This window comes from Rutidosis leptorrhynchoides, chromosome 6 (assembly GCF_046630445.1).
Source record: "Rutidosis leptorrhynchoides isolate AG116_Rl617_1_P2 chromosome 6, CSIRO_AGI_Rlap_v1, whole genome shotgun sequence".
Taxonomy (NCBI): Eukaryota; Viridiplantae; Streptophyta; class Magnoliopsida; order Asterales; family Asteraceae; genus Rutidosis; species Rutidosis leptorrhynchoides.
In genome coordinates this window covers 209,627,872-209,699,960 of record NC_092338.1, presented here as the reverse complement: position 1 = coordinate 209,699,960, position 72,089 = coordinate 209,627,872, and positions in this window count along the sequence as shown.

Here is a 72,089-nt window from a genome sequence, read left to right as displayed (position 1 = left end):
TGAATTTAACTTTAATGAGTACGCAGCGGAAAATGAAATATCATTACAATGACAGGAATAACAATAACGTAAATTTTCACATGCAGAAGTAATAAATGCGATATCTCTTGATCCTATGTCCAAGTAGCATCACATAAGCAGTAAGTATAAGTGCTTGAATCAAACAGCACCTGAGACAAAACATGCTAAAGTGTCAACCAAAAAGGTTGAGTGAAGTTCATAGGTTTAACAAAAAGGTTGTCGTTGTTTTAGACCACAAGATTTAGTTTGTAAAGTTGATCTCCCGCAGGATCAAAAAGTTAAGCATGCCGCATCAATTAAAAATATCACTGTAGGGACTTAGTCGGACATAGCCGGGTATAGCATAGTTTAACAGTTTGGTACTTGTGTCTAAAGTGTAAAAAGTAAAAAACAGCATGTGTCTCACCCCAAGTAAAAGTAAGTAAGTTTGATAGCAATAAAGAGGGGCTATGAATTCACCTTAGTAAGTACAGAGAGAGTTATTCTTCAGAATAAAGAGTTGAACGAGTGAGCAGGAAAGTCAACCTATTGACATTTAAGAGTAGTTAAGTGTTTTGCCCATGTTTAAGTTTAAGTATGTGTTTGTTTTACTAAGTTTCTATTCCTAGTAAGTTACTATTTTTATAAAGTTTCCATTTTTAGAAAGTTTCTTATTTTACTAAGTTTCTATGACTATAGAGTTTCTACTTTTATCAGTGTTTTCCATTTTAGGATACTTGCCGTATTAGATAAGCTTCCAATCACCCGTTTCCCTTCGAATGGCTAATTTAGATCTAGGAGCTTGAGCCATAGGACCCTTTAAATCGGAAATCCAAACCCTCTGCCTAGAATCTCATAGAAACCATTCGTCAAGAAAGTTCGAAGATCTATACATCTCTAATACATATCCCAAAATGTTTTTATGTTACAATATAAGTAGTAGGTTATAGGTGCTAGTAATAGTAATAATAATAGTGTATACATGTTATTTATTTTATTTTTAATTGCATATAATTTATAACATTATTTACATGTTTCGGTAAAAATAATGATCGAAGTAAAAAGTAAAAAGTAAAAAGTAAAAAAATAAAAAGTAAGAAAAGAATACTTACTAGTAGTAATTCTTCAAAGAGAGAATGAGAGAAATTTTGGTGTGAGTTTGAATGAGAAATTTTGGTGTGAGTTTGAAAAAGATATATTTTAATTCTTAATGGGATTTTAAAATTTAAAAGTATTAAATGTTAGTTCATGGGATAATGCACAAAATAAAATAATAAAAGTAGTTTTTCCATTACAATTTTTAATTAAAAAGTAATTTATTTATTTATTTAATTTTTTTCATTTATTTTAAGGATTTTTTTATATAAATAAACAAATTGATTTAATGCTTTTCCAAGAATATTTGTCAATAATATTTTATTTTATTTTATTTTTATTTTTATTTAATTAATAAATACAAATTTTGCATAAAAATAATAAATAATTCGGTATTTTGTATTTTTAATAATAATTATGATTTTAATTATTAAACTATAGTTTTAGTAAGTTTGTAAATATTATTACATTTATATATAATTAGATTTATTATATAGTTAAATATATAATACATTAACTAAATAATAAAAGTGATACAAAGTTTATATACTTAGTTAAATTATGTCAAATTATATAAATTAATAATATATTATTTATTTAAGCGTACAATGTTGACTAAAAATTACTATTCGGTCAATATTTAATTGTATATAACAACCCTTAATACATATAGTCAGACATATAACCCTAGGGTTAATTCAGTAAATTTAGAAGTCGAAAAGTGAGGGTTGTTACAAAAACCGAAGAAGAAGAAACGAGCGAGTCGGAATAAGATAGTTGTATTCGTGTGGTGTAATATATGTAATATAGTGTGCTTATGCTTTATGATATATGTAAAAATTACTTGTATTAAGAAGTATTTTTTTTTATGAATCTAACTCTTGTCTATTTTACAGTATAAAAACACAGAATGGATAGACAACCCAATATTTTAAGAGACCTACCCGGAGACATGATTAATGAAATCTTGTCTAGAGTCGGTCAGAATTCTTCAGCACAACTATTTACGGCGAAATCAGTATGTAAGACATTCGAAGAACGTACTAAGAATGTCTTGGTTTATAAGAGACTTTCGTTTGAAAGATGGGGGATATCACATTGGGAAACCCATAAGTTACGATATGTTTACTTTGACGCATATATTGCGGGGAACCCAAATGCTATTTTACGCAACGGGTTAAGAAATTATTTTGACTCAATATATCCGAATATAGGACTTCATGATTTAGAAAAAGCAGCTAACATGCAACATAAAGAAGCATGTTATGCTTACGGGTTAGTACTGTTTGCTTCTCACCAAAGTGAAAACAAGAACATCGGGCTACAACTATTAAACAAAACATTTCCACAAGTGACGGAGTCGGTAATTGGGGTAAGAAATGAGGTTTTTAGGTTATTGTGAGACTATTGGTCATTACGTAACCCTCGTCCCTTTGACGACGTTACAACATGCTGTCTTATCAACGGCCATAACGGTTATGTTCCACAAGACCAAGGATGGGAAGTAGTCCTAGTAAAACCAGAATGCATGACTTGTTTCTGGACGTATGAATTACGTGTCTTTATTGCCTTTGCTGAACGACTTGTGTACTAGCTAGAATTATCTTCACAACTATCTTGTATCAAAGTTATTGTGTGGTATATTTCATGCTTTATGTAAAATAAGCGGTATTGTAAGTTTGTAAAATATTGTATAAAAGTTTGAATGCGAAATATTATTATAATCAGTTTTTCATATAGAATTGTAGTAGTTGAATTGTATATTAGCTACTAAGTATGAATTAACGGGTAGGTACTACCCGAATTTAAACTTATAAAATGCTAATATGAAGAAAAAGCTTTTATAAATGAGTTCATATTATGCTACGAAATACTATTAACTACTCTTAATATTCTGTATGATTAACTTGTTCCATTTGACTATTTTGAAGGAAATGACACCGACTACTCGACACAACGTGAATATGAATGAAAAGGAATTCCGTACTTTTCTAGCTTCAAACATAGCCGCAGTACAGGCTGCGCTACATACCAACAATAACCTTGGATCTAGCAGTACAGGAAATCGTGTAGGATGCACCTACAAAGAATTCACTGCCTGCAAACCTTTGGAATTTGCTGGAACCGAAGGACCGATCGGATTAAAACGGTAGACCGAGAAGGTCGAATCGGTGTTTGCCATAAGTAAGTGTACTGAAGAGGACAAAGTGAAGTACGCTACGCATACCTTCACAGGTTCTGCGTTAACATGGTGGAATACCTATCTAGAGCAAGTGGGATAAGATGATGCGTACGCACTACCGTGGTCAGCATTCAAGCACTTGATGAATGAGAAGTACCGTCCCAGAACCGAGGTCAATAAGCTCAAGACAGAACTTAGAGGGTTACGAACCCAAGGATTTGATATTACCACGTACGAAAGACGATTAACAGAAATGTGCCTATTGTGTCCGGGAGCGTTCGAAGATGAGGAAGAGAAGATCGACGCGTTTGTGAAAGGATTACCGGAAAGAATCCAAGAAGATATAAGTTCACACGAGCCCGCCTCCATACAACAGGCATGTAGAATGGCTCACAAACTAGTGAACCAGATTGAGGAAAGAATTAAAGAACAGACGGCTGAAGAGGCCAATGTGAAGCAAGTCAAAAGAAAGTGGGAGGAAAACGGTGATAAGAATCACCAATACAACAACAGTAATTACAATAATAATCGCAACAATTATCCCAACAATCGCAACTACAACAAACGGCCCAACAACAACAACAACAACAACAAGAACAACAACAACAACAACAACAACAACAACAACAACAACAACAACAACAACAACAACAACAACAACAACAACAACAACAACAACAACAACAACAACAACAACAACAACAACTACAACAATCATCCCAACAACAATAACAACTGCAACAACAACAACAACAATCAGAAGCAGCTATGCCAAAGGTGTGAAAAGTATCACTCGGGGTTCTGCACCAAATTTTGCAACAAGTGTAAAAGAAATGTTCATAGCGCGGCGAAGTGTGAGGTCTACGGACCAGGGGTTAACAGAACGAAAGGAACAAATGGTGTCAGAACGAGTAATGGTAGAGCAAGTAGTGTCGGAGCAAGTTATGCCAATGTAGTTTGTTATAAATGTGGAAAACCGGGCCACCTTATTAGAAATTGCCCGAACCAGGAGAACACGAATGGACAAGGCCGCGGAAGAGTTTTCAATATTAATGTGGCAGAGGCACAGGAAGACCCGGAGCTTGTTACGAATACGTTTCTTATTGAGAATAAATCTTCTTACGTTTTATTTAATTCGGGTGCAGATAGAAGCTATACGAGTAGAGATTTTTGTGCTAAATTAAGTTGTCCATTGACGCCATTGGATAGTAAATTTTTACTCGAATTAGCAAACGGTAAATTAATTTCAGCAGATAATATATGCCGGAATCGAGAAATTAAACTGGGTAGCGAAATATTAAAGATTGATTTGATACCAGTAGAGTTAGGGAGTTTTGATGTAATAGTTGGCATGGACTGGCTGAAGAAGGTGAAAGCAGAGATCGTATGTTATAAAAATGCAATTTGCATTGTACGAGAAGAAGGAGAACCCTTAATGGTGTACGGAGAAAGGGGCAACATGAAGCTACATCGTATTAGTAATTTGAAGGCACAAAAACTAATAAGAAAAGGTTGCTATGCTGTTCTAGCACACGTCGAGAAAGTACAAACTGAAGAAAAGAGCATCAATGATGTTCCCGTCGCAAAAGAATTTCCCGATGTATTTTTGAAAGAATTACCGGGACTACCTCCACATCGATCTGTTGAATTTCAAATAGATCTTGTACCAGGAGCTGCACCAATAGCTCGTGCTCCTTATAGACTCGCACCCAGCGAGATGAAAGAACTACAAAGCCAACTGCAAGAACTGTTAGAATGTGGTTTCATTCGACCAAGCACATCACCATGGGGAGCTCCTGTTTTGTTTTTCAAGAAGAAGGATGGTACAATTAGGTTGTGTATTGACTACAGAGAGTTGAACAAACTTACCATCAAAAATCGTTATCCACTGCCGAGAATTGACGACTTATTTGATCAACTACAAGGCTCGTCGGTTTATTCAAAGATCGATTTACGTTCTGGATATCATCAAATGCGAGTAAAGGAGGATGATATTCCAAAAACTGCTTTTAGGACGCGTTATGGTCATTACGAGTTTATGGTTATGCCGTTTGGATTGACTAACGTACCAGCTGTGTTCATGGACCTTATGAACCGAGTGTGTGGGCCATATCTTTACAAGTTTGTCATTGTTTTCATCGATGACATACTTATTTACTCAAAGAATGATCAAGAGCACGAAGAACATTTGAGAAAAGTGCTAGAAGTATTAAGGAAAGAAAAATTGTACGCTAAGTTTTCAAAGTGTGCATTTTAGTTGGAAGAAGTTGAATTCCTCGGTCACATAGTGAACAAAGAAGGTATCCAGGTGGACTCGGCAAAGATCGAAACCGTTGAAAAGTGGGAAACCCCAAAAACTCTGAAGCATATACGTCAATTTTTAGGATTGGCTGGTTACTACAGAAGATTCATCCAAGATTTCTCCAAAATAGCAAAACCCTTGACTGCATTAACGCATAAAGGGAAGAAATTTGAATGGAAGGATGAACAAGAGAAGGCGTTTCAATTATTGAAGAAAAAGCTAACTACGGCACCTATATTGTCATTGCCTGAAGGGAATGATGATTTTGTGATTTATTGTGACGCATCAAAGCAAGGTCTCGGTTGTGTATTAATGCAACGAACGAAGGTGATTGCTTATGCGTCTAGACAATTGAAGATTCACGAGCAAAATTATACGACGCATGATTTGGAATTAGGCACGGTTGTTTTTGCATTAAAGACTTGGAGGCACTACTTATATGGGGTCAAAAGTATTATATATACCGACCACAAAAGTCTTCAACACATATTTAATCAGAAACAACTGAATATGAGGCAGCGTAGGTGGATTGAATCGTTGAATGATTACGACTTTGAGATTCGTTACCACCCGGAGAAGGCAAATGTGGTAGACGACGCCTTAAGCAAAAAGGACAGAGAACCCATTCGAGTAAAATCTATGAATATAATGATTCACACTAACCTTACCACTCAAATAAAGGAGGCGCAACAAGGAGTTTTAAAAGAGGGAAATTTAAAGGATGAAATACCCAAAGGATCGGAGAAGCATCTTAATATTCGGGAAGACGGAACCCAGTATAGGGCTGAAAGAATTTGGGTACCAAAATTTGGAGATATGAGAGAAATGGTACTTAGAGAAGCTCATAAAACCAGATACTCAATACATCCTGGAGTGGGGAAGATGTACAAGGATCTTAAGAAACATTTTTGGTGGACAGGTATGAAAGCCGATATTGCTAAATATGTAGGAGAATGTTTGACGTGTTCTAAGGTCAAAGCTGAACATCAGAAACCATCAGGTCTACTACAACAACCTGAAATCCCGAAATGGAAATGGGAAAACATTACCATGGATTTCATTATTAAATTGCCAAGGACTGCAAGTGGTTATGATACTATTTGGGTAATAGTTGATCGTCTCACCAAATCAGCACACTTCCCGCCAATAAGAGAAGATGACAAGATGGAGAAGTTAGCACGACTGTATTTGAAGGAAGTCATCTCCAGACAAGGAATACCAATCTCTATTATCTCTGATAGGGATGGCAGATTTATTTCAAGATTCTGGCAGACATTACAGCAAGCATTAGGAACTCGTCTAGACATTAGTACTGCCTATCATCCACAAACTGATGGGCAGAGCGAAAGGACAATATAAATGCTTGAAGACATGCTACGAGCTTGTGTTATTGATTTAGGAAACAGTTGGGATCGCAATCTACCGTTAGCAGAATTTTCCAACAACAACAGCTACCATTCAAGCATTGAGATGGCGCCGTTTGAAGCACTTTATGGTAGAAAGTGCAGGTCTCCGATTTGTTGGAGTGAAGTGGGGGATAGACAGATTACGGGTCCGGAGATAATACAAGAAACTACCGAGAAAATCATCCAAATTCAACAAAGATTGAAAACCGCCCAGAGTCGATAAAAGAGCTACGCGGACAGTAAAAGAAAAGATATAGAGTTTGAAATTGGAGAAATGGTCATGCTTAAGGTTTCACCTTGGAAAGGCGTTGTTCGATTTGGTAAACGGGGGAAACTAAATCCAAGGTACATTGGAGCATTCAAGATTATAGATCGTGTCGGACCAGTAGCTTACCAACTGGAGCTACCTCAACAACTCGCGGCTGTACATAACACTTTTCAAGTCTCAAATTTGAAGAAATGTTTTGCTAAAGAAGATCTCACTATTCCGTTGGATGAAATCCAAATCCATGAAAAACTTCAATTCATTGAAGAACCCGTCGAAATAATGGATCGTGAGGTTAAGAGACTTAAACAAAACAAGATACCGATTGTTAAGGTTCGATGGAATGCTCGTAGAGGACCCGAGTTCACCTGGGTGTGTGAAGATCAGATGAAGAAGAAATACCCGTATTTATTTCCAGGAGATACGTCAACACCTCCAACTGCTTAAAATTTCGGGATAAAATTTATTTAACGGGTAGGTACTGTAGTGACCCGAACTTTTCCATGTTTATATATATATTAAATGAAATTGTTATTTACATGATTAAGTGTTTCCAACATGTTAAGCAACCGAACTTGTTAAGACTTGATTAATTGAAATAGGTTTCATATAGACAATTGACCACCCAAGTTGACCGGTGATTCACGAACGTTAAAACTTGTAAAAACTATACGATGACATATATATGGTTATATATATAGTTAACATGATTTTATTATAAGTATGTATCTCATTAGGTATTTTAACAATGAGTTATATACATAAAAATGAGACTATTAATTTAAGAAACTCGAAAACGATATATATAACGATTATCGTTATAACAACGTCTTACTAGGTACATATGAATCATATTAAGATATTGATACACTTGGTTAATTATGTTAAATGATAAGTAAATATATTATTAAGTGTATTAACAATGAAATACATATGTAAAAATAAGACTACTAACTTAATGATTTCGAAACGAGACATATATGTAACGATTATCGTTGTAACGACATTTAACTGTATATATATCATACTAAGATATATTATATATCATAATATCATGATAATATTACAATTTAACATCTCATTTGTTATAATAAACAATGGGTTAACAACATTCAACAAGATCGTTAACCTAAAGGTTTCAAAACAACATTTACATGTAACGACTAACGATGACTTAACGACTCAGTTAAAATGTATACACATGTAGTGTTTTAATATGTATTCATACACTTTTGAAAGACTTCAAGTCACTTATCAAAATACTTCTACTTAACAAAAATGCTTACAATTACATCCTCGTTCAGTTTCATCAACAATTCTACTCGTATGCACCCGTATTCGTACTCGTACAATACACAGCTTTTAGATGTATGTACTATTAGTATATACACTCCAATGATCAGCTTTTAGTAGCCCATGTGAGTCACCTAACACATGTGGGAACCATCATTTGGCAACTAGCATGAAATATCTCATAAAATTACAAAAATATGAGTAATCATTCATGACTTATTTACATGTAAACAAAATTACATATCCTTTATATCTAATCCATACACCAACGACCAAAAACACCTACAAACACTTTCATTCTTCAATTTTCTTCATCTAATTGATGTATCTCAAGTTCTATCTTCAAGTTCTAAGTGTTCTTCATAAATTCCAAAAGTTCTAGTTTCATAAAATTAAGAATACTTCCAAGATTGCAAGTTTACTTCGAAGTTTTCTAAATCCATTCCAAGTAATCATTCAAGATCAAGAAACCTTTGTTACTTACAGTAGGTTATCTTTCTAATACAAGGTAATAATCATATTCAAACTTTAATTCAATTTCTATAACTATAACAATCTTATTTCGAGTGGAAATCTTACTTGAAATTGTTTTCGTGTCATGATTCTGCTTCAAGAACTTTCAAGCCATCCAAGGATCCTTTGAAGCTAGATCTATTTTTTCTCATTTCCAGTAGGTTTATCTAAGGAACTTGAGGTAGTAATGATGTTCATAACATCATTCGATTCATACATATAAAGCTATCTTATTCGAAGGTTTAAACTTGTAATCACTAGAACATAGTTTAGTTAATTCTAAACTTGTTCGCAAATAAAAGTTAATCCTTCTAACTTGACTTTTAAAATCAACTAAACACATTTTCTATATCTATATGATATGCTAACTTAATGATTTAAAACCTGGAAACACGAAAAACACCGTAAAACCGGATTTACGCCGTCGTAGTAACACCGCGGGCTATTTTGGGTTAGTTAATTAAAAACTAAACTTTGATTTAAAAGTTATTATTCTGGGAAAATGATTTTTATTATGAACATGAAACTATATCCAAAAATTATGGTTAAACTCAAAGTGGAAGTATGTTTTCTAAAATGGTCATCTAGACGTCGTTCTTTCGACTGAAATGACTACCTTTACAAAAATGACTTGTAACTTGTTTTTCCGAATATAAATCTATACTTTTTCTGTTTAGATTCATAAAATAGAGTTCAATATGAAATCATAGCAATTTGATTCACTCAAAACGGATTTAAAATGAAGAAGTTATGGGTAAAACAAGATTGGATAATTTTTCTCATTTTAGCTACGTGAAAATTGGTAACAAATCTATTCCAATCATAACTTAATCAACTTGTATTGTATATTATGTAATCTTGAGATACCATAGACACGTATACAATGTTTCGACCTATCATGTCGACACATCTATATATATTTCAGAACAACCATAGACACTCTATATGTGAATGTTGGAGTTAGCTATACAGGGTTGAGGTTGATTCCAAAATATATATAGTTTGAGTTGTGATCAATACTGAGATACGTATACACTGGGTCGTGGATTGATTCAAGATAATATTTATCGATTTATTTCTGTACATCTAACTGTGGACAACTAGTTGTAGGTTACTAACGAGGACAGCTGACTTAATAAACTTAAAACATCAAAATATATTAAAAGTGTTGTAAATATATTTTGAACATACTTTGATATATATGTATATATTGTTATAGGTTCGTGAATCAACCAGTGGCCAAGTCTTACTTCCCGACGAAGTAAAAATCTATGAAAGTGAGTTATAGTCCCACTTTTAAAATCTAATATTTTTGGGATGAGAATACATGCAGGTTTTATAAATGATTTACAAAATAGACACAAGTACGTGAAACTACATTCTATGGTTGAATTATCGAAATCGAATATGCCCCTTTTTATTAAGTCTGGTAATCTAAGAATTAGGGAACAGACACCCTAATTGACGCGAATCCTAAAGATAGATCTATTGGGCCTAACAAACCCCATCCAAAATACCGGATGCTTTAGTACTTCGAAATTTATATCATATCCGAAGGGTGTCCCGGAATGATGGGGATATTCTTATATATGCATCTTGTTAATGTCGGTTACCAGGTGTTCACCATATGAATGATTTTTATCTCTATGTATGGGATGTGTATTGAAATATGAAATATTGTGGTCTATTGTTACGATTTAATATATATAGGTTAAACCTATAACTCACCAACATTTTTGTTGACGTTTAAAGCATGTTTATTCTCAGGTGAATACTAAGAGCTTCCGCTGTTGCATACTAAAATAAGGACAAGATTTGGAGTCCATGTTTGTATGATATTGTGTAAAAACTGCATTCAAGAAACTGATTTCGATGTAACATATTTGTATTGTAAACCATTATGTAATGGTCGTGTGTAAACAGGATATTTTAGATTATGATTATTTGATAATCTACGTAAAGCTTTTTAAACCTTTATTTATGAAATAAAGGTTATGGTATGTTTTAAAAATGAATGCAGTCTTTGAAAAACGTCTCATATAGAGGTCAAAACCTCGCAATGAAATCAATTAATATGGAACGTTTTTAATCAATAAGAACGGGACATTTCACCATCTGTCACATGGGTGATCAGGGCGGACATTGTTCTTTCGTCAGTGCAGTCAGAGTGGATCTGAGGCAGAATGGATAGAAGAAGAAGTTGTTCTTCTTTTTTCTGCATCAGCTACTAATCACACGTTTGGAATCGATCTAGCTGCTTAGCTTATCTTATGTGGTTTGGGTATACGGATTCGACTAGCATTCACGTGGGTAGCATTTGAATGCGGAATCACCCGAAAGCACGGGATTCTACTTGACTTTCTTTCCGATGGTCCTATCTTATTAGAAATAAGTAAATAGTGGATCTTCGACTAGCATTTCGTGGAAATCATAGTTGGTAGTGGCTTTTTTGCTTTGACCAGGCCAAAGGCGAAAAAGAGAGAAAAAAGGCAATTCCTTCTCTTCTGTTGTCACAAGAAGGGACTAGGTTCCTAGCCAAGCCAGGGAATCCACGACCGATTGTCAAAAAATATCCCACTATAGGGTAAGAAGCAAGGAAGGAGTGCCACTTTCAAAAATTCTTTTTTAGTTCAATCACCCGCCGAAGCGAATCCTTCGAAATAGCCAAGCCAATAAGTAGAAGGGAAAGGTGACCATAGGGAAAGGCATTACCAGAAGGAAAGTAGTCCAACTCAATGTCTTACGCATCAGTGGCATTTGAGTGAAAGCAGTAAGTCAGTGGCCAAGAATCGTCGATTTTGGAGTTACCAGCTCAAGGCAGCTCATGGGAATTTCTTTAAGTTTAGGTAGGCCTCGCTTTTCGGAGCTGCTCCCAGCTCACACTATGGTGGAGGAGGTTCCGTGATGATCTAGGAGTGTGAGCAGTACGAGCTGAAAGGCTCCCATACAGTTTGGAGGGCAGGGGGCATAGATGCCAAACAAACCTGACCCCTATCTATCGTCGTAGAAGCTGTTCCTAGGAAATATTATGGTTCTCGGGTATCCAATCAATTAATCCCCCAAACCGGGGAAGCTTAAGCGGAAATGAAAGGGTAGGGTGAGGGAAAAGAAAAGGGGGGAAGCAACTCAATTGTTGGCTTCGCTCCCAGATCGCTTCGTGAGCTCATTTAGTAGACAGCGAGTGTGCGCCCCTTTAGAGAAGAGATAGGGGCGAGTACTACACGAGCTCGTAAGTAAAGTACAGAACGATCCTTGTCTACGAAGCAGAGCGACCTCGTCTTGCTTGCTTCTGGCGAAGCTTCTAGCACTGGATAATAGGCATGGCAGGAATACGACTTTTTAGGTCGACCACTACACTACATAGAAGCGATAGCGAAGCCAAGCCGTATAAAGGCGAGCAGCCCTTATAGCAATAGCAAACGGCCTACTTATAGCCCTTCCCCCGGGGCTTCAACGGGTCTTACAAGCTCCTTAAAAAATGTAAATTCTTCACATTTTCTTCAGAGAGTGGGAATGAATTCTATTACTTGATTGACATTGATGTACCACACCAGCAATATGCCGATATGATTGATGTACCAGCGTGATAATGCCAAAAATGAACACATATTTTACAGCATTATTTCCCAAGAAAGACAAGATTTTAGTTGATATTGTTCGATTTACAAGCACTATTCGTTTAAATATTAAAAAGTGAAGATAAAAGGCAGATTCGACAAATTGAAGACGGAAAGGTCCAAAAAGCTAAAAAGTACAAGATTCAATCAAAAAGGTTCAAATTATTGATGAGGAACGTCTCAAAATAACCAGAGTACAAGTTACAAGACGCAAAGTACACGATATAAAATAGTACGCGAGGACGTCCAAAAATCCGGAACCGGGACCTGAGCCTAGAAGAAACGCCCGACGTAACGGACTAAAAATATCTACTCAACTATGCATATAAATATAATATAAATATATAAATAATTATTAAAATTATTTATATATTTATTATTATTAAATTATGTCGACAAGCTAGGAGCCAAACGAATGTGAGCTGGAATTCATGGCCATGCGACTCGCATGGCCCTATGCCCATTTCCATGCGACTCGCATGAGGAGCTTTTCCAGGCCACATTCTATTTAAAGCGAGTTCGTGATCCATTTTATGTACACCATAATATATCTTTCTATCTCTCTTTTGTAATACATAAATAAAATTAATTATAATTTTAATTTTAATAAGGTTATGTTAAGGAGTGTTTTGAGTGTATAAGTCGAAATTCTGTCCGTGTAACGCTACGCTATTTTTAATCATTGTAAGTTATGTTCAACCTTTTTACATTAATGTCTCGTAGCTAAGTTATTATTATGCTTATTTAAAACGAAGTAATCATGATGTTGGGCTAATTACTAAAAATGGGTAATTGGGCTTTGTACCATAATTGGGGTTTGGACAAAAGAACGACACTTGTGGAAATTAGACTATGAGCTATTAATGGGCTTTATATTTGTTTAACTAAATGATAGTTTGTTAATGTTAATATAAAGATTTACAATTGGGCGTCCCTATAAATTACCATATACACTCGATCGGACACGATGGGCGGGGTATTTATATGTACGAATAATCGTTCATTTAACCGGACACGGGAATGGATTAATAGCCACTAGAATAATTAAAACAGGGGTGAAATTACATTCAAGGGTAATTGGTGTAATTGTTAACAAAGTAGTAAAACCTTGGTTTACACGCAGTCGATAACCTGGTGTATTCATTAAACAAAGTATTAAAACCTTGTTACAATTCGAATCCCCAATTAGTTGGAATATTTAACTTCGGGTATAAGGATAATTTGACGAGGACACTCGCACTTTATATTTATGACTGATGGACTGTTATGGACAAAAACCAGACGGACATATTAAATAATCCAGGACAAAGGACAATTAACCCATGGGCATAAAACTAAAATCAACACGTCAAACATCATGATTACGGAAGTTTAAATAAGCATAATTCTCTTATTTCATATTTAATTTCCTTTATTTTATATTTAATTGCACTTCTAATTATCGCATTTTTATTGTTATTTTATTTAATTGCACTTTTAATTATCGTACTTTTTAATTATCGCAATTTTATTTTATCGCACTTTTATTGCAATTTCATTATCGTTATTTATTTTACGCTTTAAATTAAGTCTTTTATTTATTTAATATTTTACATTAGGTTTTAACTGCGACTAAAGTTTTAAAATCGACAAACCGGTCATTAAACGGTAAAAACCCCCCTTTATAATAATAATATTACTTATATATATGTTTGTATTTTTATATAGCGTTGAGCTTTGTTTAAAAAAAGATTCCCTGTGGAGTGAACCGGACTTACTAAAAACTACACTACTTTACGATTATGTACACTGCCTATAAGTGTTGTAGCAAGGTTTAAGTATATCCATTCTATAAATAAATAAATATCTTGTGTAAAATTGTATCGTATTTAATAGTTTTTCCTAGTAAAATATAAACTATTTCGTATACCTTAGCTTTGACATCAAGTATTTTTGGCGCCGCTGCCGGGGAATCACCGAAGCGAAACGTCAAGATATAGAAAAAAAAATAAAAATTTTGTTTCAAGTTTTATTTAGTTTTTATTATATATATATTTTTGTTTAAATTGTGAAAAAAAAAATTAAAAACTCTATAAAAACCGAAAAAAAAAATATTTTAAAATCTATATTTAAGTTTTTTTTTTTATAAAGTTAAAGTATTTTTATTTTATTTTAGTTTTTAAAATTAAGTTTTTTTTAATTACATATATATATTTTATTTAAAACATAAAACAAAAATATATATTATATAATTACGGTTGAACCTGTTTTGACCTCCCTGATTTGAACCTGCAAGACAGGTCATGCGAGTCGCATGACCCTCTGCCTTAACTCATGCGACTCGCATGAGTTGCCCAGACAGGCCACAAACTTACCCTAAAAACGCATTTATTACGCGTATTAATTTATTATTATTAATTAAACCCTAATCTAATTATTATTATTATAATTAAGTTTTTAGTTTATTTTATTTATATTACTTTTAAACTAGTTTTATTTATTATAAACTTAATACTTTTATTATAAAATATAAAAATAATATTTTTATAAAAATTGTACTTTTTACAACTTTTTGTATATTTTTATATTTTGTCCCTTTTTAATCGTTGTAGCGTAATATTTGTATTTTTAGCTTATATTTAGTTTTAAACTTAGTTTTTGCTATAGTTATTTTTACTCCTAGATTTTTAGGCTTTGCCGTAGAATTCCTTAAGTGCTTTTTCTTTAGACTAAGATTTAGGTGCTTTAGAATTTTGCGACGCCTTTTTAAGTTTTAGTTTCTTTTTAAGTTATTTCCATTTGGGATATAGTTTTTCCTGTAAGCTTTAATATTTTTAGACACCTTTTACTATGTATCAATTATCATTCCAATTAGTAATTTCAATTTGCGATTATAATTTTAAGTTAGTTGTAGTAATAAGGTAAGGTTAGTCAAGTATTTTTAAGTTTTTATAAGTTTCTTTTATTTTTCCGTCACCTCTTATTTTTTTCAACCATTTTTCTTTTTCGACCTTTTTCGACGAACTCTTTTTCTCTCTCATTTCTCGCTATTCTAGTTTTAGGACATAGATTTTTTCTACTTCTTATCTAAATTTCTTAAAATTACGAAAATTTATTTTGAGTGGTTAAATTGATAGACATCAAAATTTTCTGGTTCGTAGTAATAGTTGGATTTGTACGTGGACCGGGTTATTGGAGCCAAACAGTCCTCAATTATATTGAGACCAAACGAATCCTGCCCCTCTGCTGCATCTTTTGGCTATTCGAAACGTGGGCAAAATCAGAAAAGTCTATTGGTTGGATAACTTATTATAATTTTTCTTTCCTTTTTAAAACTAATAGGATATTCAGTGAATGCACCGAGCAAGACGTTCACCACCTTTTGTACGTTCACCACCTGTAACTAGATCAAGACATTTAGCAAATATAACCGCCGTTGATTTTTCTTTAGAATCGTCATCCAGTCGACCAAGTACTTCAGTTCAAATTTCCGATAATCCATTTTTTGAACCCAACCTCACAATTGAGAATCCGGAAAATATTCAGGAACGGTTCGTAGATCCTGAACCATTAAACTTTTCTCCGGAGCCACCAATCATTCAAACAGAGATTGTTGAGGAACGAACCATTAAATCAGAATCATCTAGTGATACCGATTCAACAAATTCAATTATGGAGAATCTGGAACCTTTAAGTATGGAAGACCGAATGAGAGCTAAACGCACTGGCCAAGGTCACGCAATTACTCATCCAGACATTAATGCGCCAGATTATGAAATCAAAGGACAAATTCTACACATGGTGACTAATCAATGTCAATTTAGTGGTGCGCCGAAGGAAGATCCAAATGAACATCTACGTACCTTTAATAGGATCTACACACTATTTAAAATCCGAGAAGTGGAGGATGAACAGATATATCTCATGTTATTTCCCTGGACTTTAAAGGGAGAAGCCAAAGATTGGTTGAAATCGTTACCTGAAGGGGCGATTGATACATGGGACGTTTTAGTTGACAAATTTCTTAAACAATTCTTTCCTGCATCTAAAGCCGTAAGACTTCAAGCAGAAATTGTTACGTTCACACAGAAACCAAATGAAACTCTATATGAGGCGTGGACAAGATATGGAAAGTTATTAAGAGGATGTCCACAACATGGTTTAGACACCTGTCAAATAGTACAAATATTCTACCAAGGATGCGACATCACTACAAGAAAAGACATAGATATAGCAGCTGGTGGTTCTATTATGAAGAAAACCGAAACTAATGCTTACAAAATTATTGATAATACTGCTTCCCACTCACATGAGTGGCACCAAGAAAAAGATATCATTAGATCATCTAAAGCAGCTAGAGCCAATTCTAGCCATGACTTAGATTCCATTTCCGCAAAGATAGATGCTGTGGAGAGACGAATGGAAAAGATGACTAAAGATATTCACTCAATACGAATTAGTTGTGAGCAGTGTGGAGGACCACATTTGACAAAAGATTGTCTCAGTATTGAATTAACGATGGAACAAAGAGAGAATATTTCATACATAAACCAAAGGCCTGGAAATAATTATCAGAATAATTATCAACCGCCAAGACCGATTTACAATCAAAACCAAAATTATAACCGAAATATTCCATACAACAACCAACAAGGTCTTAGCAATCAACAAGTATCCAATAATACTTATAATCAGCAAAGACCTAATTTTCAAAAAAAACTACCACAACAAACCGATGATAAAAAGACGAATTTAGAAGATATGATGACGAAGCTAGTTGAAACTCAAACGCAATTTTTCACATCTCAGAAACAAACCAATGAACAAAATGCTCAAGCATTTAGAAATCAACAAGCTTCTATTCAAAATCTGGAACAAGAAGTAAGTAACCTAGCAAGATTAATAGGTGAAAGAAAACCGGGAAGTCTACCTAGTGATACAAACGCTAACCCCCAAAATGAAACAGCTAAAGCCATTACCACAAGAAGTGGTACAACACTTAAACCACCTGAAATACCTGTAACTTCTGATGAAGCCATTCCTACTCCACAAGAACCACAACCTGATCAAGATAAGGAAAAAGAACCGGTAGTTGAAAAGGTTAATGAAGATAACACAGTTAAGGATAAACCTTATGTTAAACCATACCAACCACCACTTCCTTACCCGAGTAAAATGAAGAAAGAGAGACTTGAAGCCGAGCAATCCAAATTTTTGGATATGTTTAAACAGATAAATGTAAATCTTCCTTTCATTGATGTGATTTCAGGAATGCCTAGATATGCTAAATTCTTGAAAGATCTAATCTCAAATAGAAAGAAAATGGAAGAACTCTCGGCTGTTACTATGAATGCTAATTGTTCAGCAGTGCTGTTGAATAAAATACCAGAAAAACTATCTGATCCAGGAAGTTTCACAATTCCATGTTTTCTGGGTAGTCTTAGTTCAATAGAAGCATTGGCAGACTTAGGTGCTAGTATAAATCTAATGCCGTATTCGCTATACACTAAACTAGACCTTGGAGAATTGAAACCAACCAGAATAAGCATACAACTAGCCGATAGATCAATAAAATATCCTAGAGGGATAATGGAGAACATGCTAGTTAAAGTTGGTACTTTAGTATTTCCAGTAGATTTTGTTGTTTTGGACATGGAAGAAGATTCGCAAGTTCCTCTCATATTAGGAAGACCATTCTTAACCACGGCTAAAGCAATGATAGACGTGTTCGGTAAGAAACTGACCCTAAGTATAGAGGATGAGAGTGTTACCTTTTCAGTTGATAGAGCATTGCAACAACCACAATCTGCAGATGATACATGTTATTATATTCAAACTATAGATGCACATGCAGAATTATTAGAAGAATTTCCAGAATTACAAGGAACAGGAGAATGTTCTTTAGGAGAAGGTAATGAACCAATTGATGAAGCTGAAATGTTAGCTACACTTATAGCTAATGGATATGAACCAACAACAGAAGAAATTCAAATGCTAAAAGAAGAAGACAGATATCGATACAAATCATCGATAGAAGAACCTCCGAAATTAGAGTTAAAGCCACTTCCAAACCATTTAGAATACGCTTATTTACATGGTGAATCTGAATTACCTGTAATAATATCGTCTTCTCTTACTGAAAATGAGAAATCACAACTCATTTCTGTGTTGAAAGCTCATAAACCAGCCATTGCATGGAAGATTCATGATATTAAAGGAATAAGTCCTTCGTATTGCACACATAAAATCCTTATGGAAGAAGGTCATAAAACGTATGTGCAACGCCAACGAAGACTAAATCCTAATATGAAAGATGTAGTTAAGAAGGAGATTATTAAACTGCTAGATGCAGGTTTGATATATCCAATTTCCGATAGTCCATGGGTAAGCCCAGTTCAATGTGTACCTAAGAAGGGTGGCATGACTGTCATTACAAATGAGAAAAATGAGCTTATTCCTACTAGGTGTAGTGACCCGAACTTTTCCATTTTATATATATTAATTGAGATTGATATTTACATGATTAAATGTTTCCAACATGTTAACCAATCAAACTTGTTAAGACTTGATTAATTAAAATAGGTTTCATATAGACAATTGACCACCCAAGTTGACCGGTGATTCACGAACGTCAAAACTTGTAAAAACTATATGATGACATATATATGGTTATATATATAGTTAACATTATATTATGATAATTAAACATATCATTAAGTATATTAACAATGAACTACATATGTAAAAACAAGACTACTAACTTAATAATTTTGAAACGAGACATATATGTAACGATTATCGTTGTAATGACATTTAATGTATATATATATCATATTAAGAGATATTCGTACATCATAATATCATGATAATATAATAATTTAAAATCTCTTTTGATATTATAAACATTGGGTTAACAACATTTAACAAGATCGTTAACCTAAAGGTTTCAAAACAACATTTACATGTAACGACTAACGATGACTTAACGACTCAGTTAAAATGTATATACATGTAGTGTTTTAATATGTATTTATAAACTTTTGAAAGACTTCAATACACTTATCAAAATACTTCTACTTAACAAAAATGCTTACAATTACATCCTCGTTCAGTTTCATCAACAATTCTACTCGTATGCACCAGTATTCGTACTCGTACAATACACAGCTTTTAGATGTATGTACTATTGGTATATACACTCCAATGATCAGCTCTTAGCAGCCCATGTGAGTCACCTAACACATGTGGGAACCATCATTTGGCAACTAGCATGAAATATCTCATAAAATTACAAAAATATGAGTAATCATTCATGACTTATTTACATGAAAACAAAATTACATATCCTTTATATCTAATCCATACACCAACGACCAAAAACACCTACAAACACTTTCATTCTTCAATTTTCTTCATCTAATTGATCTCTCTCAAGTTCTATCTTCAAGTTCTAAGTGTTCTTCATAAATTCCAAAAGTTCTAGTTTCATAAAATCAAGAATACTTTCAAGTTTGCTAGCTCACTTCCAATCTTGTAAGGTGATCATCCAACCTCAAGAAATCTTTGTTTCTTACAGTAGGTTATCATTCTAATACAAGGTAATAATCATATTCAAACTTTGGTTCAATTTCTATAACTATAACAATCTTATTTCAAGTGATGATCTTACTTGAACTTGTTTTCGTGTCATGATTCTGCTTCAAGAACTTCGAGCCATCCAAGGATCCATTGAAGCTAGATCCATTTTTCTCTTTTCCAGTAGGTTTATCCAAGGAACTTAAGGTAGTAATGATGTTCATAACATCATTCGATTCATACATATAAAGCTATCTTATTCGAAGGTTTAAACTTGTAATCACTAGAACATAGTTTAGCTAATTCTAAACTTGTTCGCAAACAAAAGTTAATCCTTCTAACTTGACTTTTAAAATCAACTAAACACATGTTCTATATCTATATGATATGCTAACTTAATGATTTAAAACCTGAAAACAAGAAAAACACCGTAAAACCGGATTTACGCCGTCGTAGTAACACCGCGGGCTGTTTTGGGTTAGTTAATTAAAAACTATGATAAACTTTGATTTAAAAGTTGTTATTCTGAGAAAATTATTTTTATTATGAACATGAAACTATATCCAAAAATTATGGTTAAACTCAAAGTGGAAGTATGTTTTCTAAAATGGTCATCTAGACGTCGTTCTTTCGACTGAAATGACTACCTTTACAAAAACGACTTGTAACTTATTTTTCCGACAATAAACCTATACTTTTTATGTTTAGATTCATAAAATAGAGTTCAATATGAAACCATAGCAATTTGATTCACTCAAAACGGATTTAAAATGAAGAAGTTATGGGTAAAACAAGATTGGATAATTTTTCTCATTTTAGCTACGTGAAAATTGGTAACAAATCTATTCCAACCATAACTTAATCAACTTGTATTGTATATTATGTAATCTTGAGATACCATAGACACGTATACAATGTTTCGACCTATCATGTCGACACATCTATATATATTTCGGAACAACCATAGACACTCTATATGTGAATGTTGGAGTTAGCTATACAAGGTTGAGGTTGATTCCAAAATATATATAGTTTGAGTTGTGATCAATACTGAGATACGTATACACTGGGTCGTGGATTGATTCAAGATAATATTTATCGATTTATTTATGTACATCTAACTGTGGACAACTAGTTGTAGGTTACTAACGAGGACAGCTGACTTAATAAACTTAAAACATCAAAATATATTAAAAGTGTTGTAAATATATTTTGAACATACTTTGATATATATGTATATATTGTTATAGGTTCGTGAATCAACCAGTGGCCAAGTCTTACTTCCCGACGAAGTAAAAATCTGTGAAAGTGAGTTATAGTCCCACTGGTTGATGAGAATACATGCAGGTTTTATAAATGATTTACAAAATAGACACAAGTACGTGAAACTACATTCTATGGTTGAATTATCAAAATCAAATATGCCCCTTTTTATTAAGTCTGGTAATCTAAGAAGTAGGGAACAGACACCCTAATTGACGCGAATCCTAAAGATAGATCTATTGGGTCTAACAAACCCCATCCAAAGTACCGGATGCTTTAGTACTTCGAAATTTATATCATATCCGAAGGGTGTCCCGGAATGATGGGGATACTCTTATATATGCATCTTGTTAATGTCGCTTACCAGGTGTTCACCATATGAATGATTTTTATCTCTATGTATGGGATGTGTATTGAAATATGAAATCTTGTGGTCTATTATTATGATTTGATATATATAGGTTAAACCTATAACTCACCAACATTTTTGTTGACGTTTTAAGCATGTTTATTCTCAGGTGAATATTAAGAGCTTCCGCTATCGCATACTTAAATAAGGACGAGATTTGGAGTCCATGCTTGTATGATATTGTGTAAAAACTGCATTCAAGAAACTTATTTTGTTGTAACATATTTGTATTGTAAACCATTATGTAATGGTCGTGTGTAAACAGGATATTTTAGATTATCATTATTTGATAATCTACGTAAAGCTTTTTAAAACCTTTATCTATGAAATAAAGGTTATGGTTTGTTTTAAAAATGAATGCAGTCTTTGAAAAACGTCTCATATAGAGGTCAAAACCTCGCAACGAAATCAATTAATATGGAACGTTTTTAATCAATAAGAACGGGACATTTCACGGAACACCCGGTAACTCATCCCGAAAAACGTCTTCAAATTCATTCACCACCGGAATTTCACGAATGGATGGTGGCTCATCACGAGTATCAACAACATGGGCAAGAAAAGCCATGCCACCACTAATAAGGAAACGACGTGCCCGTGCAAAAGTGCATATCGGCACAAGTCTTCTTCGTTTATCGCCGTGAATAATTAACTCCCCCACACTTGGGGTCTTCACTCGAATAGATTTTTATTGGCATGCAATATCGGCTCTATTATGATCGAGCCAATCCATACCAACAACGATATCAAAATCACCCAAAGTCATCGGAATTAGATCGATTTTAAAATTTTCGGCACCAAACACAACATTACAATTTTTACACACATCAACCACTAGCACCGTCTTGCCATCCGCTATTTCAACTTCCATTGGACGACTTAACTTAGCTAATGGTTTATTAAGTTTAGGCACAAATTTTGGTGACACAAATGACAAGTTTTCACCACTATCAAAGAGTATCCTTGCCGGATTAGAATTAACCATGAAAGTACCTGAAACAACTTCGTTAGATTGCTTGGCTTCCTCATTGGTCATCAAATAATTGCGACCCCTAGCCGTACCCGCCGCCTTCTCTAACTTCTTAATATGATCATTATTCAAATTGGGACATTCTGACCTCTTGTGCCCTTCTTTACCATAATTATAACAAGTGAGCTTGGGTGTAGATGATCCATTTGTACAATCACAAGCCATGTGTCCTTATCGTCCACAATTATAACATTTGGGTCCAAAGCCCTCGGACGCACCCTTCTTCACACTACCAACACTTTCGGAGCCCTTCTTGCTATTCTTGTTTGAAAAGTTCGAATGGATCGAACCCTCAAACTTTCTTTTACCGAAAGTAAAACCACTCTTTCTCAAAACGAGCGGCTCAAAACCCTTTGCCATGTTGAACAATTCATCAAAGCTTTTTACCACATTTACACTAATCTTTTCTTGATAGTTATCGTTCAAGATTCAGTAAAAATCTTCTTTCAACATTTTATCATTCCCGACATACTCCGGGCAAAATTGGATCTTTGACAAGAAAACGGATTTGAGAGTGTTCAAATCCATCGACCCTTGCCTCAAGGAACGTAGCTCGTCCTTAAGCCTTGTAAGATCAGCCGAAGTTCGGTATTCATCGAAAAACTCCTTCTTGAATTCATCCCAAGTGAATTCCATGCATTGTTATTCGCCATAAAGTTGGATCTTCGCGTCCCACCATAATTTAGCATCACCTCTTAACATGCTACAACCATATCTCGTCTTTTTATCGAGAGGACATTCACATGTACAAAAAGCCCCCTCCATATCGGAGATCCAACGGGCACTCTTAAGTGGGTCCTGTTCACCATCGAAGGTGGGAGGTTGAGAGTCCTTGAAATTCTTATAGAAGAAGTCCCGTCTCCCCACATTATCCTCTTGAGGAACTGCCTTAACTTGCCCCTTTACCACATTGACTAGTTGTTCGTCAATCGTATCTAGGAACATCTTCTTAACATCTTCGAGAAACTCCGCTTTTTGACGTTTAAAGATGGTGATAAGGCTAAAAAGGAACATATATTTCATAGCAATATCCCTCCTAAATAATAGATTTTTATATGTAATTGTATTATATTTTCATTGTAATTGTTTAAATAAATAAATGAGAAGACGAAGCACGATGATTAAAGAATTGAAGAAAAAGTGCCACTAAAGCCTGAAAAGTGCCACTAAAGCCATAGTACACTTAAAAGTGCCACTAAAAAGTGAGTAAAAGACTCGCACGGATTTTGAAATTTAAGGAGAACAATTTTTGTGCAAATTATAAATCGCGAAACGTAAAGTGCACGATATAAAATAGTACGAAAGGACGTTTGAAAATTCGGAACCGGGACATGAGTCAACTATCAATGCCCGACGCAACGGACTAAAAATTACAAGTTTACTATGTACAAGAATATAATATAATATATAAATAATTATATTAATTATTTATATTTTATATTTATATATATAAAACGTCGGCAAAGAAGATCCAAAAGGGTGTGAGCTGTATCCCATTTCTCCGCGACTCGCGGAGTTCTCAGGCACAAAGTGCCGCGACTCGCGGAGCACAGAAATTTCAGAATGCCTATAAAATCTCACGAATTCTGCGAGTAAAAATAACATAATAATAATAATACTCCGTAAGATAATAAATAAATAAATATATAATATATATAATATATATATATATATATATATATATATATATATATATATATATATATATATATATAATATAGATTAGTGTTATATTAGATTAGTTCGGGTTATGTAAAGGTTATTTTACGGGTTTTAAAGTCAGAGCTCTGTCTGTGTAACACTACGCGATAAATAATCAATGTAAGCCATGTTCTCCTTTTAAATTAATGTCTCGTACTTAAGTTATTATTATGCTTATTTGAGCTAAAGTAATCATGATGTTGGACTAAATATTAAAGACGGGGTAATTGGGCTTTGTACCATAATTGGGGTTTGGACAAAAGAACGACACTTGTGGAAATTAGACTATGGGCTATTAATGGGCTTTATATTTGTTTAACTAAATGATAGTTTGTTAATGTTAATGTAAAGATTTACAATTGGGCGTCACTATAAATTACCATATACACTCGATCGGACACGATGGGTGGGGTATTTATATGTACGAATAATCGTTCATTTAACCGGACACGGGGATGGATTAATAGTCAATGGACTCATTAAAACAGGTGTGGATTACATTCAAGGGTAATTGGTGTAATTGTTAACAAAGTATTAAAACCTTGGTTTACACACGGTCGATAACCTGTTGTATTCATTAAGCAAAGTATTAAGACCTTGTTACAGTTCGAATTCCCAGTTAGTTGGAATATTTGACTTCGGGCATAAGGTTAAATTTGCCGAGCATTTTATAATTATGATCGATGAACTATTGTGGACAAAAACCAGATAGGTTTCAAATACATCCAGGACAAAGGACAATTAACCCAGGACAATAAATTAAAATCAAAACGTCAAACATCATAGTTACGGAAGTTTAAATAAGCATAATATATTTTATTTCATTTTTCCTCGTACTTTTATTTATTGTCATTTTAATTATTGTTATTTATTTTATATTGTTAGTTAAATATCATCATTTACTTTACGCTTCGCTTAAAATATAAAATCGACAAACCGGTCATTAAACGGTAAACTCCCCTTTTATATATTATTATATATAATTATATATATTTTGTACAAATATAGTTGTTTAAAAATATAGTGTGCAATAAGCCCGCTCCCTGTGGAACGAACCGGACTTACTAAAAACTATACTACTCTACGATTAGGTACACTGCCTATAGTGTTGTAGCAAGGTTTAGGTATATCCCATTTGTAAATAAATAATTAAAACTTGTGTAATTTGTAACATATTTCGTAGTAAAATATAGTACTATCACGTACCCCCACGCTACGACATCAAGTATTTTTGGCGCCGCTACCGGGGAACTCGGCGAAACGCTATATTTTTAATTTATTTTTGTATAAATATATTTATATATCATTTTAGAAAAATAATATAAAATTTAAAAAAAAGATAAAAAAATATATAAAAAAAAAAACCTGTCGAACGATTTTGGCCTGCACCTAATCTAAAATTTCATACCCCGCGACCCGCGGAGTTTTTGAACTGGGTTCACCGCGACTCGCGGAGCCGCCCAGACAGGTCACACAGAAGCCCTGAATTCGCATTAATTACGGGTTTTTATTATTATTATTTAAATTAAACCCTAATTAGGGTTATATTTTTATATAATTTAGTTTAGTTTATTTATTATTTTGTATTTTTAGTTAAATTAGTTTAATTAATTTATAAACTTAATAGTTTTATAAAATAAATAATATAAAAATAATATTTTTATAAAAATTGTACTTTTTACAACTTTAAGATTATTTTTATATTTTGTATCTTTTTATTTGTTTTAGCGTAATATTTGTATTTTATCGCTCGTACTTAGTTTTAAGTCATAGTTTTTGCCGTAGTTATTTTTATTTCTAGATTTTTAGGCTTTGTCATAAAATTCCTTAAGAGCTTTTTCTTTAGACTAAGATTTAGGTGCTTTAGAATTTTGCGACGCCATTTTTATATTTTAGTACCTTTTTAAGTTATTACCATTTGGGATATAGTTTTTCTTTTAAGCTTTAATATTTTTAGACGTAACTTTTAATTCTTAGTTTTTAATTCCTTTTTAAGTTTCGAAGCGCTACTTTCTTATTTTTATTTTTCGACGCCTATTATTTTTCGACACTTTTATTTTTTTTGATAGTTTTCGACGCACTCTTTTTCTTTCTTATTTCTCGACGCTTTAGTTTTTAGGACTTAGAAATTTTCTCTATTTCTTATCTAATATCTCAAACGGAAAGAAAAATTATTTAAGTGGTTAAATTAATGGACGTTGACAATTTTATGCTTCATAGTAATAGTTGGATTTGTTAGTGGCTGAGTTGTGAGCTTCGGATTTAAAGGGTTCTGGCTCCCTGCTGCATCTTTTGGCTATTCGAAACGTGGGCAAAAGCAGAAAAGTCTATTAATTGGACAACTTATATAAGTTTTTCTATTTTTATAACTAATAGGATAATTAGTAAATGCACCACATTGTACCTAAAATTTGGCCATCGCAATAAAATGGAAAATTTTGAAAACAATGCTATGGAAACTCTTTTTGATATCCAAAATCAATTAAATCAATACTCTCAAACGGGTGTTGATGACAATTCGTTCGGTCAATCTTGGATCACGAATGACGAAACAATAACTGGTTGTGAAATCTGTGGAGATTATCACTCAACATGGGAATGTTATTATTACGTTCCTATGGAAAATTACGCACCCACGGAACCTGAATGGAATGATTATAAAGAATACAATTCAAATTGGGATTATTCCCAAGAATATATCCAAACTCAACAACCAGTAGACGAGGAAAATTACGTGTCTGAAAATTTATTAGACAATATGAAAATCAAACTCGAAGAACTCAATGCTCAAAATGAACAAATGAGAGAGTTTGTAAACCGGCAAGCTGAAACTCTATCAGACTACACACCTGTTGATCTGAGGAGTATTGTGCAAGAAAATCTCATATCATCGAATTTTGATGAATTCGAGAGCTCCGAAATCACCAACTATCCCGATGATACTTTTTATTCAGCTTTACCAATTTCACAACATATCGACACATTAGCCTCTACCGACGAAATCATCGATCAATCAATGAATGAAGAAAAAGTAAGGGTGACAAATTGGTACTCTTGGGAAAACGATAACGTTAAAAACTTTACTCTCGAGACCAAAGTGGTGGGACCGATAAGTACCGTTAATGAAGAAGAATCTACTCCAATCCCGAAATTCACCATTACACAACCTTCCAACCCAATATTCTCAATAGACGAGTCATCTATCGAAGATGAACTACGAGCTGTAATAGATAATGACACCTTAGATTTCACCCAATTGGGTAATAGAGGTGAAAACTTTGATTCCGAGAATAAAAGGAAGGAAATATTAGGAATTTTCCACCCTATAGAAATAAGTATGTCGGTGTATATCGATCCATTTGACCAAGAACCAGAAAAGAGACATATCCATTTACTAAAAGCTACACTTAAAAAAGAATTAGGTAGTGACGATCGGGTGGGTCTAAACTTTAAACCCATTGATATAATATATACCACCCGAGATGTAAATAACTGGCTCACTATTTTAATTCGTGGAACTTATTCTACCGACTTCACATGTCGTCAGCTAAGTGTGGGGAAGTCTAACCCCACTTAACGTTAAATTAGGGGTTCGGGTTAGTGCATAACTCGTTAATAAAAATGCATGATAAGTTAGGGTAAAAGACGCATTTTCAAATATTAACAAACAGTTCAGAAAAGCAATCGTTTTTGAAGAAAAACATGTATGATAAAACAAGAAGGAATGAACGATGAGGCGCGCCATCTATCATTCGATGAGCTTTGTAATTACAAACTGGGTATTTTTAATCACTTTTCTACACTTATCACCCTCATGAATTTATAAATATAGTCTGATTTCATGCAAATGAGGGCATTACATGATCTCAAGTGTAGGGTAGGGTTATAAATTCTCTCGGGTTTATACTTGGTTTATTTTCTAAATTTTATGAAAATTTTTTAAAAAAAATTCAACTAAATGAATTCAAAATCATGTTTATATATATTTATGAACGGTGAAAACTAGGTGTTAATACCGAAATTATCGTTACCTCGGAAAGGACATAAATTGAGAAACACCCTAAAACGATTGAATTCATTTAAAATGGAATAAAGGAGAATAAAAAGGCAAAGAAAGAAACTAAGTGTGGGGAGAATGTACCAAGTTATTCAATTAAAAACTATATATCACATGTTTCTGTAAAGTTATTGCAGGTGCTTTTGTTTTGGACTAAATTAACTGTTTTACCCGATTTACAGTAATATATTTGAAAGAAAAGATGGATCTACACGATGAATCAATTACATCATTAAAAGGAAGTAAAGTCTTCCGAAAAAGACATGCGCTTCTTGATTTAGGTCAAGAAGTTGTCGTCCAGACCAGCTGTAGGTTGACGAAAAATCTAGAAAATTCATCACTAAAATCAGCAGGAAATCCACGGACCTCAGCATAAAACAGGGTCGCCATGTGGTCAGACTTATCCTAACCATGAGAGGATCTGTCTCGTAAAATGGGGAGGGCGCCGTGCAAATTAGCTTGATAAGACTAATGAATCAGATCCCCAGAAAGGATAATCTCCTTAAAAGATTAAAAATCCGCTTTTAAGACTGATATTACTCAATCCTTGAGATTGACCTTAAAGATTGAGAATTACAAACTCATGGAATTCGATGATATCTAAACTCGAGCTTGAACAAGAAAATATTTTGATCAAAATTAAAACCGATTTATTTTCTGAAAAACCATTTTCAATGCGTTCATTACCATTGAACGTAAAATCCTAGGAATTCACCTGGAATTCATTAGGTCACTTGAACCAAATCGGGTGTCAACCGTAAGAATGGTGGTTGCATAGCATGGTCGGAGACAGGACCTTGTGCCAGACCAAAAAAATCATAGGATGATCTTTACTATTGCTCCTACAAAGGATAGTAATAGCATCCGACACGTTTATAGACCATAATCAAAAGCAAGTCACGGGACATTGCCTTAACAGTTTCTTGCTCATCGCTTTCCTTTACAACTGGACGGTAGTTTACCGAAAGGTAATATACGGAGCAAGTATACTGGACGTGTTGCTTTCCCAATACAAGGTTAGCAAGTGGGTAACATAAAACCACAAGTGTTGAGCTAAAATTTTCAAATCTGAAACCCACACAAATCACAAAAATAATTTGCAAACACCGGTGAAGGGTTTTTCCGGAAAACTTATCTAGGGTAAAAACTAGATTGAATTTTCAAAAGATCAAATGTTTTCATAAAGATCCAATTTCCTTACGGATCTACATTTTCATAGTCATGTGGGACTGTAAACCGCCTTTCAAATGTGCACTTTGCTTTGGAAACCGAAAGTAAATCGGCTATTTGATTGTAAGTGTTGTTGACCTAAACCCGAGGCAACTGTGGATGACACACCCACCTTTAACCATGGTTCTATCGTTACTATCATTGTTTATACCACCATATCAAAATCACTAATGTACTAAGTGTGATGAATAAAAAAGTGATTCATGTATGTTTTTATTTCAAGTTCTGTATTGCTTGAGGACAAGCAACGCTCAAGTGTGGGGATATTTGATAAGGCTAAAAAGGAACATATATTTCATAGCAATATCCCTCCTAAATAATACATTTTTATATGTAATTGTATTATATTTTCATTGTAATTGTTTAAATGAATAAATGAGAAGACGAAGCACGAAGATTAAAGAATTGAAGAAAAAAGTGCCACTAAAGCCTAAAAAGTGCCACTAAAGCCTAAAAAGTGCCACTAAAGCCATAGTACACTTAAAAGTGCCACTAAAAAGTGAGTAAAAGACTCGCACGGATTTTGAAATTTAAGGAGACCAATTTTTGTGCAAATTACAAATCGCGAAACGTAAAGTGCACGATATAAAATAGTACGAAAGGACGTTTGAAAATTCGGAACCGGGACATGAGTCAACTATCAACGCCCGACGCAACGGACTAAAAATTACAAGTCTACTATGCACAAGAATATAATATAATATATAAATAATTATATTAATTATTTATATTTTTTATTTATATATATAAAACGTCGGCAAAGAAGATCCAAAAGGGTGTGAGCTGTATCCCATTTCCCCGCGACTCGCGGAGTTCTCAGGCACAAAGTGCCGCGACTCGCGGAGCACAGAAATTTCAGAATGCCTATAAAATCTCACGAATTCTGCGAGTAAAAATAACATAATAATAATAATACTCCGTAAGATAATAAATAAATAAATATATAATATATATATATATATATATATATATATATATATATATATATATATATATATATATATATATATATATATATATATATAATATAGATTAGTGTTATATTAGATTAGTTCGGGTTATGTAAAGGTTATTTTACGGGTTTTAAAGTCGGAGCTCTGTCTGTGTAACACGACGCGATAAATAATCAATGTAAGCTATGTTCTCCTTTTAAATTAATGTCTCGTACTTAAGTTATGATTATGCTTATTTGAGCTAAAGTAATCATGATGTTGGACTAAATATTAAAGACGGGGTAATTGGGCTTTGTACAATAATTGGGGTTTGGACAAAAGAACGACACTTGTGGAAATTAGACTATGGGCTATTAATGGGCTTTATATTTGTTTAACTAAATGATAGTTTGTTAATGTTAATATAAAGATTTACAATTGGGCGTCCCTATAAATTACCATATACACTCGATCGGACACGATGGGTGGGGTATTTATATGTACGAATAATCGTTCATTTAACCGGACACGGGGATGGATTAATAGTCAATGGACTCATTAAAACAGGGGTGGATTACATTCAAGGGTAATTGGTGTAATTGTTAACAAAGTATTAAAACCTTGGTTTACACACAGTCGATAACCTGGTGTATTCATTAAGTAAAGTATTAAGACCTTGTTACAGTTCGAATCCCCAGTTAGTTGGAATATTTGACTTCGGGCATAAGGTTAAATTTGTCGAGCATTTTATAATTATGATCGATGAACTATTGTGGACAAAAACCAGATAGGTTTCAAATACATCCAGGACAAAGGACAATTAACCCAGGACAATAAATTAAAATCAAAACGTCAAACATCATAGTTACGGAAGTTTAAATAAGCATAATATATTTTATTTCATTTTTCCTCGTACTTTTATTTATTGTCATTTTAATTATTGTTATTTATTTTATATTGTTAGTTAAATATCGTCATTTACTTTACGCTTCGCTTAAAATATAAATTAAAATTAACCAATAATCACTAACACAACTGAGAATGGTCCTAACACGCCAATTAAACCCGAACACAAGTGTTAAACACTTACAAATCTCCAAATTGCCCATAAACCCTAATTTTGACCCATAAGGTCAAAATCTCACCATTTACAAGTTTTGACACCAAAACACCTTTAACTCGGTTTTATACTTCAAATAAATCCATTTTAAGTTTATAAACCTCATTAAATCACCAATTGGGTCATAATCATCACTAAACCCTAATTTTGAACCAAAGTCAAAACTAGTCAACCAAATAACCCTAAATGGGTTTCAATACTTCCATAATCACTAACTTAAGTGATTAAACCCAATTTCAAGTCCTAATCATGGCCAATTAGTTCACCAACCCAAAATCTACCAACAATAGCAACAAACTCGATTACTAGCATCACTAAACTCACTCCAAGAGTTTAAATGGGTTTCTCATCAATTTAAGTTCAAACCCTAACTTGATTATCAAAATCAAACAATGAAATTTGGAGTTAGAACTTACCACAACCACCAAAACGTAGCTAGGAATGAGGTGAACAACTTTAAAACCCGTGACTTTGATCAATTCAAGCTCCTTCTTCTCCAAAACCCCAAATCTCTCTCTAGAAATCTCCCTCTCTCTCTAAGATACTTGAGAGTGTTTGTGGATGTGAAATATGATCTAAAACTGAATCCAACCAGCTGATATGGCCTCACATCTGCCCTCAAGTGAAAAGACCAAAAAGCCCCTCATTAAACTCTAATTTGAAAAAGTCAGATTTCTGTCGCAGACCAGGTGCGCGGCGCGCTCACCTCAAGGTGCGCGGCGCGCACAACCCTCTATATAGGTTCTGAGCTTTGTTTAATTACACAATGCTTCCTGCACTTTATGTAGCATAATTACCCTTCCATATAATAAATATTAGGGTCTTACAAAGTATCATCATCATCATCATCATTTGTAAAAGCTAAAGTAAGTTTTCAACAAGAATAGCCATTGAAACAAAAGGCTGACTTCGGACAGCTGCTACGACCTCCATACAAACCGAAAAGATGCGTGGTCTGTGGCCAAGGTTCCGTATGTGAGTTCTCTAACCTCTGTCCAATTTTTACATCCTAACTCGATGTTGTTTGACCGTGGTGACGGTTCAAGCACGAGTAGGTCAGAATTTTTAGCACATCGTTACAAAGGCGTAGTGACTTTAGGGAGGCTTTATATCCTAAACCGTATATCGGATTTAGGCGAGTCCTAAATGAAAAATCATCTACTCGAAACGAACTATCTGAAAATAAATTTTCCAGAAGTCCTAGGTGTAGTGATCCGAACTTTTCCATGTTTATATATATTAAATGAAATTGATAATTACATGATTAAGTGTTTCCAACATGTTAAGCAATCAAACTTGTTAAGACTTGATTAATTGAAATAGGTTTCATATACACAATTGACCACCCAAGTTGACCGGTGATTCACGAATGTTAAAACTTGTAAAAACTATATGATGTCATATATATGGATTGTTGAGTCCCCAAAATAATTAAGGATTTAATTATGACAAAATTGTAATTTATTTGCACTAAAATGTTATGTGCAGTCAGCACAAGTTTGTTTATGTATAGACAGCAGATATTGCTATGTCGAGTGTTTAGTTTGCTGCTCAGTCTACCAGCACAAGGTAGACAGTGTTCTTCAATCATCACAGGATTTGTACTCAGCAAATCAAGAACATGAAGTGGCTCAGCAATGAAGAACCAGCACAGCTAGAATGCAGCTTACTACACAAGACAGCTATGCTCCATTATAAGCATAGTAGTTTCCTGAGTGGTCTACATCAATGGTACTATTTAACAGAAGTCTAAGACAAAGTTGAACAGAAAAGGACACGCGTCGGCGGCTGACAAGTGACCTTACAAGACCACGTGGGAATGCAGAAGTTTAACGCATGTGCAGACATGGGTTATACTTTGTCAACACCTAGGGAACACAACATTCTATTTGTATAATCAAATAGTGGTGCCAAACCAAATTGGGATATTCCTGCAAATAGCTACCAAAGAGGAAAGAGGAGAGCATGCTCTCTGATATAGTTGTCTCCACAAGTACAGACATCCTATGTACCAGTGGACAATAGAACCATTACACGGTTAATAGGACTACTATAAATTATTTTATCCACTATTGTAACAACTAGTGGTGTGGGTTTATTTTTTATAGAGTCAAAACATGTAATAGCTGTTAGTTTACCTCTTAGCTATAATCTAGGTAATCTGTATCAACCAACTATCATTCCGCCAATGATAGTTGTGATTCTTTATGATTCAATCAATAAAGAATAACTGTTGAAAATTACCTGTGACTCTATTTATTTGCATGTTTGAATACTAATCGAGTTTAACTGTTAAGTTATTTTAAAAGAAATTGTATTCACCCCCCTCTACAATACTCCTGTTGTTATCAAGGGACCAATAACTGGTATCAGAGCTTCAGTCTTGATAATTAATATCTTAGATCTGAATTCTCTCATGGCTGCATATTCTAATACAGCTTACCTTGAAAATGGCTCATCCAATAGACCATCCAAATTTGATGAAGATGAATTTGAAACTTGGAAGGTAAGATTCATGCTTCACCTTGAGTCGATTGACCCACTCATACCTGGTATTGCCACAGATGGTCCATTTATGCCTACTGAGACTATTGGTAGTGCACTAGCTACAGCTGACACTCCTGCTGTTCCTGGCAGAGAGGTTATTCTCACCCCTTCTAGATGGGATGCTGAGGATAAACGTCGTGTTGAACTTGACCCTAAGATCATAACCTTGTTAGCTATAACTTTGCCTAACCCACTGTTCAAACTGATTAAGGGAAAATAAAATGCCAAGCTTATGTTGGACTATCTAGATGTTACCTATGAGGGTATGGGAGAAGTTAGGCAGAACATAATGATTGCTTTAAAACGTGAATATGAAATGTTCTTTGCCTACAAGAACGAAACCCTTAAGCAAACCTTCATTAGGTTTAACTCCTTGATTGCTGACCTAATCCCTTTGAATATCACCTATACTGAGTTTAAACAAGTAAACAAATTCATAGATTCATTGCCTACTAAATGGAAATCTGTTACTGACCCTTTAAGAACCACTCAGACCCTAAAGAACTTTAACATGTCTTCTCTCTACAGTTCACTTTGGAACCATGAGAAGGCAGAGGCTAAATTTGACCTTAACTTGAAAGAAAACTTTAGGTCTGCTCCCACCACTTCAAAAACTTCTAAGACAGATGATACTGCTATTATTGCTGCTGCTAAAAAGAAAGCTCAAAAGGCTTTACTGGTTCAAAAGTTGTTGACAGAAGAAGAGTCAGCTGAGAGTGATGTGGATAGTGGTACTGGGTCAGAAGAAAGCAGTGATGATGAAAGTGATGCAGAAGGGTTTGCTGAAGGTATGGCTTTACTCGCTAGGCAGTTCAAAAGGTTCAATCGTAATAGAACCAGCAAGTCATACAAAGGGAGTAAGAAACCGAGTGCTAGGTATGGCAGCAAGTCAGTCAAGGGTCCTAAATCTGAGTGTTATAATTGTGGGAAGGTTGGACATTTTGCTGTTGAATGCATGTCCAGGAAACCTTCAACTTCACATGCTAACTCTTTCTCAAAATCTGACAAGTACAAGAACAAGTACAAAGCTATGAAAGCTCAGATGAAGGAAAGTGCTAAGACTGATAAGAAGGGTAAAAAGCCAGAAAAGATACTAGTTGCTGAGCAGCATGATTGGGATGAAACCAGCTCATCGTCTTCCTCTGATAGTGATACTGATGATGATGGTGCTGGTTATGCTCCAGAAAAGAAGCTGTGTTTAATGGCCAAGGAGGTCAAGGAGTCTGATGAGGATGATAGTGGTAGTATGTTTTTGGCTGATATGAGGGAAGCTGATTAGAAAAGAGATTCTCCTCAATGGAAAACTGAATTGATGTATAAGGTTGATAATTTTCGAACTTATACTGATAATGAAAAGGCCGAAATGTTTGACTACCTAAGAGTTGACTTATGTAGAGGCAGCAAACGTGAAGAAGTTTTGAAAACTGACAATAAATCTTTAAATGAGAAACTTAAATGCAAAAATGATGAAATTAAAATCTTGAAAGATGATATTTCCAAAGTTGAAAAACAAAACTTTGCTTTAAGGTCTCTTCACGTTGAGGCAGCAGAAGTTAAGAACCAGCTGGATAATCTTAAAAAGGTTGTCGCTTCGTGGTGTACATCTGCTCAACGCACAGCAAAGTGTGTTAATGAGCAGGTGCCTGCCCAAGTTGAAGCTTTCTTTGCTGTTGACTATGCTGCTGCTGCTGCTATTGCAGAAGTTACTTTCATGGACCCAATTCTTAAAACAGATCCTGAAGCTGTCTTGCCAAATACTTTTTCCAAGATAGTTAAGGGTAAAAAGGTCTTGACAAATAAGTTTGTTAGACCTACTGTGTCCCCACCACCTGCCATGAAAGAAATTTTGGAGGATGAAGTTAAAGCAAGAGAATCCAGTACCTCAATTGATGAGACTACTGACCCCTCAAGCATCTACTACATGACTCCAAAAGAAAGACATATCAAAAGGGAAATCACTGAAAATAATCTTAGAAAAATTAAACCAACTGATTCCCCTTCGTGTTCGAGCTCCAATTGTGCTGAGCCAGCTGATGACAAACTTACAGGTCCACCAGTAGCTGCAGATAAGCCAGTCAAACGTAATACTGGCAAGTCCAAGGCAGCAGGAAAAACTTCTTCTAGCTCATCAGCTTCAGTTGACAAGCCAGTAACTTCCCACACTGGCTCGTCAAATGATAAAGGCAAAGCAATACGTCATGACTATGGTACTGGTTCCAAGAAGAAAGCTGCCCTTAAGGGAAAAACAAAAGTGGACTCAAATGAAGAGCTGTCTATCACTGAGATTATGACAGTCAAGCTTGACCAACTAATTGAGGCTGTAACCAAACATCGCCCTGATCCCCTTTACAATGTGTATGTCCCATCACCGATACCAAATGTGAGAAAATGCTACGAATGTGGCAGCAAGTTTCACTTAGCCAACCGGTGTCCTTTTACCCCAACCCCGTCTGCTGCTGCTTCTTCAAGCAAACCTGCAGACAGGAAGAGATCATCAAAGATGACCCTTCCAGAACCCATCCTTGGATGGGTTCCCAAAAAGAACTAATCTCTTAGCTACTGTGCAGGGCATTCAAAACAAGCAAATCTGGTATCTCGATAGTGGTTGTTCGAGACATATAACCGGATGTAAGTCCCTGCTGATGGACTATCAAGAAAAGGATGGTCTGTAACATCCCGCCTTTTTCCATTTATTTTTCCGTTATACTAATATAAAGTCCGTTATATGTTTATAACATCTCCCGTTGATACGCGTTTTAAATTATCTCGTTTAGGTAATTCCCGCACCCGAACGAAAGTTGAGGGACTAAACTTGACAAGGGATCAAACCCTTGACTAGGTCAAAGGGTCAAACCCCTTTCACCCATTCATTACCATCTCCCCCTCTCTCTCTCTCTTTCTCTCTAGCAAGAACACACCCAATTTCCTTTCTCATTCATTCATCATCTAAATCCGGATTAGGGAGCTAGCAACCAAATAAATTACATATTCGTGATCCTCTCTTCATCCTCTTCATTTTGGTACCAACTTCATCTCATTTGGGTAACTTTCTAAAATCACTAGATTTTGTGTTCTTGATGTTTTTAACTTATAAAAGTGTTAATTAGTGTCTATGGCTCAAGTCTAACATGAATATATGATTTATATGCTCGATCTCGTTGTTTTAGTGTAACTAGCATGAACTTAAATTTTGGTGTGTTGTTCTTGAATTTTGGATGATCATATGTTGTTAGATGTTGAAAGTTGATGTTTTAATTGTGTTACTAGCATCACTAGCTTCAATTTGATATGTAGGTTGCCTTAGAAAACTTCATGAACTTGATTATTGATTTTTGGTGGAATTGAGTTAGGGTTTGAAGAACTTGAAGTGATTATTTGATGCGTTGATTGCCATGAATTGTTGTAAGTAAGTTGTTAGTTGTATTGTATGCTCCATTACCTACAAAATGGCATGTCACATGTATGCATTGAATGCCCAAATCATTAAATGTGCATTGGTGAGTTTGAAGCATTAATGTGAGCATTGAATGATCACTTGGTTGGAAAACTCGGTTGTTACAAATGAGGTTTTTGATTGTTAAATTGTGTTTAGTTGCATTCTATGTCAAAAGAGCTTTCCAACGATATAAGGTGCGAGTCCTAAGTGTTTGTGGTTTGCGTTTTATGCTTATTTGAAGTTTGGATCAAGTTGGACAAGTGAAACAGACCAGGCACCAGCACCCGCCTATTGTCGCGGCGCGACAGAAGGGTGCCGCGGCGCGGCATAAGCCGTGCCCAGCTTCTGTCTCTGGTGTCCATTTTATGGAAAATGTTTGGCATACTACGGACCTCCGATTCACATGAAACTTGTTCTAACATGCTCATATATGATTAAAAACCTCAGAAAAATAGTTCGGGACCCGACCCGAACGTGTTGACTTTCGTTGACTTTGACCGACCAAAGTTTGACTTTTTGTCAAACTTAACCAAATGATTATGCAACCTTCCTAACTTGTTTATATACTTGTATCTTGCATGAAACTTGACAATTTGATTTCACATGCTAAATAATCGAGTCGTAACGAGCCATAGGACTAATTGAACATCTTTGACCTATCGTGTTTACCGTTATTGATACAAACCTATTGTTTAGGTCAAGACTAGCATTGTTCTTTGCACACGTTTACTTGTCGAAGTACTTTACCACTCGTGCATTCAAGGTGAGATCATAGTCCCACTTTTACTCTTTTAAACTTACTTTTGGGATGAGAAAACATAAACGATTCTTTTGAACTAAGTGAACACAAGAACGGGAAAACAAACATTCTACATACGAGTTTAGAACGAAAATCCTCAATCCGATTATCATTAGTTACATCAGATGGTGTAAGCGAGAACTTATGTTATATGGTCATATGGGTTTGACAAACCCTCATTCAAACGGTTCGCTACCGTTTACGAATGAAATATATTTTCGGGAACAGTGTTGTTCTAGCACTAATTGATGGGGTATTCAACGGACGGAACGTTAAGCTTTGATAATTGGGTGCTCGTGAATATTAACTTTTAGAATGTACTATGGCTTTATCGATGTTGCAAATCTTGTGGTTCAACTTACTATTACTCATTTACTTATTTAAACCTATGATTTCACCAACGTTTTCGTTGACAGATTCTCTATGTTTTTCTCAGGTCCTTGAACTTAGGTGATACATGCTTCCGCTCATACTATTTGATACTTGCATTGGATGTCGAGTATACTTGCATATGTGGAGCGTCTTTTTGACTACTTTTAATCGTGTCGCACGTGTTTCATACAAACTTTAAACATTGTTATGTACTTGTTATGGAAACTACTTTTGTAAACTTTGAAACACCCTTCTTTATGAAATGAATGCGACATACTTTTCGGTCAAACTTTATTATAAAGACTTACGACCACGTAACGGGACCTAAGTAGACGGCGCCGTCAAACATGATTTGGTCGGGTCGCTACATGGTCCAGTTGTGACGTATGGAGATAATTCGTTGGGTTACACAAAGGATTTTGGTACTTTGACTAATGGGAATGTCACATTCTCAAATGTTGCATATGTCGTTGAGCTTAAACATAATTTACTCAGCATAAGCCAACTGATAAGTAAGAACAAGATAGTCCAATTCAGAAGGAAAATTGGCAGTATTTTTGATAAGACAGGGAAGCCACTGCTGACTGCAAAACGTTATGAAAACATGTATCAAATTGACATGAACACAGCAGTCATAACAACTGATACTTGTTTCTATTCGAAGGCAGCAGACAACCTGAAATGGTTATGGTACAAGAGACTCTCACATCTCAACTTCAAAGATATTCACAAATTATCCAGTAGAAGCTTGGTGTCTGGGCTACCCACCATGTCTTATGTAAAGGACAGACTGTGTCCTGGTTGTGAAAAAGGAAAACATCATCATGCCTCATTCAAATCAAAGCAAATCTCATCTGTTGAGAAACCATTTCATTTACTTCATATGGATCTTTTTGGTCCTGTTAATTTGACCAGCTGTAGTGGGAAGATGTATACACTGGTTATTGTTGATAAGTATTCCAGATACACCTGGTATTCTTTTTGAAGCAAAAGAGTGAAGCTGCTGATGAAATTATCAATTTTATCAAAAGAATGGAGCTTTTAAATGGGCAACTGGTGAAACAGCTAAGAAGTGATCATGGTACAGAATTCAGAAATGCTACATTAGAAGAATTTTGTGCTGATAAAGGTATTTCACAGAACTTTTCTGCTGTGAGAACACCTCAACAAAATGGTGTTGCAGAAAGAAGAAACAGAACTCTCATTGAAGCAGCAAGATCTATTTTAGCTGAGTCTGGGCTAAAAAATTCATATTGGGCAGAAGCTATGAACACTGCATGTTTTACCCAGAATAGATCTTTAATAGTGAAAAGACATCAGAAAACTGCTTATGAAGTCCTCAAAGGAAGAAAGCCCTCAATCTCATTTCTTCATGTATTTAGCACTCCCTGTTTCATTCTAAACAATAGGGATCAGTTGGGCAAGTTTGATGCCAAGACTGATGAAGGTATATTCTTGGGATATTCCAACATGTCAAAGGCATATAGGGTTTTCAATAAAAGAAGGGGTTGTTTTGAAGAATCAATTAAAGTTACATTTGATAAAACTGCCCCAGCCTCATCTTCCAGTTAAGAAGATGAAGAGTTATTGTTTGAAGATCCTACTCAGCAAGCTCTTGATGATGAAGAGGAACCAGCTGCAAATCCCTTACCAATCCATGTTGCTGGGTTCTCTGATGATGAGATGGAACATTCTGTTCCATCTGTGTCTAAACCTAGTGGACCTACTGGCTCTACTGAAGTCCTACAACTTGGGCATAGGTCTACTGGTTCTGAAGGATCACAAGCTGGTACTGGTTTCATTAATACTAAACAGCTGTCTTGAACTACTGCTCCTACCTTTGAACCAGCTGATGATCAAGATGCTGTGTGTTCCACGACAAGCTCACATGTTCATAACACTAGATGGATAAAAGAGCATCCAATTGAGCAAGTTATTGGTAATCTGGCTAGTGGTGTTAAAACAAGAAGGCATGCAACCAGCAATTTCTGTATGCATGTAAATTTTGTGTCTACCATTGAACCTAAATGTCCTGATGAAGCAATCAAAGATCCAAGCTGGGTAGGAGCTATGCAAGAAGAGATCTCCCAGTTTGATAGGAATAAGGTTTGGACATTGGTACCTAAACCTGATGATGAAACTAAGAAAATCATTGGTACCAAGTGGGTTTTCAAGAACAAGATGGATGAAGATGGGATTGTGATCAGAAACAAAGCTAGATTGGTAGCTTAAGGGTTCAAACAAGAAGAAGGATTGGATTATGGAGAGACTTATGCTCCAGTGGCTAGGATGGAAGCTATCAGACTGTTCTTGGCATATGCTGCTAAGATGAACTTTAGGGTATTCCAGATGGATGTTAAATGTGCATTTCTAAATGGGAAGCGGCAAGAAGAAGTTTATGTCAAATAGCCTCCTGGTTTTGTAAGCAGTAAATATCCAGACCATGTCTACAAGCTAGACAAAGCTCTTTATGGCCTCAAATAGGCTCCAAGAGCATGGTATGAGACACTTAATGTGTATCTCACTGGTATAGGTTTTAAAGTTGGAACAATTGATACCACTATGTTCTCAAAAGAGACAGATGGTGATCTCTTGCTGGTACAGATATATGTGGATGATATTATTTATGGATCTAAAAATGAGAAACATTGTCAAGATTTTTCAAAACTTATGTCAAAGACATGAAATGAGCTTACAAAGAGATTTGAAATACTTTTTGGGATTGCAAATTAAACAACTTGATGATGGAATTTTTATAAGTCAGGATAAATATAGCAAAAATATGCTAAAGAAATTTGGTCTGACCTGTTTAAAAGATATAGGGACCCCAATGGCAGCATCTATTAAAATAGATGCTGATCCCAATGGTGAACCAGTCAATATCACTGACTATAGGGGTATGATTGGATCCCTACTTTATCTCACAGTCAGCAGACCATATATTATGTTTGCCACATGTCTCTGTGCCAGATATCAAGCTGATCCTAAAGAGTCACACTTGCTAGCAGTCAAAAGGATATTTAGGTATCTGAAAGCTACTGCTAAACGTGGTCTTTGGTACCCTATAGACCAGGATTTTGAGCTAATTGGATATTCAGATACTGATTTTGCAGGGTGTAAAATAGACAGGAAAAGTACTAATGGTGGTTGCCAGTTACTGGGTGGTAGGCTAGTCAGCTGGATGAGCAAAAAGCAAAATATTGTGTCCACATCTACTGCTGAGGCAGAATACGTTTCTACTGGTAGTTGTACTACTCAAGTACTGTAGCTACAAAGAGAGCTGAAAGACTATGGTGTTCATGTTACAAAGACTCCAATCTACTGTGACAACACAAGTGCAATAGCTATCACCAACAATCCTATGATGCATTCAAGAACAAAGCACATTGACGTTCGATATCACTTCATAAGGGATCATGTTCAAAAAGGAGATGTGGAGCTACATTTTATTTCAACAGACCAACAGTTAGCAGATCTATTCACAAAGCCCTTAGATGAGAAACGTTTTAACTATCTCATCTCTGAGCTGGGTATGCTTGAACTTTAAATAAAAGATAATTTTTGTTGGTGTGCTGGCTCTACAACATGTAGGGCAAAGCAGTAAGTCATTTTTGCTAACTTACTACCTACATGTAAAACACTCAGCATAACAAGGTCTTTTATACTTTGGTTACTCAAAATGTTTTTAATTGAAATAATAAATAGCTCACAAAATTAAATGATTCCTTGAATCTGAAACTCATTTACTCCCAATGATTTAAATTAAATTCATGACATATTAAATGTAACAAAGTATTTTGTATTTAATACAAAACTTATTTTGTGGTTTTTAAATCATTTTTTCTTGAATTAAAATCTGCTGCATTTAATACTGAATGGGAGGTATGAGTGTTCAAGCCATATATACATCAAATCAACAGTCTGTGTTCCCTCGAGTGTGCCAGTCTGTCACGTCTGCCCACGCGCCTGCTAATAGCAGTGGCCTTTTTCTCTCTCCTGCCTTTTTCATCATATCACAATGGTTAAAAGAGTGTTTTATCTTCCATAATAACCTTCGATTATTCAGTTTTCAAATTCACACTCTTCTCTCTAAAATCCCTAAATCTTCAAATCAATTCATACATCCGTCTTCTACGAAATCATCAATGGCAGAACAACAACAACATCAATCACCACCTGCTACAAACCAGCCAGAGGAACAACAACCACAGTAACAACAACCGGTAGAACAACAACAACTGGAACAGCAACCACCACCGGTCATCAAAGAACAAGTGGTGCAGGGTCCTTTGTTCAACCTGCACGCAAGTCTTGTTAGGGCTGCAAATTCACCAGAACACTCTTCCATTCTCCTATCGTTAGACAATGCTGCTCATGCCCTTTCAATTCTCAAATCCAAAGCAAACTTGGGCTATGATACGCTTATCGATTACATCCGACAATCCCCATTGGCTAGAGCTATTACCAGCATGCCTTCTCGTCTTTATCCGGCCTGTTTGGCCAGATTATGGTATAATGCCACCACGGCCACCACTCAACAGAACGTTCCATGTATTCGTGGCATGGTGACTGAAACCCTAGCCTGCTCCATCACTGTTGATGCCATCCGACGTGCTCTCCAATTACCTATTGGTCCATTTGTTAATTCACCAACCAGTGATGAGTTTAGAAGAGAAGTACTGGAAATTATAGGGTTTGATGGACCAGTGGCTCTTAAGTAATCAGATGTCACCTCTGTGGAATTACTTCTTTGGTTTGCTGACCCATTGCATCAGTCAGAAGTCCAGGAGCTTTGATCAGTGCTCAGATTTTGAGCTGAAGATTGGTCATGGGATGCTGTTCAATTGAAATATTGATTATGCCGGTGAAATTTACTTAAGGTTAAGGGAAATGGTGCTTGCACCCAAACGAACACACTTAATCCCCTTTCTAAGTTTTTTGAGCCTTGTTTTTGAAAATGAGCTGGATGAAGCTTACCAGCAGATTGCTGATGAATCATTCGACCTGCCTCCAAAACATGGGGGAATGCTAAAAGATGCTCCTACTGCACCATATAATGCCTTGACACACCAGGCATGCTTGAGTATCTTGATGCTCGAGGTAGAGTGAACCAACTGACTGCCTCTGGTGCTGCACCAGCTGAGGGGGAGGGACCTCAGTGAAATCCAGCTGTAAAAAGGAAGAAGCCAGCTACCTCTACTAGTACAGCCACCGTCTCACATACTGGTAAAGCAGTAGTTGTATTAGAATCTAGTGCTCTCTGATCATAAAGAACAGCCCTAGTCTTATATACTGACTATCCACTTCTAGTATTGGAATCCGTTGCTTAACTATTTCTTAGTGATAGGCTAATCCAAACAAGCAAAAGCTGGCTCCAAGCACACCATAGGGGAGATTGCACCAGTCTCAACTGCTGCTCCTGCAAAGGATGTGGCTATGTGTAACGACCCGTACTTTTTCGATCATTCTATACTTATAAGATTAATATTTACATAAATTAAACCTTGCCAACATGATAAGCAATCCAAATTGTCGAGATTTATATTTCCGAAAAGAGTTTTACACAACGTTTGACCGTCTAGTTTGACCGATGATATCACGAACTATACAATATATGATAATTATACGTTTGTGTATATAAATGTATATATACATATTTAACATGATTAATAAATGTTTTAATATCTCATTTTGTATTAATAACAACAAGTTATAAGTATATTTTGAAACTACTAACTTAAGTTTTCAAAACGATAACTATACGTAACGTTATTTGACATAAATACTTAAGACTTATAATGTTATACATATATCGTATAAGTAATGTATTTAATCACTTTTAAGAACTTAAATACATAAAACCATATAAGTGTATTCACAAAAGATAGCTATATTTGAATCCTCATTCCATTTTTCACAAAATTTCTATACGTATACCTAGAGTATTTGTACTCGTATCATACCAAGCTTCTATACGTATTTACTATTGGTATATACACATCAAATCACCACCTAACCAGCCATTATTCATGCCTTATGTATAAGGTAATTACTTTTGAATCATTGCAAGACTAATTACAAAAATACAAACTAAAATTTTGTCATGTTATCCTTAAAGATCACATTTTTAGGAGTATATATGTATCATCATTTTTGATTCATTTTTACTTCAATCTCTTAACTAAAAACACACACTCTTTCTTACTCTCTAAACTCCATAACAATCCAGCAAAGTTCCATAAAGATCTAGCTTCAAAAACCATACTAAAACACCATAAGAAAACCATACAAAAACACTTCAAGAAAACCCTCCAAGAACACCAACTTACTTCCAATCTTTCATCCACTTCTATCACCCTTTTGATTCTAGCTTCTTACTCCTCTTTTACAGCAAACTTATCCAAGGAACTTGAGGTAGAATCTATGTTCATAACCTTATTCGATTCATATATATATAGCTATCTTATTTTGTGGTACAAAAGTTTAACAACAAGAACATAGTTTGAATGTTTTCAAACTTGTTTGCAAACTAAGTAGATCCTTCTAACTTAACTTTTAAAATACTTCAAGACCTGTAATATAACTTATGAATATGTTAATTTAACAAGGTAAAACTTGGTTTTTCAAAGTATAAGTATTTTTAGAAAAATGGTCATTAAATGATTTTGTTGTAACAAAAATGTTTAACTTCATATGTTTCACTAATGTTTCACTTATGCCGTATGATTTTGAATACAAACCAAGGTATTTACAGTTCATAGTCTTAAAGAAGAACTCGATCCAAGAAGATGGCAATTTGAATCAACGAAAACGGATTTGTAACGAAGAAACTATGACCGAAACAAAATTGGTTATCCTAGATCATTTCAACTACGGGATCAATTGGAAAAAAATGATATAAATCACATATTTCTAAGATAACATGATATTTTATATATATGTACTTATAATTCAATTTTATATGGTTCAGGATCACCCGTAAACAACACGAGAAGATTAATCATAAGATCCCATGATTGTACGCAACACGTCATTTGACAACACCGGTACTTTATGTACGCAACACGTCATTTGACAACACCGGTACCATGGGTCAAGATTAATCTCGACCAATACATATACGATGGGGTTTTATTTATTTCGTTGGGGGTTTTGTTTATTGCGGGTATATTAAACATCTAAAAATGAACCATTAAAAATTGAATTACTAACATCGGAATGCTAACTACGGACTAAGGAAATATTCAAAATATTAAAAGTATAACAAGTATATATATATATAACGTTTGTTTTAAAATGAAAACATATTGATATATTATATATGGATAGGTTCGTGATATCAACCGGAAGACCGAGTCAAAATATATATATCATCAAGACAAGAGTGAGTATATAGTCCCACTTTTAAACTCTAAATATTTCGGGATGAGAATACATGTATTTTATGTTTTACATTATGGACACAAGTAACTGAAAAATATATTCTACGTTGAGTTGTACCACTGGCATACTTCCCTGTAGCTTGGTAACTAATATTTACAGCGGTATTGTAAACGCGAATCCTGTTGATAGATCTATCGGGCCTGACAACCCCAACCGGACTGGACGACCAGTATTCAACGGTTGCACAGTACTTCGTTTTGTAACTACACTTGGTACGGTGTAGTAAGATTTCATATTAAAGGGAATATGCGACGTGATTGAATGTTAAGTATGGTTACCAAGTGCTCAACCACTTAGAATATTTTTATTGAAATGTTTATATACGAAATCTTGTGGTCTATATATATATATTGCTGCGCACTAAACCTATATCTCACCAACTTTATGTTGACGTTTTTAAACATGTTTATTCTCAGGTGATAATTAAAGCTTCCGCTGCATTATGTTGAATCTAAGCAGGATCATGCGTACTCATATTTGTGTCAAAAATAAAACTGCATATCCGAGGACGTGTGTTGTAAAATATGCTAGAAATCGTGTTGTTATTATCATTTGTAAAGTTTGTAAGTCGAAGATTATAGTTAAACGATAATCATCTTTTTATTGTCTAAAGCTTGTAACAAAAATAATGGTTTGGTTTGTAATGTATAATATATGCAGTTTTCCTTTTTAAAAATGTCGCATATAGAGGTCAATACCTCGCAATGAAATCATACGTTATCCAACGCGTTCTTATGGTTAAGGACGGGTTATGACATGTGGTATCAGAGCGTTGGTCTTAGCGAACCAGGTTTGCATTAGTGTGTCTAACCGAGAAGTCGTTAGGATACATTAGTAAAGTCTGGACTTTGACCGGGTCTGATTTAAAAAAAAAAAAAACCATTGCTTATCACTGTTGGTTAAAATTTATATGTAAATATTATATAAGTACTAATGGGTTAGTTGTTGTGTGATAGATGTCGAGCTCAAAAATTGTTATCACAATCAACGACTCCGAATCAGAATCTTCAGATGGCGTTCCAGTCATTAACCTGTCCGATGACGAAAATGATATCCTTGGGGAAGACTCACAAATTCCGGATGAACCAACTATAGAGAACCCGGAAAGTGAACCCGAGGAGGAAAGTGAACCCGAGGAGGAAAGTGAACCCGAGGAGGAAAGTGAACTCGAGGAAGAAATACAGGAAATTACAAAAGACGAGTTCGAACTAGGAAAGAAACGAAAGGCTAATGAATTAGAAAATCCAAATCCCGAGTTTAATGAGAATGATGTGGCACCAATTCCACTCAACACTACCACACCTATCCCCGCTATTCCTATTCGTTCTGTCCCGGCATCCAGTTCTTCAGTCCCACAGCCAAAATATAGGCAGACAGTTAGGATAAGCGTTAAGCAAATCTTTGTGTCTAAACGTCCTAGAAAATAGATCAAATGATGCGCTGCCGTATTAAACCATGGAATCACATAATGTTTTGTATAATATTATTAGTGTGGTTTGTTCAAAGTTTGATGTAAGCATATGTAAAATAGCGAAGTATGAAATGCAATAATTTTCCATGGTTAAGTATTATTTAGATTGTAGTAATTGATTCTGTACTAAGCTATTAAGTATGAACATTAACGGGTAGGTACTACCCAAGATATAATTATAAAACGCTAATAAGAAGAAAAGGCTTTTATAATAATACCTGGTTCATATTATTAACAAGCTATAAATGTACTATAAATACACACTACATCTATAATATTCCATGTGAATAATTATTTTCTTTCATTAGGAAATGGCGCGATTGAATCGAATGACGGAACAAGAACTCGAGGAACTCATCAACCAGCGAGTGAACGACAGAATGTTATGGGTTGAGGCTGCAAGAGCTGCTGCAGTTAACCCAAATCCTCGTGTAGGATGCTCCTACAAGACGTTCCAAGCTTGCAAGCCATCATCATTCAGTGGAACGGAAGGACCTATCGGTTTAACCCGATGGATAGAAAAGATGGAGACGGTGTTCAAAATCAGCGGTTGTGATGAAAAAGACATGACCAAGTTTGCATCATGCACTTTACAAGATAGTGCACTCACATGGTGGAAGAATTATGTGAAGGCGGTAGGAGGAGATGTAGCTTATGATACTCCATGGGAAGAATTCAAAGCAATGATAATCACCGAGTATTGTCCAAGGAATGAGGTTATTAAGTTAGAAGATGAGTTACGAAGTTTGAAGGTGGTTGGTACTGAAATCACCAACTACAACCAGCGATTCATGGAATTAGTTTTGCTATGTCCTGAATTGGTTCCAACCGAAGAACGGAAGATTGAAATGTACAAAGCTGGTTTGCCCAAAAAGGTCAAGGCAAATGTTACAGCATCGAAACCTAAGACAATTCATGAAGCTATAACCATGGCAAACGAGCTAATGGATCAGGTCATCATGGATAAGAAAGTATCCAATACTGATGTGAAGGTATCAGGTAACAAAAGAAAGTGGAATGGAAATTATGATCGAGGTAACCAACAACAATCTTTTAAGAAACAAGAAAACACGCAAGGTGCGGGTAGTGGTTTAAGCTTTGGTTATAAAGGACAAAATCCTTTATGCAACCGTTGCCACAAACATCACTTTGGTTACTGTAGTGTGTTATGCACCAAGTGTAATCGACAAGGTCATCTTGCGGAAGATTGTAAGGCTCTCGTTACAAATGGCAACAAGACTCCTGCCACCAACGCAAATAGAACTGCTTTGGCTAACATTACTTGTTTTGGGTGTGGAAAACAAGGTCATTATAAGAGCCAGTGCCCGAATCAGAATGGCGGACCTGCACGTGGAAGAGCGTTTGTTATTAATGCTAGAGAGGCACGAGAAGACCCGGAACTTGTTACGGGTACGTTTACCATTAATAACTTATCAGCATCTATTTTATTTGATACTGGCGCCGATAGAAGTTATGTGTGTAGAAATTTTTACACTAAATTGAATTGTTCATCATTACCTCTAGATGCTAAGTACTTGATTGAGTTAGCTAATGGTAAACTAATTAAAGCCGATAAAATTTGTCGTGGTTGTGAAATAAATCTAGCCGGAGAAACGTTTAAAATCGACTTAATACCCGTAGAATTAGGAGGTTTTGATGTAATAGTCGGCATGGACTGGATGTCCAAAATAGGAGCGGAAGTTGTTTGTGCCAAGAAGGCAATTCGTATTCCTGGTAAGGATAAAATACCGGTGATGATTTATGGAGAGAAGGGTAATTCAAAACTCATTAGCTGTTTGAAAGCCAAGAAGTGTTTAGAAAAGGGATGTTACGCTATTTTAGCACATGTTAATAAAGTCGAAAAGAAAGAAAAGTGCATCAACGACGTGCCTATGGCAAGAGATTTTCCTGAAGTTTTTCCGGAAGAATTGCCGGGATTACCTCCATTTAGATCGGTAGAATTTCAAATAGATTTAGTACCAGGAGCTGCACCAGTGGCTCGTGCTCCATATAGACTTGCACCGTCCGAGTTAAAAGAACTTCAAAGTCAGTTAAAAGAATTACTGGACCGTGGATTCATACGACCGAGTACTTCACCGTGGGGAGCTCCAATTTTGTTTGTTAAGAAGAAAGATGGATCTTTTAGGATGTGTATAGACTATCGTGAATTAAATAAGTTAACTATCAAGAATCGGTATCCACTACCGAGAATTGATGACTTATTTGATCAATTGCAAGGATCATGTGTTTATTCAAAAATTGACTTAAGATCGGGCTATCATCAACTACGCGTCAAAGAAGAGGACATTCCGAAAACTGCTTTTCGGACACGTTATGGTCATTACGAATTTTTGGTCATGCCGTTTGGATTGACGAATGCGCCAGCTGTATTCATGGACCTCATGAATCGAGTTTGTAGTCCGTATTTAGATAAGTTTGTTATCGTTTTCATTGATGATATTCTTATCTATTCCAAGAGTGAGCAAGAGCATGAAGAGCATTTAAGGTTGATACTGGAGTTGTTGAGAAAAGAACAACTTTATGCTAAATTTTCTAAGTGTGCTTTCTGGTTGAAAGAAGTACAATTTCTTGGCCACGTTGTTAGTAGCAAAGGAATTCAGGTTGATCCAGCAAAAATTGAAGCCATTGAAAAATGGGAGACTCCTAAGACACCAATGCAGATACGCCAATTTTTGGGTTTAGCCGGTTATTATAGAAGGTTTATTCAAGATTTTTCTCGAATAGCAAAGCCGTTGACAGCATTAACGCAAAAAGGGAAGAAATACGAATGGACCTCGGAGCAGGAGAACGCATTTCAATTATTGAAGAAGAAGTTAACTACGGCGCCTATTTTATCGTTACCTGAAGGGAACGATGATTTTGAAATATATTGTGACGCTTCGCGACAAGGTTTTGGTTGTGTTCTTATGCAACGAAAGAAAGTAATTGCATTTGCATCCCGACAATTGAAGATTCACGAGCGGAATTATACGACGCATGATCTAGAACTGGGAGCAGTCGTGTTTGCATTGAAGATGTGGAGACATTACTTGTATGGGGTTAAATTCACTGTGTTTACTGATCATAAAAGCCTTCAACATATTTTTGATCAGAAACAATTGAACATGAGGCAACGTAGGTGGGTCGAGTTAATAAACGACTATGATTGTGAAATTCGTTATCATCCCGGAAAGGCGAACGTGGTGGCCGATGCTTTAAGCAGAAAGGAACGAGAACCAATTCGAGTTCGAGCAATGAACATAAAAATTCGTATGAATCTCAACTCACAAATCAAAGAGGTTCAACAAGAAGCACTCAATAAAGAAAACATAAAGAATGAAATAATGAAGAAGTATGAGAAGCAACTCGTTGTACGGGAAGATGGAATTCGATATTTTGCAAATCGTATTTGGGTACCGAAGTTGGGTGGATTAAGGAAGTTGATATTGAACGAGGCACATAAGACAAGATATTCGATACATCCTGGAGTTGGAAAGATGTACCAAGATCTTAAGACGCATTATTGGTGGCCTAATTTAAAAACAGACGTTGCAACATATGTTGGGGAGTGTTTAACTTGTTCTAAAGTCAAAGCAGAACATCAAAAGCCGTCAGGGTTACTTCAACAACCAGAAATCCCAGAATGGAAATGGGATGGTATTACCATGGATTTCATCACAAAGTTACCAAAGACTGCCTGGGGATACGACACCATTTGGGTGATTGTTGATCGTCTCACCAAGTCTGCACATTTCTTGCCTATAAAGGAAACGGATAGAATGGAGAAACTATTACGATTGTATATAAAGGAAGTTGTTTCAAGGCATGGAATACCTATTTCCATTATATCCGATCGTGATAGTAGATTTACCTCAAAATTCTGGCAATCACTACAGGAGGCACTAGGAACTCGGTTGGATATGAGTACCGCATATCATCCACAAACCGATGGACAGAGTGAGAGAACGATTCAGACTCTCGAAGACATGCTCAGGGCATGTGTGATCGATTTTGGAAACGGATGGGATAAATATCTACCGTTAGCAGAATTCTCGTATAATAATAGTTATCATGCGAGCATTGGAGCTGCGCCATTCGAAGCATTGTACGGAAGGAAGTGTAGATCTCCTATCTGTTGGAATGAAGTAGGAGATCGACAATTAACTGGTCCCGAGATCATACATGAAACGACTGAGAAGATAGTGCAAATCAAGGAGAGATTGAAAACAGCCCGCAGTCGCCAAAAGAGCTACGCCGATGTCCGAAGGAAACCATTAGAGTTTCAGGTCGGGGACATGGTTATGCTAAAGGTGTCACCTTGGAAAGGTGTGATACGTTTTGGAAAAAGGGGTAAACTGAACCCAAGGTACGTAGGCCCGTTCAAGATCATCGAACGCATTGGACCGGTAGCTTATCGACTCGAGTTACCGCAACAACTCGCCGGAGTACATAATACCTTTCACGTCTCAAACCTGAAGAAGTGTCTTGCAAAGGAAGACCTCACCATTCCTCTTGAAGAAATCCATGTCGACGAGAAACTACAATTCGTCGAAGAACCAATCGAAATCATGGACCGTGAAGTTAAAAAGCTCAAACAGATCAATATACCGATTGTTAAGGTTCGTTGGAATGCTAGAAGAGGTCCCGAGTTTACTTGGGAACGAGAGGATCAGATGAAGCAAAAGTATCCACACTTGTTTCTCGATGACGCAAAATAGGTACAATTTTAAAATTTCGGGACGAAATTTATTTAACGGGGAGGTAATGTAACGACCCGTACTTTTTCGATCATTCTATACTTATAAGATTAATATTTACATAAATTAAACCTTGCCAACATGATAAGCAATCCAAATTGTCGAGATTTATATTTCCGAAAAGAGTTTTACACAACGTTTGACCGTCTAGTTTGACCGATGATATCACGAACTATACAATATATGATAATTATACGTTTGTGTATATAAATGTATATATACATATTTAACATGATTAATAAATGTTTTAATATCTCATTTTGTATTAATAACAACAAGTTATAAGTATATTTTGAAACTACTAACTTAAGTTTTCAAAACGATAACTATACGTAACGTTATTTGACATAAATACTTAAGACTTATAATGTTATACATATATCGTATAAGTAATGTATTTAATCACTTTTAAGAACTTAAATACATAAAACCATATAAGTGTATTCACAAAAGATAGCTATATTTGAATCCTCATTCCATTTTTCACAAAATTTCTATACGTATACCTAGAGTATTTGTACTCGTATCATACCAAGCTTCTATACGTATTTACTATTGGTATATACACATCAAATCACCACCTAACCAGCCATTATTCATGCCTTATGTATAAGGTAATTACTTTTGAATCATTGCAAGACTAATTACAAAAATACAAACTAAAATTTTGTCATGTTATCCTTAAAGATCACATTTTTAGGAGTATATATGTATCATCATTTTTGATTCATTTTTACTTCAATCTCTTAACTAAAAACACACACTCTTTCTTACTCTCTAAACTCCATAACAATCCAGCAAAGTTCCATAAAGATCTAGCTTCAAAAACCATACTAAAACACCATAAGAAAACCATACAAAAACACTTCAAGAAAACCCTCCAAGAACACCAACTTACTTCCAATCTTTCATCCACTTCTATCACCCTTTTGATTCTAGCTTCTTACTCCTCTTTTACAGCAAACTTATCCAAGGAACTTGAGGTAGAATCTATGTTCATAACCTTATTCGATTCATATATATATAGCTATCTTATTTTGTGGTACAAAAGTTTAACAACAAGAACATAGTTTGAATGTTTTCAAACTTGTTTGCAAACTAAGTAGATCCTTCTAACTTAACTTTTAAAATACTTCAAGACCTGTAATATAACTTATGAATATGTTAATTTAACAAGGTAAAACTTGGTTTTTCAAAGTATAAGTATTTTTAGAAAAATGGTCATTAAATGATTTTGTTGTAACAAAAATGTTTAACTTCATATGTTTCACTAATGTTTCACTTATGCCGTATGATTTTGAATACAAACCAAGGTATTTACAGTTCATAGTCTTAAAGAAGAACTCGATCCAAGAAGATGGCAATTTGAATCAACGAAAACGGATTTGTAACGAAGAAACTATGACCGAAACAAAATTGGTTATCCTAGATCATTTCAACTACGGGATCAATTGGAAAAAAATGATATAAATCACATATTTCTAAGATAACATGATATTTTATATATATGTACTTATAATTCAATTTTATATGGTTCAGGATCACCCGTAAACAACACGAGAAGATTAATCATAAGATCCCATGATTGTACGCAACACGTCATTTGACAACACCGGTACTTTATGTACGCAACACGTCATTTGACAACACCGGTACCATGGGTCAAGATTAATCTCGACCAATACATATACGATGGGGTTTTATTTATTTCGTTGGGGGTTTTGTTTATTGCGGGTATATTAAACATCTAAAAATGAACCATTAAAAATTGAATTACTAACATCGGAATGCTAACTACGGACTAAGGAAATATTCAAAATATTAAAAGTATAACAAGTATATATATATATAACGTTTGTTTTAAAATGAAAACATATTGATATATTATATATGGATAGGTTCGTGATATCAACCGGAAGACCGAGTCAAAATATATATATCATCAAGACAAGAGTGAGTATATAGTCCCACTTTTAAACTCTAAATATTTCGGGATGAGAATACATGTATTTTATGTTTTACATTATGGACACAAGTAACTGAAAAATATATTCTACGTTGAGTTGTACCACTGGCATACTTCCCTGTAGCTTGGTAACTAATATTTACAGCGGTATTGTAAACGCGAATCCTGTTGATAGATCTATCGGGCCTGACAACCCCAACCGGACTGGACGACCAGTATTCAACGGTTGCACAGTACTTCGTTTTGTAACTACACTTGGTACGGTGTAGTAAGATTTCATATTAAAGGGAATATGCGACGTGATTGAATGTTAAGTATGGTTACCAAGTGCTCAACCACTTAGAATATTTTTATTGAAATGTTTATATACGAAATCTTGTGGTCTATATATATATATTGCTGCGCACTAAACCTATATCTCACCAACTTTATGTTGACGTTTTTAAACATGTTTATTCTCAGGTGATAATTAAAGCTTCCGCTGCATTATGTTGAATCTAAGCAGGATCATGCGTACTCATATTTGTGTCAAAAATAAAACTGCATATCCGAGGACGTGTGTTGTAAAATATGCTAGAAATCGTGTTGTTATTATCATTTGTAAAGTTTGTAAGTCGAAGATTATCGTTAAACGATAATCATCTTTTTATTGTCTAAAGCTTGTAACAAAAATAATGGTTTGGTTTGTAATGTATAATATATGCAGTTTTCCTTTTTAAAAATGTCGCATATAGAGGTCAATACCTCGCAATGAAATCATACGTTATCCAACGCGTTCTTATGGTTAAGGACGGGTTATGACACTATGGAACCTGGTGCGTTTCTAGACCAAACAGCAGAAAATTCTAACATTTTAAAAATCTTTTAACTGCTGACTTGAAAAATGTAAGGGGAGTTAAAGGTATAACCCTGGCTCCCAAGCTGACTGGTTTTAAAACTAGTGTTAAGAAGAGTAGCAACCCATACTCTTCTAGCCAGACACTTCCACATTTTTCTAAATTGAACTTAATGCTATATCCTCTGCTGACAGTATAACCAGCAGAGCACATACCTGACCCCTAAAGCAAGCTTGAGTTGGCTCCTCATCGTGTTGAACCAGCTCAGGATACTGCACAGCCATTATGTTACTCGGATCCTGATAAGAGTCTCACTCCTAAATCATTACCAGCCAGAACTCTTACACTATCTGGGTCAACATGTGTCGCCAATGAGTCAGCAGAGTCACAGCTGTACTTACAGACACCTTATTCTGTCTCATTCGAAGGGCTAACCAAATCACCAGTCTGTCCCCAGAGACCAACAACAGATGCAATTGTTGAGTCAAATTTATTTGGTTCTACAGTTGTTAACATAAAATGTTCTATTGTTTCAGTTCTTAGCAGGGTAGATGAACAGGCAGAGGGGAGCAAGTTAAAGATGTTATTGTTTCTATTCATGAGATTGCTGCCTCTGCTACTGGTGTTGGTGCTACTGTTTCTCCTACTGGTGGTACTGATGCTGGTACTGTTGCTTCTACACCTGCTGGTGATACTGCTCCTAGTATTGCTGCTTCCACTACTGAACCTAAAGTAGAAGATGAAATCATAGTGTGACTGAAGCCATACGTAACGCTGGGCAAGTTACCGCTTCAAATATTGAAGCCGAGCTCAAACAAGTATGTGCCTTTGCAGATCTTGCGGTAGATGCCATTGTCAAACAACATGAAGAGGAGGAGGACTTAAAGAGATGAATCATCTCTCACAATGAGTATACTGAGGATATTGCCCGTCTTCAAGCTGGTCTGGATGCTGCTAATCGCAGAATTCTTTTTCTTAATGAAGAAAATACGGTGCTACATGAGAGATTGGATTCACAGGAACAGCAAATGGCTAACATGATTCCTGCTTCTGCCTATGTTCAAATGGTTAAAAATATGCACCGACTGGCTACCCTACAAGGTGATGTTAGGGCCATTGTTGAACAGATGGCTATGGGTGTTGCAAGGAATGAAGTTAGGTCTTCCAACCTCCGTCTTCGATAATTTGGCGTGGATCCTGGTGCCCATCTTACTCCTGAAGTTGCTGACTAGAACAATTTTGCATTCTCTGTTCCAGATTCAGATAGTGACCTTGATGCACCTTTCTACCCCTACTGATAACAAAAAGGGGGAGAAGAAGTCTAAAAAGAATCTCAAAAAGAGAAAACAATCAGAGGGGGAGCATGAGCATGAAAAGGCTCCAAAACAACCTAGGAGGGATGGTGATGGTGATGGTGGTGATGGTACTACCGGTCAAGACTCTGGCACTAAGCCCAGCAACGCTCATACTGAAGCTGGTGTACAGGCAGCTGGTGAATCTCAACCCAGTGTGTCTGCCACATCAGTGGATGATATTGGTTCTGGCAGTAAGCCCAGTGATGTTTTTGCATTGGCTGTTGCTGAAGCTTTTGTTGTCTCTCAAACTATCGAAAGAAGAATGAAAAGAAAACTGGAGAGACATAAGAAGAGATAGCAAGAATTAAATGATACCTTCAATGTCAAATGTGATGCCTATGTTTCTCTTAAATGCCACAGAATTGAGCATAGGAGATGGCTGACCCCAAAAAAGAGGGACATTGATGATGACCTAATTGGCATTGATAAATTCAAAAAGGATGCACGAAAAAGAAATGCTAAGTTCATGGTCAAATACGACAAAAAGAGGGCAAAGCTGTAAACTGAGCGAGCAGACAGGATCAAACGGATGACTCCTGAAGAAATGAAAGATTATCTTGCATCTACTGAGTCAGGGGAGGAGTTAGAGCTGACAATTTTATGAAGTGGTTAGATGCTATGTTAGAAACTAGCTCATCTTCTAGCCCAACATCTTCTGCACAGCCAGCTACACAACATAAGCCAGTAGAAACAATCAATCTTGATGATGATGATATTCAGGGGGAGCATCTTCCTATCGTTCCCTACCTGGCTCCACTTGAGCCAGTATCAACACAAGAACCATCAGCTGAACCCATGCCCATAGATAAACAAAGGGTGAAATCTGCTCCTAGGGACAATCAGCCCCTAAGGAAAGGACCCTTATTTGAGGCAACTGATGAAGATACTGAGGTGGTTATACCAGCTGATACTAATCAGCCAGCTGGTACTAAAGACATATCAAGGAATGCTGTGAATGAAGACCCAGCCAGAAGTGTGCTGCTGCGTGTTACAAGTGTTGAAGACCTAGCCAAGGTGGTTGAGCTGGGTGCTAATCAAGATGATGATATGGTTAATCCTGCTGACTTTACAGTCTGGGGTAGTGGAGATCATTTATTTGTTCAATCACCTATCTCTCCCCAGACCCTCACTTATTTTAACAGAACAAAGGATAATCGTGTCAATCAGTTTCCAGTGAGTTCATCTGGCATAGGTGAATCAATCATGTATCCTCCATCTTCCCCAAAACGTCATGGTAAACACAGAATTTGGGAAGATGATTCAGTTACCCGTGGTGAGCCAGACTTATTTAAAATGAATCTTGATGAAAGAGATGCTTACAGGCTGGAGATCAATGTACAAGAATTTCTTTATCAAAGACAAGCTGCTATTAATGAAAGGATACGCCAAGTTAGGTTACTGTATCATCCCCTTGATCAGCCACTCTACATCACTGCCTTGACTTATGGCATTGAAATTGGTGTATATTTAACAATAGTGGTCAAAGGCTCTCTACTGATAAGGAGAAAGCTCAATTTCAAGAGGCTCGCCAGCTGGGTATGTATCTAAGGGAGTATCGTGCTGCCCTTAGAACTGAAGAGGGTAGAAAGATGATTGAAACAACAAAATCCCTGAAAATCACTGCCGATGATTATTTGTTGGGCCTACAAGCTGAAATTCAAAGAAGGGAGGCTGCTGATGCTGAACTTGCTGAGAGGGTAAGGCTTCAGGACATAGAAGACAAATTGGCTGCTGATAGAAAGCAAGAGGCTTATTCCTAAAGTTAGCCAAAGCCATTGTCAAAGAATAGGATAAGGCACTTGATGAGATGGAAGCTGTTGAGAAAGCACCTGCTACTGCTCCTATAGAATCTGTCCGTACCATTGAATTTCCTGATCATTATTATAGGAGTAGGTATGGTGATGTGATGAATAGGAGATCCAATCCCAGCAGGATCATCAAAGTGAACCGAGGGTCAAAAAGAGCTTTCAATGTCATTAGGGAGAATAAGGTTCAAGAAAGAATAAACTATGATGAGTTAAAATCCCTTGGATTTAGTGAATGGATGGAGATCTTGGAGTATTTCATTGGTAAAGGTGAAAGTGCTATCAAAAATACACTTAAATCTGAACTCCAACAGCTCTTCAAGAAAGCAACCAGGTTTGGAAATGCACCAGTGGTGAATGTAGAAGAATTCCTTTCTCAAAAGCCTAAAGGAAACCAATCTACTGTTGAAGGACCAACTGGAAGAGGCCCCATCATTCTACCTCCTCATATCCCTGTATTTGACCCTGCTGATGTACCTTATCTGTTCCCTGAAGCCTGGAGAATCAAACAAGAGGAGCTATATGAAGAAGAACGAGATAAAGATAAAGATAGATAGTCTCCTATGTGCTCAAATTTTATCTTTTGTTTAATTCACTTTTCATTTTGCTGTTGTTGTAATTACTGTACATACTTTGTTGTAATGAAAGTGAAATGAGTTTATCCTCAAATCATATCAAATTATAAGATATGGATAACTGAGCAAAAGATCCCAAAAACAAACTTAAAAAGGGACAAATTTACTGCCTATTTTTCATTAGGTCCCTCGGTGCTGACTTTAGTGTTTTCTCTGTATGTCACAGGTTTTGTCATCATCAAATAGGGGGAGATTGTTGAGTCCCCAAAATAATTAAGGATTTAATTATAACAAAACTGTAATTTATTTGCACTAAAATGTTATGTGCAGTCAGCACAAGTTTGTTTATGTATAGACATCAGATATTGCTATGTCGAGTGTTTAGTTTGCTGCTCAGTCTACCAGCACAAGGTAGACAGTGTTCTTCAATCAGCACAGGATTTGTACTCAGCAAATCAAGAACATGAAGTGGCTCAGCAATGAAGAAATAGCACAGCTAGATTGCAGCTTACTACACAAGACAGGTATGCTCCATTATAAGCATAGTAGTTTCCCGAGTGTTCTACATCAATGGTACTATTCAACAGAAGTCTAAGACAAAGTTGAACAGAAAAGGACACGCGTCGGCGGCTGACAAGTGACCTTACAAGACTACGTGGGAATGCAGAAGTTTAACGCATGTGCAGACATGGGTTATACTTTTTTAACACCTAGGGAACACAACATTCTATTTGTATAATCAAATAGTGGTGGCAAACCGAATTGGGGTGTTCCTGCAAATAGCTACCAAAGAGGAAAGAGGAGAGCATGCTCTCTGATATAGTTGTCTCCACAAGTACAGACATCCTATATACCAGTGGACAATAGAACCATTACACGGTTAATAGGACTACTATAAATTGTTGTATCCACTATTGTAAAAACTAGTGGTGTGGGTTTATTTTTTATAGAGTCAAAACGTGTAATAGCTGTTAGTTTACCTCTTAGCTATAATCTAGGTAATTTGTATCAACCAACTATCATTCCGCCAAGGATGGTTGTGATTCTTTGTGATTCAATCAATAAAGAATAACTGTTGAAAATTACCTGTGACTCTATTTATTTGCATGTTTGAATACTAATTGAGTTTAACTGTTAAGTTATTTTAAATGAAATTGTATTCACCCCCCCTCTACAATACTCCTGTTGTTATCAAGGGACCAACATGGATATATATATAGTTAACATGATATTATGATAAGTAAAAATATCATTAAGTATATTAACAATGAACTACATATGTAAAAACAAGACTACTAACTTAATGATTTTGAAACGAGGCATATATGTAACGATTATCGTAGTAACGACATTTAATTGTATATATATATCATATTAATATATATTAATAAATCATAATATCATGATAATGTAATAATTTAACATCTCTTTAGATATAATAAACAATGGGTTAACAACATTTAACATGATCGTTAACCTAAAGGTTTTAAAACAACATTTACATGTAACGACTAACGATGATTTAACGACTCAGTTAAAATATATATACATGTAGTGTTTTAATATGTATTCATACACTTTTGAAAGACTTCAAGACACTTATCAAAATACTTCTACTTAACAAAAATGCTTACAATTACATCCTCGTTCAGTTTCATCAACAATTCTACTCGTATGCACTCGTATTCGTACTCGTACAATACACAGCTTTTAGATGTATGTACTATTGGTATATACACTCCAATGATCAGAACTTAGTAGCCCATGTGAGTCACCTAGCACATGTGGGAACCATCATTTGGCAACTAGCATGAAATATCTCATAAAATTACAAAAATATCAGTAATCATTCATGACTTATTTACAAGTAAACAAAATTACACATCCTTTATATCTAATCCATATACCAACAACCAAAAACACCTACAAACACTTTAATTCTTCAATTTTCTTCATCTAATTGATCTCTCTCAAGTTCTATCTTCAAGTTCTAAGTGTTCTTCATAAATTCTATAAGTTCTAGTTTCATAAAATCAAGAATACTTCCAAGTTTGCTAGCTTACTTCCAATCTTGTAAAGTGATCATCCAACCTCAAGAAATCTTTCTTATTTACAGTAACATATCTTTCTAATAGAAGGTAATACTCATATTTAAATTTTGATTCAATTTCTATAACTATAAACTTGAACTTGTTTTCGTGTCATGATTCTGCTTCAAGAACTTTCAAGCCATCCAAGGATCCTTTGAAGCTAGATCTATTTTTCTCATTTCCAGTAGGTTTATCCACAAAAATTTAGGTAGTAATGATGTTCATAACATCATTCGATTCATATATATAAAACTACCTTATTCGAAGGTTTAAACTTGTAATCACTAGAACATATTTTAGTTAATTCTAAACTTGTTCGCAAACAAAAGTTAATCCTTCTAACTTGACTTTTAAAATCAACTAGACACATGTTCTATATATATATGATATGCTAACTTAATGATTTAAAACCTGGAAACAGGAAAAACACCATAAAATCGGATATACGCCGTCATAGTAGCACCGCGGGCTGTTTTGGGTTAGTTAATTAAAAACTATGATAAACTTTGATTTAAAAGTTGTTCTTCTGGGAAAATGATTTTTCTTATGAACATGAAACTATATCCAAAAATCATGGTTAAACTCAAAGTGGAAGTATGTTTTCCAAAATGGTCATCTAGACGTCGTTCTTTCGACTGAAATGACTACCTTTACAAAAATGACTTGTAACCCGTATTTCTGACTATAAACCTATACTTTTTCTGTTTAGATTCATAAAATAGAGTTCAATATGAAACCATAGCAATTTGATTCACTCAAAACGGATTTAAAACGAAGAAGTTATGGGTAAAACAAGATTGGATATTTTTGATTGTTGTAGCTACGGGAAATATTGTAACAATTCTATACAAATCATATCCTAGCTAACTTATATTGTATTATACATGTATTCTAATATATTATGTAATTTTGGGATACCATAGATACGTATGCAAATGTTTTGACATATCATATCGACCCATGTATATATATTATTTGGAACAACCATAGACACTCTATATACAGTAATGTTGGAGTTAGCTATACAGGGTTGAGGTTGATTCCAAAAATATATATACTTTGAGTTGTGATCTAGCCTGAGACGTGTATACACTGGGTCGTGGATTGATTCGAGATAATATATATATATCGATTTATTTATTTACATCTAATTGTGGACAACTAGTTGTAGGTTACTAACGAGGACAGCTGACTTAATAAACTTAAAACATTAAAATGTATTAAAAATGTTGTAAATATATTTTGAACATACTTTGATATATATGTACATATTTGTTATAGGTTCGTGAATCGACCAATGGCTAAGTCTTACTTCCCGACGAAGTAAAAATCTGTGAAAGTGAGTTATAGTCACACTTTTAAAATCTAATATTTTGGGATGAGAATACATGCAATTTTATAAATATTTTACGAAATAGATACAAGTAAATGAAACTAATTTATATGGGTGAATGATCGACGCCGAATATGCCCCTTTTTAGATTGGTAGCCTAAGAATTTGGGAACAAACCCCCAAATTGACGCGAATCCTAAAGATAGATCTATCGGGCCCAACAAGCCCTATTCTGGAATTTGGAATGCTTTAGTACTTCAATTTTATCATGTCCGATGGGTGTCCCGGAATGATGGAGATATTCTATATGCATCTTGTTAATGTCGGTTACCAGGTGTTCACCATATGAATGAATTTTATCTCTATGTATGGGATGTATATTGAAATATGAAATCTTGTGGTCTATTATTATGATTTGATAATATGTAGGTTAAACCTATAACTCACCAACATTTTTGTTGACGTTTTAAGCATGTTTATTCTCAGGTGATTATTAAGAGCTTCCGTTGTTGCATACAAAAATAAGGACAAGATTTGGAGTCCATGTTTGTATGATATTGTGTAAAAACTGCATTCAATAAACTTATTTTTGATGTAATATATTCTTAATGTAAACCATTATGTAATGGTCATGTGTAAATGGTATATTTTAGATTATCATTATTTGATAATCTATGTAATGCTTTTTAAACCTTTATTGATAAAATAAAGGTTATGGTTGTTTTAAAAATGAATGTAGTCTTTGAAAAACGTCTCATATAGAGGTCAAAACCTCGTGACGAAATCAATTAATATGGAACGTTTATAATCAATATGAACGGGACATTTCAGTTGGTATTCGAGCATTGGTCTTAGAGAACCAGAAATTTTCATTAGTGTGTCTTATCAAGTTTGTTAGGATACATTAGTGAGTTTGGACTTCGATAGTGTTTTCTTTAAAAATGATTGCTTAACACTTTTGTTGGAAACTATATATTATTAACATGTAAATATTATGTGATATATTAACATCTTAATGTGTTTGATATTGTGTGATAGATGTCTACCACTAGTACAAATCTCATTGACTCACCTAATAATAATGAAGAGTCGAATATAATTTGGGAAGATTCACAAATTCCCGAAGAGGAACCGGAAGAAGAGGAACCGGAAGAAGATGAATCAAAAGAGGAGGAACCAGAAGAGGAGGAACCGGAAGAAGAAGAGGTTCCGGAGGAAGAAATATTGATACCTACAGTAAATCGATTAAATAAAAGAAAATCATCAACCAACGGACCAAAGTTAAAAATGGTCAATGGTGTTTCCGCCGAGGAAGCAAAATATTTGGAAGATTACCAATTTTCCGATGAATCGGATCCCGATGAGGATTCCGATGATGTTATATAAATTACCTCGACCTAATTTAATATGGCAAAAGAAAATAATAAGGGAAAAGGTATAAAAATAGAGAAACCTGATTCCAACCCCGATGAACTTTATATGTATCAGCAACGTTCGTATTTCCTAAATTGTAACAATAACCCGGGAACCTCTAAACCACCAGGTTTTTCTAAACCATAGTGGAAGGCGATGGCTTGTATTAGAGGAACATCATATATCCCTAGAAAATTAGGAAAACGAACTAAGTCCGAAGAAGAAGAAACCAGTGATTCAGATTAGAGGGTTGTAATCATGTTGTGTATTATATGTATTGTAGTGTGCTTGTACTTTTATGTTCTATGTAAAAATTGCTTGTATTGTTTGTTATTTATTTTTTACGAATCTAATCCTTGTCTATTTTACAGTATAAAAACACAAAATGGTAACCAAAAATTTTAGAAGACCTACCAGGAGATATGATTGATGAAATCTTGTCTAGAGTCGGGCAGAATTTATTAGCACAAATAATTACGGAAAAATTAGTTTGTCAAACGTTTAAAATACATTCCAGTCATGCCTTAGTATATAAAAGCTTTCCTTTGAAAGATGGGGTATATCACATTGGGGAGACTTTAAGTTACGCCAAGTTTTCTTTAAGGCATTTAGTGCGGGAAACCCAGATGAAATTTTACGCTACGGGTTACGAACCTATTTTAACTCAACATATCCCAACATAGGACTCCGTTCTTTAGAAAGAGCTTCTAACATGAAACATAAAGAAGCATGTTACGCTTACGGGTTAATAATGTTCCCTTCTCATCAAATGGAGAAAAAGAACATTGGATTGAAACTTTTAAATAAAATATTTTCACAAGTGACGGACTCAGTAGTTGGGGTAAAAACAAGGTTTTTAGATTGCTACGAGGCTGTTGGGCATTACGAAACCCTCGTCCTTTTGACGAAATAACAACATGCTGCCTAGCCAATGGTCATAACGGTTACTTTCCACAAGATCAAGGATGGGAAGTCGTCTTAGTAAAACCAGAATGCATGACTTGTTTCTGGACTTATGAATTACGTGTCTTTATTTCTTTTGCTGAACAACTTGCGTATTAACTAGAATTTCCTTTATAGCTGCCGGGTAGCAAAGTTATTATGTGCTATATTTCATCCTATATGTATAATAGCGGTATTGTAAGTTTGTAATATTTTGTATAAAGTTTGAACGCGAAATATTATTGAAATAAGTTTTTCATATAGAAGCGTAGTGGTTGAGTTGTATAGTAGCTAGTAAGTATGAACTTAACGGGTAGGTACTACCCGAATTAAAACTATAAAATGCTAATATGAAGAAAAAGCTTTTATAAATAAGTTCATATAATGATATGAGATACTATTGACTACTCTTAAATTCTACATGATTAACTCAATTCTTTTAGCTATTTTTGAAGGAAATGGCACCAACGACTCGTCAGAATTTGAACATGAGCGAGGAAGACTTCCGTGTTTCCTTGCAGCAAACATAGCCGCAGTACAGGTTGCGATGAAAAATAACAATAACTCTGGATCTAGCAGTGGAACTAATTCCACAAGAAATCGTGTAGGATGCTCCTACAAAGAATTCACTGCCTGCAAACCTTTGGAATTTGATGGAACTGAAGGACCAATTGGATTGAAACGGTGGACCGAGAAAGTCGAATCGTTGTTTGCCACAAGTAAGTGTACTGAAGAGGACAAAGTTAAGTGCGATACGCATACTTTCACAGGTACTGCGTTAACGTGGTGGAACACTTATCTTGAATAGGTAGGACAAAATGCTGCTTACGCACTACCGTGGTCGGCATTCAAGCAATTGATGAACAAGCAGTACCGTCCTAGAAATGAAGTCAATAAGCTTAAAGTAGAGCTTAGAGAGTTACGAACACAAGGGTTTGACATTACCACATATGAACGACGATTCACAGAGTTGTGCCTATTATGTCTAGGAACGTTCGAAGATGAAGAAGAGAAGATCGATGCATTTATAAAAGGGTTACCAGTAAGGATTCAAGAAGATGTGAGTTCACACGAGCCCACTTCCATATAAAAGGCAAGTCGAATGGCTCATAAACTCATAAATCAGATTGATGGAAGAATTAAAGAGCAGTCAACCGAAGAAGCCAACACGAAACAACTCAAGAGAAAGTGGGAAGAAACCAGTGACAAGGGTCACCAATACAACAACAACAATTACAACCACAACCGCAACAATAATCGCAACAATAATCACAATCCCAACAATAACTACAACAAACGTTCCAACAACAACAACAACTACAACAACCGTTCCAACAACAATAACAATCCCAACAACAACATCAATAACAACAACGGCAACAAAAACAAAAAATGCCAAAGGTGTGAAGAGTACCACCAGAATGAGTTCTGCACGACATTTTTCACCAAGTGTAAAAGAACTGGCCATGGTGCGAGAAATGTGAGGTCTACGGACCAAAGTTTAACAGAACTAAAGGAACAAATAGTGGTGAAACAAGTAATGCTGCCTTTGTTTGTTATGGATGTGGAAAACCTGGCCACATTAGAAGTAATTGCCCGAATCAGGGGAATACTAATGGGCAGGGCCGCGGAAGAGATTTCAATATTAATACGGCAGAAGCGCAGGAAGACCCGGAGCTTGTTACGGGTACGTTTCTTATTAATAATAAATCTGCTTATGTTTTATTTGATTCGGGTGCAGATAGAAGCTAAATGAGTAGAGATTTTTGTGCTAAGTTAAGTTGGCCATTGACGCCTTTGGATAGTAAATTTTTACTCGAATTAGCAAACGGTAAATTAATTTCAGTAGATAATATATGTCGGGATAGATAAATTAAACTAGGGGATGAAATGTTTAAAATTGATTTAATACCAGTCGAGTTAGGGAGTTTCGATGTAATAATTGGCATGGACTGGTTGAAAAAGGTGAGAGCAGAGGTCGTTTATTACAAAAATGCGATTCGCATTATGCGTGAAAAAGGAAAACCTTTAATGGTGTACGGAGAAAAGAACAACGCAAAATTAAATCTTATTAGTAGTTTGAAGGCACAGAAACTAATAAGAAAAGATTGTTACGTCATTCTAGCACACACCAAGGAAGTTAAACCTGAAGAAAAGAACATCAGTGATGTTCCCGTCGTAAAAGAATTTCTCGATGTATTTTCGAAAGAATTACCGGGATTACCCCCACATCGATCCGTTGAATTTCAAATAGACCTTATACCAGGAGCTGCACCAATAGCTCGTGCTCCATACAGACTCGCACCCAGCGAAATGAAAGAATTACAAAGTCAATTACAGGAACTGTTAGAGCGTGGTTTCATTCGACCAAGTATATCTCCATGGGGAGCTCCTGTTCTGTTTGTCAAGAAGAAAGAGGATACATTCAGGTTGTGTATCGACTACTGAGAGTTGAACAAACTTACCATCAAGAACCGTTACCCATTACCGAGAATCAATGACTTATTTGATCAACTACAAGGCTCGTCGGTTTATTCGAAGATCGATTTGCGTTCTGGATATCACCAAATGCGGCTGAAAGAGGATGACATTCCGAAGACTGCTTTTAGGACGCGTTACGGTCATTACGAGTTTATGGTTATGCCGTTTGGATTGACTAACACACCAGCTGTGTTCATGGACCTCATGAATCGAGTGTGTGGGCCATATCTTGACAAGTTTGTCATTGTTTTCATCGATGACATACTTATTTACTCGAAGAATGATCAAGAGCACGAAGAACATTTGAGAAAAGTGCTAGAGTTGCTGAGAAAAGAAAAACTGTACGCTAAGTTTTCAAAGTGTGCATTTTAGTTGGAAGAAGTTCAATTCCTCGGTCATATAGTGAACAAAGAAGGTATTCAAGTGGATCCAGCAAAGATTGAAACCGTTGAAAAGTGGAAAACCCCGAAAACTCCGAAACACATACGCCAATTTTTAGGGCTAGCTGGTTATTACAGGAGATTCATCCAAGATTTTTCCAAAATAGCAAAACCCTTGACTGCATTAATGCATAAAGGGAGGAAATTTGAATGGAAGGATGAACAAGGAAAAGCGTTTCAATTGTTGAAGAAAAAGTTAATTACGGCACCTATATTTGAAGGTATTTCGTATGCCCGAGAGACATATTAAATTAATGTGGCTAACATGTTATGATCCAAGTCAGGTCATACCCAATAACAAGCTTACCGACACCTTATATGTGTTTATCTTATCAATTGGTTCGTTAAATAAATACGCGACACTTGAATTTTAGAAAATCGGTTTTCTAAAACATTATCACTTGAGATAAATTATTTGGATAATTTATATATAATTATTTATAGGTTTAAATAATTATATTGTGTTAAGTTTTATAAAAGGTTTTATAAAATATGCAAGTAACAAGATAAATACATAATGTATTTTCACAAGTTTATAAAAATTGAATTTTTTTATAAAAACAAAAGGGTGGCCGTTTTTTTTTTTAAGGGTGGTCTTCAAGACACACATGCTCCCTTTTCTTGTTACTTGTGTTTACACAACTCCATAGACAAGCATGCTTGATACCTTTTAAAGACACATATGCGAGCATCTTTCTTAAAAGTAAAAAAAATACTAGTAAATACTCTCTTCATTTTGGTCAAGGATGGTGAAAAATTCCAGCAGAAAAATAAGAGTGTTCTTGAGCTTTAGGAAGCTCATTTTCAAGTGTAAAAATCCTAACCAACTTGTACAAGGTGTTGGTTAAAGGCTTGGGGTATAATCCCTTGAGGTCTCATTGTTTTGAGGCTTGCATTCACCATCAAATTAAGTCAGCTGCTGTTCGGTTTTTGACCAGAAAAGAAAGTGAGTTTAAAGCTTGTGTTCAAGATGTTTAAGGGTCCTAAATATTAGCAAGCTCAAGGGTGGTGTTAGAGCTTCAAAGGCTTGGAGTTTAACACACTTGAAGCATCAATTTGGAGGCTATTTTCACCATCATCTCCATCAATTTCTGCACATTTGAGTAGCCCTCAAACTTGGTTTTGAGGAGGTATGACACTCTTATCCTTTCTTGTTAATTAGTAAGCATCATTTCACAACTTGATCCAAGATGGGATTTAGCTTTAATTGGTTTAAAGATAACAAGTTAAATTGGTAATTTCACGCTTCCGTTTTATAATGATTCTTAAATGGTTTTAAGAGCTTCAAACTTGTTAAATCCCAACAATGGTATCTAGAGCCGAAGTTATTGAAATATGCTTCGAGATGGTTATTAAACCCACTATAATTTTGCATTCTATGAACATGCATGAAGGAGAATGTAAAATTTTTGGTTTTGGGTAGTTTATCATTTTGGCCAAAATCACTTGTGATTCTGTACTGCCAATCACTTGTGATTCTGTACTGCCAATCAATTGTGATTCTGTACTGCCAATCACTTGTGATTCTGTGTTTCCAATCACTTGTGATTCTGTATTGCCTATCACTTATGTAGATAATGTTCACAATCTATGCCTTGACCTTGTGTTTGGTTGCATGTTTGGTTGATTTAATATTTATTCATTTGGTATGTAATAATATTTATTCATTTGGTCATGTAATTTATTTTATATTTGGTATGTAAAATAGATTAGGTTGTATTTCATTTTTTAGAAAAATGTATTAGGATACATATTTTGTAAAAAAAATGAAGATACAAGATGATGAAGACTTGAAGAACACAAGGAGCATATGGATGCAAGGTTAAGTGGGAGATTTGAAATCTCCTACTTTGTATTATTACCCCTTAACCCGTGACATTTGTTTTCGGCTAAAAAAATGTCCACCAAAATGGCTAGATTGTGAAAATACTTGTTTTGCATGTGTGGTTGTTTGTTTGTTTATTGTATTGTATGTTTGGTTGATACTATTAATCACAAGATAATAACAAGCAAAATGACAATTTAATTGGTTAAATTAGACGTATTAATAACATGCAAGACGACAATTTAATTGGTTAAATTAAAAGCAACTAAAGACCTTAATAAATGGTTATTAAGAACAAGAAAAGGATCACATATATATAAAATGGTTTATATCAAGTAATTGGCAAATTACAAGACATGAAAGTGGTTTTTCATAAGTACCATACACTAAATGCATGTTGGTGTATGGCATAAAAGTTTTCTCATACTAGAATAAATGAAAACTTAAAATCCCTTTTACAAACAAGGTAAACAAGTTTAATGCCATCCTTTTGTGAGACACTTAAACATATTAGGGAACTCATGATGGGATAAAGGTCACCTAACCGTCATGAACAAACTAATGTGGTTAAGGTGAATTTGACATGCTTGTGGGATAAAGGTCACCTAACCACTTGTATGTTAAGTTTACACGTTTACACAAGTAGGACGACTTGATTTGGGAATCATGAACTTAGGGTCACCGAAGCATGAGGAACAAATAGGCGTTGATGGGATAAATATGCCATGCAAAAGGATTGCATGATCCCATACTCTAGAAGTTGCAAATGGATTGCAATTGTCATATAATGACTACCTAGCTAAATCAAATGACGGGATAAAAGTCACCTAACTGGAATTTGGTTTACCGTTGGATTCTAGAATTTAATATATCAATTGGATTTAAAGGGCATTGAATGTTAAATTGAAATTGATACTTAAACGAACTTTGTTAAATTTTGTAGATGGCCGCCAATAATAACAACAACATTCCAAACACACCAATCAACTTTAATAACCTATCATTGAGGTCCATCCTCGAAAAGGAAAATAACTCCCAATCCGTTTCATCTAATGTACAAAAGATGAAAAGCCTCATTGATCGATTACACCGTCTCAACTGTCCAGTGTCTAATGAATTAACCACGGACCTTATCCACAACTCTTTTTCAAAAAGGTTTGACAAATGCCTGTTGAATTACAGCATGAATGATTGGGATAAGTGCATTGGCAAATTACATGCCATGCTAAGGACGGATGAATCAAGCATAGGTAAAAAGGCTTCACCCATGCTAATGATCAATGATGGTGGGTCCAAAGGTAATAACACCTCTAAGCCTAAGGCGGCTAAGAGGAAAGGACCCGCTCATCAAGGGAAGGGAAAAGGGAAGATGGTTACCCCAACCAAAAACAAGAACAAGAATCAAAAGGTTGCCGGACAAGCAAACCCCAAGGAAGACCCGTGCTTCGGTTGCGGTAAAATGGGTCACTGGAAACGCAACTGCCCGGTCTACCTAAAGGAGTTGAATGCAAAGAGGGATGCAGGGCAAACCTCAGGTAATGTATACATGATATACGTTGAGCTTAGTATTACTTCTTCTAATACATGGGTATTAGACACAAGATGTGGAACTCATATTTGCAATTCATTGCAAGGGTTCATAAGAAGTAAACTAAATACGGGAACAACAAGTCTCTACATGGGAAATGGTGCAAAGGTACACGTAAAAGCTCAAGGAGACTTTGTTTTAAAGCTACCAAGTGGTTTGGAGCTTATATTGAAAAATGTTTTGTATGCACCGGATTTAACACGAAACATTATTTCTGTTTCCCGTTTAAGACTATGTGGTTTTAATCTTAATTTTATTAATGATGATATTCATGTTTCTTTGAATGATATGTTCTATTTTAAGGCCTCGCCTTTGAATGGTATTTATGAATTGGTTCATGATAACACATCATTCGATAGCTCAATATACCAAGCAAGCACCAAGAAGCTCAAAAGGGATTTGAGTGATTCCTACTTATGGCATTGTCGCCTTGGTCACATAAACAAGAATCGAAAGCATACACTTCAAAAGAATGGTCTTTTAAAATCAAGTGAGATGGATTCGTTTGATGTATGTGAATCTTGTTTACAAGGCAAAATGACTAAAGCACCTTTCAAAGGGACCTATGAAAGGGCTAAGGACTTATTGAGATTAATACATTCAGATGTATGTGGACCCTTTAAGCTCAAAACTAGGAATGGTGAAA